This window comes from Lithobates pipiens, unplaced genomic scaffold (assembly GCF_037356315.1).
Source record: "Lithobates pipiens isolate NorthernLeopardFrog02 unplaced genomic scaffold, aLitPip1_a1.2 Scaffold_27, whole genome shotgun sequence".
NCBI lineage: Eukaryota > Metazoa > Chordata > Amphibia > Anura > Ranidae > Lithobates > Lithobates pipiens.
The window spans coordinates 115,808,110-115,880,198 of NW_027507788.1; the positions used below are offsets into that span (position 1 = coordinate 115,808,110).

General features: G+C 44.2%; 1 protein-coding gene across 2 annotated transcripts; it reads left to right on the forward strand.

Moving 5' to 3' along the window:
• Positions 1–23,511: 23,511 nt before the first annotated feature.
• THY1 (Thy-1 cell surface antigen) lies at positions 23,512–58,879 on the forward strand. Of its 2 annotated transcripts, XM_077457387.1 has the most exons (5): positions 23,512–23,626; positions 24,855–24,947; positions 44,672–44,727; positions 53,979–54,326; positions 56,353–58,879. In XM_077457387.1, the coding sequence occupies exons 3-5, from the start codon at positions 44,691–44,693 to the stop codon at positions 56,460–56,462; spliced, it is 495 nt and encodes a 164-aa protein (XP_077313513.1). In that variant the 5' UTR covers positions 23,512–23,626; positions 24,855–24,947; positions 44,672–44,690; the 3' UTR covers positions 56,463–58,879. The 2 variants fall into 2 exon arrangements, with proteins under 2 accessions (XP_077313513.1, XP_077313512.1); XM_077457386.1 differs by lacking the exon at positions 24,855–24,947 and having other exon boundaries at positions 23,529–23,626; positions 56,353–58,878.
• The last annotated feature ends 13,210 nt before the right edge of the window (positions 58,880–72,089 follow it).

The following is a 72,089-nucleotide window of genomic DNA, read 5'->3' on the forward strand; positions in this document are numbered from 1 at the left end:
TGAAGTGTTGTGTACCCCTACTCTGTGGAGGGGTGAAGCCAGAACTTCATTAAAATTGTGCGTAACTGGCCAGCTGAATGTGGCGGCTAGGGATGAGCCAAACACCCCCCCAGTTCGGTTTGCACCAGAACTTTCGAACGGACCTGAAATTTGTACTAACTTTAGAACCCCATTGAAGTCTATTGGACTCGAACGTTCAAAATAAAAAGTGCTAATTTTAATGGCTAATATTCAAGCTATTGTCCTAAAAAGGGTTTGGGGACCCGGCTCCTGCCCCAGGGGACATGGATCAATGGCAATTATTTTTTTTTTAAATGGCTGTTTTTTCGGGAGCACTGATTTTAATGATGATTAAAGTGAATAAAGTGTAAAAAAAAGTGAAACATTCCTTTAAATATTGTGCCTGGGGGGTGTCTAGTATGCCTGTGAAATGGCACGTGTTTCCCGTGTTTAGAATAGTCCCTGCACAAAATGACATTTAACGGACGAAAAGTAATTTAAAACTGCTTGCGATTTTAATGTAATGTCTGGTTCCAGCAATATGGATGAAAATCATTGAGAAAAAAATGGCATGGGTAGCCCCCCCTGCCCATTACCAGCCCCTTTGGATCTTGTACGGATATTAAGGGGAACCCCGTACCTAACATAAAAAAAGGAAAGGCGTGGGGCCCCCAGGCCCTATATACTCAGAACAGCAGTATACAGGTGGTGCAAACAAGACAGAGACTGTGTAGGTTTGTTGTGTTAAGTAGAATCTGTTTGTAATTTTGAACTGGTACATTTTTAAAGTGTAGCTCCAGTCAAAAAATCTATTTTAAGCTTTTTGGAAAACATAGGGAAGGGTTATCACCCCTGTATAATTTTTTAAGTCGTCCGTCTTTTTTTATCTCACTTCCTGTTGTCTCCTTCCATTTGCAAGTAGGAGATGTTTGTAAGTTGCATGTTTGAAAGTAGGGGCCTGCCCTATATGCTCTGCAGAAATGTGGGCCTAAGGTGTTGGTGTTGCCACAACACTGTAAGCCCTCAAATTGACTCTTGGTGGGCGCTGGAGCGCTCCCTACTGTGAACGATTATATCAAGAATTGTAATTACATGCCATTGTTGAACAGTGGTAGAAAAATTGGGTCTTTGGTGGTTGTGGTGGTGCTGGTGCCACAACACTATAAGTCCTCACAGTAACTCTTGGTGGGCGCAGCAATGGGCCCTGCTTTGAAATATTATATCAAGAATTGTAATTACATGCCCCTATTAAACAGGTGCTGAAAAATTGGGCCTTAGGCACTGGTGCTGGTGCCACGACACTGCAACCTCTCCCAGATACTCTAGTTGGAGTGCAGGAATGAGCCCTGCAGCAAAGAATTGCATCAAAAATTTTAATTGCATGCTCCTGTTAAACAGGGACTGAAAAATTAGGCCTTAGCCACTGGTGGCGTCACCCAGAACCAAAAATGTTCTTCCAAGCCATCAGCAGGATCATTGAGGAAAAGGATAGTCAGTCAGCCTTGAAGGGATGTGACATTTCAAAAAAAATTATTTGGTTACATCAGCTTCGGGTGCTTTGTAGCTGGTGGTGATCCAAGACTAATTCATCTTTATGAAGGTCAGTTGATCAACCGAGTCGGTGGACAGGCGCACCCTGTGATTAGTTACAAAGCCTCCAGCAGCACTGAAGGTGCGTTCAGAAAGAACGCTGGATGCAGGACAGGCCAGTAGCTCAATTGCATACTGTGCAAGCTCTGGCCAGTGATTCATCCTCAAGACCCAGTAAGGCAGAGGATTTTTGCTGGGAAAGGTGTCCAAGTCTGACCTTGCCCCTAGGTATTTCTGCACCATGTAAATCAGACGCTGGCAATGGTTGCTGGAACCCATCATACTTTGGGGCTGCGGACTAAAAAATTGTCTGAACGCATCGGTCAGACGGCCACCTTCTCCACCGCTCCTTTTGTGACTGACCGAAGCCTCAGCAACATGTTGTCCAGGACCAGGAGTTTGTAACCTCGCAGTCTCTGGGAACACGTTGCACAGACCTTTCTGCGAGGCCTCCTGGAAATGTCTCATCATCTGCTCCCTCTGCGACAGCAAGATAAGGTCCGCAACCTTACCCTTGTACCGTGGATCAAGGAGAGTGGTCAGCCAGTAATGGTCCCTCTCCTTGATCCGAAGAATACGAGGATCCTTCTGCAGGCTTTGCAGGATCAGGGAGGCCATGCAGCGTAGGTTAGCTGAGGCATTCGATCCAGAGTCCTCTGGGTCACTAAGGACAACATGATCTGCAGCCACCTCCTCCCAGCCACATACAAGTCCACGGGTTTCTTGGGACAGTAAATCATCCCTAAAAGACTGCTGATGCTGAGTGCCAGGCTCCACCTCCATGTCCTCTTCCTGTGTGATTGGTGGCACAGCAGGAACACTGTCTGGATAAAGGGGGCCTTGAGAGGCAAGGAAGTCCTCCTCTTCCTGCCTCTGTTCTGCCTCAAGTGCCCTGTCCATTATTCCAGTGTATGCTCCACTAGGTGGACAAGAGGTACAGCGTCACTGATGCATGCACTGTCACTGCTCACCATCCTCGTGGCCTCCTCAACTGGTGACAGGACAGTGCATGCATCCCTGATCATGCCCCACTGGCATGGTGAAAAAAAACAAGCTCCCTTGACCCTGTCCTGGTGCCATAGTCGCACAGGTACTCATTGATGGCCCTCTGCTGCTTGTGCAGCTGCTGCAGCATGGCCAACGCTGAGTTCCACCTGGTGGGCATGTCATATACTGTATAAGGCGGTTCTTGGGCAGGTTCAACTCCTTTCGGAGCTCAGCCAGCCGAGCACTGGCATTAAATGATCGGCAGAAATGCACACAGACTTTCCTGGCCTGCCTCAGGACATCCTGTAAGCCTGGGTACCTGCCCAAGAACCGCTGCCCCTATTCTGTGGAGGGGTGAAGCCAGCACTTCATTAATAGATCTCTATCAGTCGACCGGCATAACTACTCCTGGAAAGTAAATTTGTGAGGAGCTTCCTGACCAAAACCCAGGGTGCTACACCCATCAGGGTTTACTTCCTCTTTACAATCATTGGAGTTTAACCTACTTTTAATATTCTTGTTGCACCTAGGAAAAGCTGTAAGAATGTGTTGACCTCATTTTGGTCACTTTCAGTCTATTTTTTTTATGCAGTGCGGTATGCAGTGCGGTAAACAGCCCCTAGGTTATAACGTTTTAGAAGATGAAGTTGATAATGGGTTTCTAGCAGTATGCAGGTGGTTGAAGCAGAGCTAAATTCTCTTTAATCCTTGTTCTGCTAGCATTAGTAAATTGATAAGAAGGTATATTTGTTTTAAACTTTTTTTTTTACATTTATTCAGTTGCTTCCTGGTTTCTGGCATAGACCAAACTTTTGTCATACATCTTAGGAGTCTTCATGGGCATTTCTTTCTTTCATGCCTAAGCTGAGGGCAGATAGATTCTAGGAAGTACATTCTACATGAATCATCTTCCCTTAGGCCGCGTACACACGCGGGGACTGTTCGCTCAACTTTGTCCGCTGAACAGTGTTTCAGCGGACAGTCCGCTCGTGTGTGGGCTTCAGCGGACAGTTTCAGCGGACAGTTTGATGAACAAAGTTTTTCGGAAATCCCGAAAAACTGTCCGCTGAAACTTGGTTTGAGTGGACAGTCCGCCCGTGTGTAGGCTTGTTCGTCAAACTAAGTCTCGCGCATGCTCAGAAAGAATTTACACGCCGAAGATTGCATTGCAGTGTATAGGACGTCGTTTTCTAGTCCCGTCTTACGTGCCGTTCACGTCATCGCGCACGGTTTCAGCGGACTGTTCGTTCGTCGTGTGTGGGCAAGTCTGTCCATGCTAATTTTGAGCGGACTGTCCGCTGAAACTGTTTGACGAACAAAGTTGAGCGAACAGTCCCCGCGTGTGTACGCGGCCTTACTCAAGTTGACCACTGCCAGAAATGCTAGGGGAGTTTTTTCAAAATGATTTCTCAACAAAATAAAGCAGTGAGTTTACTTTGAATATCCCAACCATTGGCCCTAGTATGTGTATGTATGAATGTAAATAGATTGTAAACTACTCGAAAGCAGGGACTGATGTGACTGTATAATATATATGTAAAGCGCTATGTAAAGCGCTATACAAGTACCTGTAACAAATAAATAATAAAAAAAATACTAAATATCATTTTCAGTTTGTGGTGCCCAGATACAGTTTAGTTTCTGCTTTAAGCACTGGCCACATCTTTACTAGGGCTTAAGTTTTCTTCCCCTGGGATAAATAGTGAGTGTCACAGTCAGACTTGTAGACTAGTAGCTATAGCAGGAGAGAGGCTCCCACTGACCAGCTGGATAAGTATACAAGCAGGTCACCCTGGGGGATGATGCAGGCTCACTTGAGGTGAAGTCTAAGCACTAACAGCATAGTTGCCAACATTGTAAAAAAAAAATTCGGGACACTTTTTTGGCAGTAGGCGGGGTAGTGGTATAATTAGGGGGCGGGGCATGCGGTTATAGGTGTGGTATAGGAAAAGGTAAAAATGTGCTGCAGCAAAATATGGGCGGGGTTTACGTAAAATAGTGGACGTGGCTTACATGGGGCGTGGCTCAAAGGGGAGTGGTTAGAGTCTGAGATGAATGCAGGATGGAGAGGGAAAGGAGGGGGAGGGAGAGGGAAAGGAGGGACAGCAGCCCCCCGATCCTACACCACAATAGCAATATGTGTTTTCCAGAGTTTGACAATCAGCAGATAAAGATACTCCAAATACCTGGTGTTAGCGCTTCAATCATCCCGGCTCCATGATTTTTATGGTGTCAGGATGATTGAAGCGCATTATTTCTATTATTACATTGTAATATGAAATGAAATCATTCAACTCACCATAATGCAGAATCAGTGGGAGCCATGAGCGCGTCACTAGCCACGTTGCCTGCCACCAGATGCCATCAGGTGTCCCAAGCGGAGTCTGTCCTTACATCAGGTGCCCCATCAGAGGTACCTTCCTCACATCTGTGTCCATCAGCGGAGCCCCTCCTTACATCTGGTGCCCCCCCACATACTCCACAGACCGCCCCCCCCACATACTCCACAAACCGTCCCCCGACATACCACTGGCCCCTGACATCCCCCAGACTGGCCCCTGACATCTCCAGACTGGCCCCTGACATCTCCAGACTGGCCCCCACATCCACAGACTGGCCCCAACATTATCTTACCACTGGCCCCCGACATCCGACTGGCCCCCACATCCACAGTGACAGACTGGCCCTGCTCCGACATCCACAGTGACAGACTGGCCCCCGCCCCGACATCCTCCACAGTGACAGACTGGCCCCCGACATGCCGCCGTTGCTGCGCGGAGGCTTTGAACTGTGGCGCCGCCCACTGCACTTTACACACACACACACACACACACACACACACACACACACACACACACACACACACACACACACTGGCAGTGGGGGTGGGCGGCACCACAGGTTCTCTATTGAAGACCAACTTCTGGTCTTCTTAAAAATGGCGGCCGGCGGAGACATTGTCTCCGCCGGCCGCGGACCTCTAGCGGCCGGCGGCAAAAAAACGGGGAATTCAATTTCCCGGGACAAACCAAATTTCCCGGGACATTTCCCGGGAAAAAATTAATTCAGGACAAATGTCCTAATCCCTGGAAATTCGGGACAGTTGGCAACTATGTAACAGGTGTTCACCAGAGCTTCTAATGGTGGAACTGGGTTTTGCTGCGTGTTAGTACCAGGTTGCCGTCTTCAGGATTGTCCCACCATGAGGTAAGCAAGCTAGGTCCAGTAGTAGATATCGTAGGTGAGGGTCAAGGCAGGGCCGCTGTTAGAAATAATGGGGCCCTGTATAGCCTACCTGGTGGGGCCCCCTTCAACTGCTCCCCTGGCCCCAGCTCGAGACAAAATGCAGTTTTCTTGCAGTTTACATTTCTTTTAATTATTATTTTATTTAAAATAAAAAATGTTCACACTGTATCTTTTAATTTTTTTTTTTTTTTTTTTTTTTTTTTATGCTTTCACAACGGATGAACTATATCCCTTGTGATGGCATGAGCCATGACAGGTTTTCTTTATGGAGAGATCTGGGGTCTTTTAGACCCCAGATCTGTTCTCTGGTCTACAAAGCATCTGATCAAACCAAGATCGTTATGTGGCAGTAGATGGCGTCAGTAGTTTATTTTTACGTATTGATTTTTTTACAATGCTTTTTGGGGGAAGGGGTTGGGGCAGTGGACAGTGTTGGTAGGGCAGGAGGGAGTGATGTCAGTATTTTTTTTTGTTTTTTTGTTTTTTTTACAATTTTTTTATATTTATGGCATTTTTTTTATCAGCCCTGTTGGTGGGCTTTGATGAGATATCAGGGGCCTAAACAGACCCCTGATATCTCTCCTTTGAGACAGAGAAAGGGACTGAGGACACAGATGCCTTAGTCCCTTTCTCAGCATTGAAGATGAATGGACTGGAGACAGAGCCTCCTATCGATTCATAAACTGAAGCATAGTAACACAGTTTACTATGCTAAGTCATCACAGGAGCAATCACTCACTGTGTCCAATTCAGAAAAGGAAGGAACCAGTAAGTGACAAATTTACCAGTCCCTTCCTCCCCTCTCCATCCTGACATGTCCCCCCAGCAGCTAGCAAGGGAGGAGAGGAGGGGAAGGGAGCCAGTTGCAGGTGACGATATTGTGCGGGGGAGGAGTACAGGGGAATGGAGATAATGGGGGGGGGGTGGAGGATGACATAGAGGGGGGGCCGGAGGAGAACAGGGGACCAGTGGAGCAGCCAGAGCAGGAGCACACAGGAAGCAGCTGGCAATGATTGGTGTGGCAGGAGGGACACCAATCTCCCTGTTTAGCTTTTTAGCCAAAAGCCGTGGGAGGGAGAGAAGAAGTATCTGTCAGCTAAAAAGCTATACAGGGAGATCGATGTTTGTTCACAGCTGTCCCTCCCACCGCACCGATCATTCCCGCGATATTGGGGGGTGCTTGCGGGTGTCTGGAAGCCACAGCAGAAATGCAGGAGACTTGAGATATCTGCTAATTACAATGATAACATGCTGTGAGTAAAATAACAATAAAATGGGACACAGTGAGGATTCAATGCTCTATTTGCCCACTCACTGTGTCCATTGCAGCCACGCGTTCCTCCTGCTCTCCCCTGTCAGCTGCCGCCTCCTCGAATCTCAGCATCTGAGGATGAGAGCTGGAAGCCAGGCAGAGATTCGTAGTATCACTCCGCCAGCTGGGACTGATTGAATAGCAGGGTAGCATGATGTACATGCGCCCCGAGAATAAAAAATAGTCCCTCCACTGCGCTCACCTCCTAGGCTTTTTCAAGCAGTAATGAACGGTAATGCTGCTGTGCAGCTGATGGGGACGGGCTCGGTACAACAGGGCCAGTTGTACTGCCCTATCAGTGACCCTGGGTCAAGCAGAAGCATAGTCAGTAAACAAGCCAAAGGTTGATAATGAATGGTTGCAGGTTGGTATCAAGCAGAAGTATAGTTGAGGAACAAGCCAAAGGTTGGTAATGAGTGGTAGCCAAGATACAGATGGCAGCAGGAGTGACAAGAGTGAGATATTGGCTGGAGAGAAAGCACAATAATCTGACAAACCGGAAGTGCAGAGGCAAGGCTTAAATCTGGAAGTTTATGGGAGATGCAAAGCGCTCAAGGTTCACCAGAAACAAGGTTCAAGGCAAGATTGATCAATGAATGGTCCAGGGAGCTGTTCAGCATCTTAGGTTGTTCAGCAAGAAGAGATAATACCAGACAGGAGAGATTGCAGGCTCAGATACAGTTCCTGATAGTGTGTGTTGGAGAAAGGGTGCATGCATGCTGTGATGGAAAACATCTGCAGGCCTGAGGAGACTCAAGCCCCATACACACTTTTTCAGATTTTCTGCTGATTTTTTTCCTTCAAATTTACCAAAACCATGTAATATGAGGTCAAACCTTGGGAGTTTCAATGTGTATGCAATCAGGCAGGTCCTCTTACTAAATGTTTTTTTGTAAATCTGAAGACAAAAACCAGCAGAAAATCTGATGGTGTGTATGGGGCTTTAGTGTTGTCTCACTACTACACAGGAGGCTAAATATCTTTTGTTGTTTATTGGACTGTGTTTACTTACCCCTCCAAGGGAAGCTCTTGATTTTTGGTCATGTTTTCTGCAATACTGATGAATAAATACAAGCAGGGAGCCCTTAAACACTCTGGTGTTTGGATTGCTTCTCTGCAACATCTCCACTTGAAGCTGAACTCTCGTAGTAGAATAAAAGTGAAGCGATCAGAGAGGTTGGATTTTTTGGGTTTTAATATGATTGTAACATGTGTGGTGTGATTCAGTTGTCGCAGTACCCCCATGGGGTTGCTACGTGTTATAGCATCCACAGTCACACATTTCATCCTGCTGGTCCGACATCCATTAGGAACACGTCCTCAGTCAATGAACGGTCTCCTGCTTGTTTTTGTTGTTTTTATTAGGGGATTAACTTGGGGAAAAGGGACGTGGTATGCCCATAAGATGAATAGTTCTTTAAAGGATTTAAAGATGGTTGACTCTAAACTTGGCCGTATTTTCCTCAGCACACTTCCTCCAGCACACTACTTTGGCGCACTTACTTCACCTCTCCTCCAGCACACTACTTTGGAGCACTTACTGTATTTATTGGAGTATAACACTCACTTTTTCACCATGAAAATCAGGTGCAAAGAGTGTGTGCGTATTTTGATCCAGACTTTCCTGAGTAATCTCAAACTCCATTTAGTGGTCACAGTCAAACAAATGATTACTGAATGGTCAACACTTTCTAGAACTAACTTTGGCAAAGCTCTTTCACAGAAAGATGCAGCAGGTTGTTTTGATATACCAAAGCCGTCGCCTGTCTCCACACAACATTTCCAAGGGAATACGAAGGGGAACTTTAGAGGCAGAGGAAATTTTGGAGGCAGAGGAAGTTTTAGAGGCAGATTTAAAGGCAGAAATGGAAGAGGGACGAGTCGCTCTAGAAACAATGGATGTTTCAATTGCGGTGCTGAGGATCACTGGGTGAGTCAGTGTCCTCACCCCACCCCTCCTCAGACTCCCGATTCCAGCTCTGTCCCTAACCAGACACAACACCCACAGGCATCCATCCAACAAGGTCCAACATTTCCAATCAAATGGGGAAATCAACAACAATGATGGGGCCCGGAGGGTAGTGTCCCAGCTTTTCCTTTTGTCTCAGATGATTTCACTGACAGTCCAATGGTTGCTATTTCAATAAATGGGAGACTCCTCCCCTATCTCGGGGCCACTAGGAGTACTATTTGTGAAGATCATTTCAGAGGCAAATGGGAACTAGCGGAACCCTCTTTGGGAATTAATGGGATACTGACAAAAACATATAGGACTCCACCCCTACCAATAGAAGATGAAGGGTACACCATATGCACACATTCTTTCAGGATAATACCAAGGTGTCCTGTAAATTTGTTGGGAAGAGACTTGTTTGGGGCACTAGGAATCACAATTAGAACCAACTCAGAAGGAGGTCTAGACATTTCCTCAGATAAAATCGATAAAATTGATGCTGTCACAACAAAACAGTGAAGAAGATTTTGAGGATATAGACCCCCAGGTCTGGTCTACATCAGATCTGGATGTAGGACTTGTTTCATGCACACCATACAAGGCCACTCTCAAAGAAGGTACATTTCCTATCTATCGCAAACAGTATCCACTCTCTAAAGAAAAGATGGATGGCATAGTGCCAATGGTGAAAAAGTTTCTGCAGGATGGAATCCTGGAAGAAATTATTTCTCCATACAACACACCTGTTAACCCTGTAAAGAAGCCGGATGGCTCCTTCAAATTTGTACAGGACTTGAGGGCCATAAATGACCTCCTAGTCCCAATAGCACCCATTGTACCTGATGTTCCATCACTACTGTCCTCCATTCCCGCAACAGCCAAATGTTTTACTGTAATTGATTTAAAGAATGCTTTTTTCTCTGTCCTTGTAGACAAGGAGACAAGGCCACTCTTTGCTTTTACTGTGTCAATTGACCAACACAATCGCCAGTTTACTATTCTATAGTACTCCAAGCCACCATCAGGCCTTGGACTGCCCCTCATGGTTCTGTACTGCTGCAATATGTTGATGATCTTTTGATTTGTAGTTCTTCAGAGGAGGACTGCCGAGCTGATAGCCTATCCTTATTGAAATGGTTACATACGTGTGGTCACAAAGTGTCTAAGAAAAAATTACAATGGTGTAAACAGGAGTTTGAGTACCTAGGGTTTGTGCTGTCTCCGGGAGTTAGGAAAGTCAGTCACAAAAGAACTGTTGCTATAGTGGGTCTGCCCCACCCACTTACCAAGAAAGACCTGCTAACCTTTCTTGGAATGATTGGTTACTGCCGCCAATGGATACCTGACTGTTCTTTCTATGACAATATATTGAGACAAGCAACCCTCTCTGAAATGTCTGATATTGTAAAATGGTCTGATGAAATGTTAAATGCTTTTACCATGTTGAAAAGTACAATGGTTACCAGCCCGAGTCTCGGCCTCCCTGATTTTAGCAAAATGTTTCACTTGTTTGCTAGGGAAAATTGCAGAACCATGGCAGGAGTACTGGCCCAGGAACATGGTGGGAGACTGCGCCCTGTAGCTTTTTTCTCAAAGGTGGTTCCAGTACAGGTGCAAGGCATGCCTGCTTGTCTCAGAGCGTTGGCTTCTTGTTCTATGGTTGTAGAGTTGGCAGCACCATTTACCTTGGGCCATAACACTACTTTACACACCTCACACAACGTTACCACACTCCTCAAAATTTTACATACTCAGCATATGTCAGCACAAAGATTGAGTGGGTATGAAGTCATCCTCCTGTCCAATCCAAACCTGAAAATAAAAAGTTCAAACATAAACTCTGGCCCAGCTCCAATTTTGAATGCCTTATTAGGTCTTAAAGGAGAACAGGATGACTTACCACCACCTCATGACTGTACACAATCAATACATCAGGACACTTCACCTAGAGCAGATATGCTTTCAGTACCAATTCCTCTGCACAAACAGTTTTTGTTGATGGCTCTTGCAGCAGACCAAGTGATAATGTCTATCATGCAGGATATGCTGTTGTCCAACTGCCGGATACTGTCCTCGAGGCCAATCCAATACCCTATCAGTCTGCACAAGCTGCTGAATTGATAGCATTAACCCGTGCATGCCAGCTGTTTGCAGGAAAAGAGGTAAACATTTACACCGATTCCAGGTATGCTCATGGTGTGGTTTGGGACCATGGTGTAATATGGCTTCGCAGAGGATATGTGGCAGCAGATGGAAAGAGCATCTCACACTCTGACCTAGGCACAGCATTACTAGATGCAATTCAGTTGCCTTCAAAACTAGCTATCATGCACTGTAAGGCACATACAGGCCAAATTACTAATATAGCCAAAGGTAATGCAATAGCTAAAGAAGCTGCATCTACACAAAAGGCAAACATTCAAATGCCCATGCTAACACTTCAGCCATGTTCCCTGAAAGAGACACATTGGCTCACGGAACTACAGGCTTTTGCCACCCCTGATGATATTGCGCAATGGAACTGTGATGGGATGGTACAAAAGGATCCTAAAACAGGATTAATCTGCAAAGAGGGGAAGCCGTGTATTCCTGTTGCTAGCGCCCCCCTGTTCATTGCGCAATACCATGGACTGGGTCACAAGGGATGGCAGGCCACATGTGAACTTCTAGATGCAGATTTTTTCATTGCAGGATTACCTAATCTAGTCAAAGCTTTTGTAAGGAGATGTGTCACTTGCATTAGGAACAATCCAACAAACCCAAAGAAATCAAAGCATGAACATCTTGAGTACCCAACAACACCGTTTACCCATTTACAGATAGACTTTACACATATGCCCAAAGAAGGAAAGAAACAACAATATCTTTTGGTCATAGTGGACATGTCGCAGTGGCCAGAAATTTTTGTCACCAACAATGAAAATGCACAAACTGTAGTGAAGATCCTCACACAGGAAATTATTCCTAGATGGGGATGTCCATTGCAAATAAATTCAGACAATAGCCCAGCTTTCACAGCTAAAATCTGCCAAGATCTTGTAAAAGTACTAAAAATAGACTGGAAATTTCACCTCCCCTACCATCCACAGAGTTCAGGAATTGTAGAGAGAATGAATAGAACAATTAAAGACAGGATAAGGAAAGCTACGGGTGGGAATTTTGGCAAGTGGAAAAAAGTTCTCCCAGCTGTATTAGCTGAAATCAGAATGACCCCTCACAGTGTGATGGGTTATTCCCCCTTTGAGGTACTCATGGGTAGGCCATTCCCGACACCGTGGGCTAATCATCCCTTGATGGTAGAGAAAGGTGATTTGGAACAAATACAGGAGGAATATGTAAAAAAACTGATTGAAACTCTTGATATTGTCGAAAGAAGAGTTGCTCGCACCTCTCCTTCTTCTTCAGAGGTACCAACCCACCCGTTCCAGGTCGGTGATCAAGTTGTGGTCCAGAGGCTTCAGAAAGGTCGAAAGCCGCAAGAGGTTCCATTCAGACCAGTGACCAAAGTAGTAGCCGTCACCAGGACCGCCATCCTTACAGAGGAAAGTCCTACTTGGATCCATGCCAGCAGAGTAAAGAAGGTTGAAGAGAAAAGAGGTGAAGCAGGTGTTTTAAGTCCTCAAAAGACAAGCACAGACATAAAGAACAGTGATGTCACTCATTTCACCACAGACTTCTGGGAAGGCCTTTTGCCTTCTGGTGATGTTTCTACTTCTGATCTTTGTCCCAGTGTGGATAATAACTAACTGTATCTTTCATCCTGATGACTTAGGTGCCTTGAAACTCATATGTGGTAAAAGCAAAATACACACCAACCATACTGACTGTCACCTCAGAAATCGCAGTAAAAGAGATGTCTCTAATGAATTGATCAAAGAAACAAGTTTTTCTGGAAAAATGTTACTGTTAAAATTTAAATATGCTTATGCTAGAAAGTCAGGATATGAAAAATGCTGGATTTGTAGTAAGTTGCACCCAGAAACTGCTAAAATCCCACTTTTAGCTGTCCCTCTAAACCTCAAGTCATTATTGGAAAATACTCTAGTCTTAAGTATTAAGAATGTCTCGGAAGGGTACTGCAATCAGAGTATTATGTTTTACACTTTAGGAAAGACACATGAACCTGAGTGGTGTGTTCAGTTAGGCAATACATCCAATGAAATAGGTATGTGTTCCAAGTCTGTATTTAACATTTCAAAGGGTATTCCCTTCCACACCAACATTATCATAGGTCATATGTGTAGTTACAAAAATCAATCCCTTAACAACACCATTAGTGAACTTACTACATACAGGAACACAACCTCTGGGATACTTGTGAGTAAACTTGTTAGTGCTGCATTTGAGGCTGGAACTGAGCCCCAACGTAGTTCTCTAAGAAGTTTTTCATTGGGAAACAATACATACGTATGCTGTGCTAAAATTTGTTACCCATGGATCCCCGCAGGAGTGAAAGGATGGTGTTATTTAGCACAGTTGGTACCAGTCATGTCAGCCCTAGGCCAGAATCAGGAACATCACATACAAGTTACTTCAAGTCCAGTACATAGGTTAACTTATAAATACAAGAGAGAAACCCCACCTATGTTTTCTACTTCAGATAAGTCATGGACATGGTTTCCATCCTGGACAGGATGGGGCATAACCATGATGGACAAATTAAATAACTACACTAGTCTAATAAATGATGTTATGGAAAAAAAACTCCCAAGATATAGGACTACTCAATGTCGAGCTCAAAGCAATTAGAAGACAACTAGAGTTACACGAATTGGCTATTGAAAGCATGAGTGCAGCTCTGACAGGTTTATGCGAAATGACCCAAGATTATGAAAGTTGTACATGGTTTCACAATACCAGCCTGGAAATCCCAGACTACTATGATGTTATTAGTCAATACCGAACACAGGTAAATGAATTAATGAAACAAGCAAGGGACATAGGTAATTATGGATGGAACCCCTTTTCTAGTTTGGGTTTAGGTGGAATGTTTTCATGGTTAAAGGACATAGTGATTATGATTATCATAGTACTATTGTTAGGATTGATAGGCTACCTGATTTTCAAGCTTATTCTACTTTGTATTAGCAAATGTACTACACCAGACCAACCTTCTCACGCATATACACAATATCTGCAGCTTTATGTAAATGAATATAACAAACGTAGCAAGAACCGTAGATTTCAGGAGGCTGCGGATCTGTAGAAAGTCATTCCATGACTTAAGAGGGGGTTGAAAGGTTATGTTAAGCATCCATCTTGTTTCTGTCAGCCATCTTAATATTCACAAACTTTCATTTCACAATATGTACAGTTTGAACACCCCTTTAACTTCTCAGATAACTGTCTCAACATGAGATTCTTCTAACTCATTTGTTCTCACACACTTATCTATAACTTTCACACATTTTCTCAGCATTCCTTTAGCTACAGAAGAAATTATGTACCGTCTCTTATCTTTTTCTTATATTAATTCAGCTAACTTAGAAGAACAAAGAACAATAGCGTTTTGTCTTGACCAGCTGTAATCGTCTTGATGTCTACTGCGCATGTCTTATTCTGTGTGACGTGAAATTTACTATATCAATCGCTTTGTAATAACTCAATACAATTAGTTCTCGAAGGACGCCATGGTGTGTGTGTGGTTTTATTTGTCCTTTGAGAATTGATTCCAGAGTACTCTGAATTTATACAATACATTGGATCTAAGGTCTGAGAGGTTGAAGGGACCACCCTAGACACAGGATTAACCCATTCACTTACATTTTAGCTGCCTCAGAAGGAACATGGAGGGGAGTGGGACAAGCGCCGTCAGATTACATACAGCGAGAATCTCCTGTTTACTTGGCGGCCTCTGTAACAGGAAGTCAATAGATGGCAATGGCGGGGCTGTTGCATTGATGGCAATGGTGAGGCTGCATCGATGTGGATTAATGAGGCTGCATTGATGGCACTTGTGAGGCTGCAGATGGGCATTGATAAGGCTGCATTGATGGCAATGATGAGGCTGCAGATGGGCACTCAACTGCTTCAAAGTTCCTTATTTAAAAAATCTTTCCTCAAACTTCCCTCTTAAAATGAATGTGCGTGTTATACGCCTGTGCATGTTATTTTTTTTATTAATCGAATCTTTTATTATAATTTTTTTTTTTACAAACATAAATCATTATATTACATTACATCATATTTAATACTCATACGACAGTTATGTCCCATTATCCCACCCTTCCACCCCTTTGATCCATTGTCCTCCTATAATTCTACTTAGGGTATTTCTATCGTTGCCTGAAAATAAGTTTCTGATGCTTTAAACATTCTCCATTTTTTCCAGGTTGCCCTGTAGGTCTCCTTCCGTCCATTCTCCACTCTACTCAGATGTTCCATACTGTTAATATAATCTACTCTCTGTAACCACTCTTTAATACTTGGTTTCTTACTACATAGGCATGTTTTGGGAATAAGGGCTTTTGCTGCGTTAAGCAGAAAAGGTACTAATTTTTTTTTATATTGATTCTTTGTTTTAGTTGTCCCATGGAACAAACAGTTCCACGGACATTGAGGTATCTTATCTCCCGTTATTATCTCTATATATTTTAATACACTCCGTCAATATTCTTTTATCTCTGGGCATTCCCACCAAATATGAAATGTTGTTCCAAGTTGGTTGCACTGCCTCCAGCATTGTGAAGATTTATTTGGGTATATTTTATGTATTGTTTCCGGTGTCAAGTGCCACCGTATCATGCATTTATAATTTACCTCTGTTATGTCCGATGCATAGTTGTATATTGCGCTTATCATTTGCGTATCATCTAGTTTTAAGCCCATATCCTGTTCCCGTTTTGCCCATTTTGCGATGGATAGTGATAGTATTGTGATAGTATTTCATATAGTAGTGATATGCCATGTTTTACTGTGTTTTTTGAGTTACACAGCTTTTCCATTGGCAGTAATTCGCTCTCCTCCCTAATGGGATGGGGAATTTGTGCATGTTATATGCCGATAAATATGGTATTTCACTGTCCAAATTTAGCCTCCCATCACACCATTAGCACATGACTAGGCCTCATTCTGAATAAGTCCTAGTGTCTTTTCTTGATAGCTCCTTGCAGGCAGGGGTCTGCAGTACCCCTTTGTGGTAGCAACCGATTTGATTAAGAAGAATAAATGCAATTGATGGACTACAGATCCCAGCAAGTCCAATTGCAAATCCTGCCCGTCCTCCTGGCTGCAGCGACTTGACATATAACACCCACAGTCTCTCCTTTTGGCTCTACATCCAACTCCTGCCATGTTTCTTCCAGAGATTCCACTGTGCTTTCCACTCACCGACACCTGGCCTGGATCCTTCCTGAATGACTTTCTCCGGACATGCGCCGAACTGTCTCTTCCGTCTCCTGTTCCAGGAGGCCCCTCTATCACTGTGTAAAGAGAGGCTCCCTCCCAGCTCCCGAGCTCCCCGCCTGATGTACACCCCCCCACCCAGAAAGGGGGTTCCCTCAGACACGACACTCTAACACTCCATCATCCAGCCGACAACTCCTCCCCCAGCAGGCTGACCATGGGAATATGTAGGGCCTGTCCCCTGCCAATCCTAGTTGGGGACTGATCATGGCTCCCACATGCACCCCATGTCACTCCAGCTCTCTGTCCTGCCTCCTTTCCAGAACCTTCTCCCTGGAAACAGAGGAGGCGCCCATGGGCTGAAGCACATGTCAGTCACTTACTGCTATACTAAACCACTCCCTTGCCCCCAGATCAAAACACACAGGCTTAGCTCACAGCATAGGCCTGCCTAAATGTACCTGCGCTGGCAGCTTATACAAAACCTACACCTAGCACCTACGTACCTAAGGTAGAGGGATGACGTGGCAAGCCTAGGAGGGAGGGCGGTTGCCACATCACATGGCCCTAGTTACTTTTAAAGGTCGGAATCACCAGGCAGTACTGCCTGTCAAGAGCGACAGGGGATATAATTCTTGCTGTGACTGCAAAGCATCACATCAGCAGCCTGTGTATACCCTTGGATGCTGCTTCTGCTGTTTTTATGCACCTGGCATGTATTTAGCTGATTTAAAGAGGAAGTAAACCCTGATGGGTTTACTTCCTCTTTCATTCCCTGCAAATGCAAAGCATAATGGACTACTATGCATCGCATAGTAGTCCATTATGTGTCACTTACCTGACACAGGAGCCAGCGAAGTCACCGCTGTCCCCTGTAGTCCGGTGCATCCATCTTCTCGGTGGGGTCTCGCAGCTCCGCCGCTGTCGTTCGGCGAAGCCGCGATGACGTCACTCCCGCGTATGCGCACGGGAGCCGACACACGTGGCATCTCCGTCGTTGAAGATGTGTGCTCAGTGCGCATGCGTGCCGCTGTCTACGGCGCATACGCCGTAGACAGTAGTGCCTGTCTTCGGGCAAATATCTCCTAAACCGTATAGGTTTAGGAGATATTTCTTGGACCTACAGGTAAGCCTTAATCTAGGCTTACCTGTAGGTCAAAGTGTGTTGTAAGGGTTTACAACCACTTTAAACTTATGCCACATACACACGAGCAGAATGTCCGACATAAAAAGTCAGACGGGAGATTTTCATTGTATATTCCGATCGTGATGATGCCCCATCTGACTTTTTACGTCGAAAATTCTGACGGACCTAGAAATAGAACAAGTTCTAAATATTTCCGAAGGAAGCAATTCCTATCAGGAAACCACTCGTCTGTATACTGTTCCGACGGACCAAATATGACTCATGCTGTGAAGAAAGTACGAGACAGAAGCTATTGGCTACTGGCTATTGAACTTGGAGACTCTCAAAAGTTAGGAACACAGTATACAGAGGAGCCTTGGCTTGGGCACTGCTGCTTACACATATATATGCAAATGTGTGCAACTAAAACCTCTATTTTTACTGAGAATTGTATGACAGGGTACTTTTTTTTATTTATTTTTTGCAGGCTAGCTGGTAAGTTTTTGTGTGTTTATACTAAACGTCAGCTTTAGCAATTCTCATTTAACTTCAGTTAACTTCTTCCTGCCCATGCTATAGTCAAAAGACAGCTACAGGCTTCTTATGGGAGGGTGTCAGTGGATGTCCTCCCAGATGCCCACCTCCCACGCACCTGGGGCACGCATCCGGCATGCTCTGACTGCTGTGTCCTTTGGACTGCTGTGTCCTATTCCCTTCAGAACCCTTGTGGCTTCCTCCTTATTCAGGAGAAGCTAACATTCCCCCTTTCACTGCCCAGCCAGGAGTCCAGGTGGACACAGAAAATTTTTCCCCAATAGATTTTTTTCCATTTAATTTTTACAGAGGACATGCGAGTGGAGAGCCCTAACAGTGGAGGAGAGATTTTTTGGGCCTCACATTCTGTATGGGACTAACCAAAAAAAGAATAATTACGTTCATATTGGTCAACTCACCCCATCCACCACATGCCCATCTTTTCCTTGATAATGCCCAGAACCAAATATATCATGATTATGAGTTTCCTGCACTATAATGATAATACCCCCAGTGCCCTCCCCGAAATGACCCAAATTATGATAAGCTTTATAAAATTCAGCCACTACTAAATTATTTTTCTGAAATCTTCCCCCAGTTGTTTACCCCAGACCAACAGATATGTGTGGATGAGTCGCTTATCAAATTTACTGGTAGGCTGGGCTTTAAACAATTTATTCTCACCAAAAGGGCACGCTATGGGGTGAAGCTGTATAAGTTGTGCGACCGAGCCACAGGGTATACATATGCCTTCATGGTATATGAAGGGAAGGACACCCAGCTGCATCCCCCTAATTGCTCAGGCTACATGGGCTCAAGCGGGAAAGTCATTTGGGAACTCATAAACCCACTCCTGGAGAAAGGCTACCATTTGTGCGTAGCTAAATTTTATACAAGTTTGGCTTTTTCCGCAACCTTCACAGAAAGAACACTCCAGCATGTGGCACTGTACGGATGAACTGGAAGGGCTTTCCTCAAAGACTCGTCAACAAGAAGTTAAGAAGAGGGGAGACGGGCGAGTTTGCGGAATGAGGAAATTCTGGCTGTGAAGTGGAGGGACAGAAGGGATGTCTACATGCTTTCTTCAATCCACAATAATACATTTGTGGAGATCACCAGGAGGAATGGCCCAATCCAAAAGCCAACATGTATCCATGAATACAATATGTTCATGGGGGGTGTTGACTTCAATGACCAAATACTCAAACCTTACCTTGCCACAAGATGAACATACCAGTTGTATAAAAAAGTAAAAATGTATTTGTTTAATTTGGCCATATCCAACAGCTATATTATCTATCGCAACTCCACTGAAAGCCCCAAACCCTTCCTTCGCTACCAGGAGGAAATCACCACTGCCCTTATATTCCCAAATGGCCCACCAGAAAAGATTTGATCCGATGTTATTAGCAGACTCTCCATACGCCACTTTCCCGATAAAATCCCTCCCAGACCAACAGGCCAAAAACGTCAGAAAAAATGCCGGGTGTGCACCAGAGGAGGAGTTAGAAGAGACACCACTTATTATTGTCCCCAATGTCCTTCCCAGCCAGGCTTCTGCATAGTTGACTGTTTCTGTCATTACCATACTTCAGTAAATTATTAGTGAAGTATGGTAAACATAACCCTCACTTCCTTCCATTTACCTTCACACCCTTTATGCCGCTAATTGCTCTGTAACTGACCCTGGCTTGTTATTCGACCGTGCTTCTGCCTAACGATTCTGTATATACCCCTGCCTGATCTGGAACTGACCCTGGACTGTTTGACCATGATTTTTGCCTGCCTCTTGGACTGATCTTGTACCCCTGCCACTGGACTAATGAGATTCATAACACAAGGGTCTCACATATGTAAGGGGCTCCAGAATTGTTTTTCTGGATGGAAATTACTTTTTTGTTTTCTCATTCCTAGATTAGGGTCTGGAGACTCAGAGGCTTCAAAGAGATTTGGGTGGGAGAAATCTCTGCCCCTGTCCCAATTCTGACCTGAATGAGGCCCTACTTCTGCCTGCTGCCTGTAGGACCTATGCCATTATGCCTCCTGTCGCATGAACTGACCACACCGCATGGACCATGTTCCTGCCTACTACCAGAACCAATATTTTGGCACTGCTGACAATCTCTGCCTGGACTGTATATGGACAGTATCCCTGCCTGCTGCCTGTACTGACTATGGACAGTATTCCTGCCTGTTGCCTGGACAATTGCTTTTGCTTTTGCTGACCATGTCCCTGCCTGCTGCCTGGACCAGTGCTGTCCTCCTGTGGACAACCGCGCTACTAAAACCACAGGTAATCTTTTGTTTACCCTTTACTACAGAATGTACAGTGGTGTGAAAAAGTGTTTGCCCCCTTCCTCATTTCCTGTTCCTTTGCATGTTTGTCACACTTAAGTGTTTCGGAACATCAAACCAATTTAAACAATAGTCAAGGACAACACAAGTAAACACAAAATGCAATTTGTAAATGAAGGTGTTTATTATTAAAGGTGAAAAAAAATCCAAACCATCATGGCCCTGTGTGAAAAAGTGATTGCCCCCTAAACCTAATAACTGGTTGGGCCACCCTTAGCAGCAACAACTGCAACCAAGCGTTTGCGATAACGTGCAATGAGGCTTTTACAGCGTCCTGGAGGAATTTTGGCCCACTCATCTTTGCAGAATTGTCCTAATTCAGTTACATTAGAGGGTTTTCGAGCATGAACGGCCTTTTTAAGGTCATACCACAACATCTCAATAGGATTCAGGTCAGGACTTTGGCTAGGCCACTCCAAAGTCTTCATTTTGTTTTTCTTCAGCCATTCGGTGGTGGACTTGCTGGTGTGTTTAGGATCATTGTCCTGCTGCAGAACCCAAGTTCGTTTCAGCTTGAGTACACGAACAGATGGTCGGACATTCTCCTTCAGGATCTCTTGGTAGACAGCAGAATTCATAGTTCCTTTTATCATGGCAAGTCTTCCAGGTCCTGAAGCAGCAAAACAGCCCCAGACCATCACACTACCACCACCATATTTTACTGTTGGTATAATGTTCTTTTTATGAAATGCAGTGTTCCTTCTACGCCAGATATACTTGGACACACACCTTCCAAAGAGTTCCACTTTTGTCTCATCGGTCCACAGAATGTTGTCCCAAAAGTCTTGGGGATCATCAAGATGTGTTGTGGAGAAATTGAGATGAGCTTTGATGTTCTTTTTGCTCAGCAGTGGTTTTCTCCTTGGAACTCTGCCATGCAGGCCATTTTTGCCCAGTCTTTTCCTGATGGTGGAGGCATGAACGCTGACCTTAACTGAGGCAAGTGAGGCCTGCAGTTCCTTGGACGTTGTTATGGGGTCTTTTGTGACCTCTTGGATGAGTCGTCGCTGCGCTCTTGGGGTAATTTTGGGCGGCCGGCCACTCCTGGGAAGGTTCACCACTGTTCCATGTCTTCGCCATTTGTGGATAATGGCTCTCACTGTGGTTCGCTGGATTCCCAAAGCTTTGGAAATGGCTTTATAACCCTTTCCAGACTGATAGATCTCAATTACTTTCTTTCTCAATTGTTCCTGAATTTCTTTGGGTCTCGGCATGATGTGTAGCTTTTAAGGATCTTCTGGTGGACCTTACTGTGTCAAGCAGCTCCTATTTAAGTGATGCCTTGATTGTGAACAGGTGTGGCAATAATCAGGCCTGGGTGTGGCTAGAGAAATTGAACTCAGGTGTGGACAACCACAGTTATAGTATGTTTTAACATGGGGGGCAATCACTTTTTCACACAGGGCCATGATGGTTTGGATTTTTTTTCACCTTTAATAATAAACACCTTCATTTACAAATTGCATTTTGTGTTTACTTGTGTTGTCCTTGACTATTGTTTAAATTGGTTTGATGTTCCGAAACACTTAAGTGTGACAAACATGCAAAGGAACAGGAAATGAGGAAGGGGGCAAACACTTTTTCACACCACTGTATTTTGGGGTGTAATTCTTGGTATGCGCATGCTAGGTGTCCCTAGAACACCTGATGGTATGTTGGGCCTCTGTATGTGGCCAGGTTGTGTAAAAGTCTCACACATGTGGTATCACCATGCTCAGGAGGAGTAGCAGAATGTATTTTGAGGTGTCATTTTTGCTATGTACATGCTATGTGTTGGAAATATATTATAAGTGGACAACTTTATGTAAAAAAAAATATGCACAATGGGGTCATTTTGTGGCCATTTCCATTGTCCTGGTGCTTCAGGGCCTTCAGAAGGGTAATAGATAGTCAACAAGTTAGATGTGTAATTTATGCTCCTAAAACACCTGATGGTGCTCCCTGCATGTTGGACCTCTATATGTGGCTAGGCTGTGAAAAAGTCCCACACATGTGGTATCACCATACTCAGGAGGAGTAGCAAAATGTATTTTGGGGTGTCGTTTGTGGTATACACATGTCATGTGAGAGAAATAACCCATTACAATGACAATTTTGTGGAAAAAAATATCTTTATTTTGCAAAGAATTGTGGGACCAAAATGAAATCAGAAACCTCCCCATGCATCATACTAGATACCTTGGAATGCCTACTTTCAAAAAAGGGGTCATTTGGGGGGTATTTGTACTTTCCTGGCTTGTTCTGGTTGCAAGAAATTAGATAGGCCACCAGTACATCAGCTGTGATCAATTTTTTATGATTTGCACCACAGATTGTAGACTCTCTAATTTTCACACAGACCAAATAATATCCACTAATTTGGATTATTTTTACCAAAGATATGTAGTAGTATAAATTGTTGCCAAAATTTATGAAGAAAAATTAATCATTTGCAAAATTTTATCACAGAAACTAAGAAAAATGCATTTTTTTCCAAGATTGTCTTTTTTCATTAATAGCACAAAAATAGCACTAAAAAAAAAAGCTCTATTTGTCTGAAAAAAGGACAAAAAAAATAATAATTTGGGTACAGTATTACATGGCTGAGTAATTGTCATTCAAAATCATTGAATGACAATTACTCAGCCATATAATACTGTACCCAAATTATTTTTTTGTCCTTTTTTCAGACAAATAGAGCTTTTTTTGGGTGGTATTTGATCACTGAAAACTAGTCTGGGCAGGAGGGGGTTTAAGTGCCCAGTAGGCAAGTGGTTAAATACCACCAAAAGAAAGCTCTGTCTATCTCAAAACAATTATACAAAATGTAATATGGGTACAGTGTTACATGACTGCAATTGTAATTCAAAGTGCGACTGCACTGAAAGCTGAAAATTGGTCTTGGCAGGAAGGGAGTGAAAGTGTCCGTTATTAAAATGGTTAAATACAGAATCAAAGAAATATATTTTTCCCCAAGACAAATGATATACTGTTAACCTACATTGCTATGATGTCTTTTTATTGCAGACCATCCCAGGGACAGTTGTTTGGAAAGTTGCAGTGCTCCACCTCCTTCTCTGCTGTTTTGAAGTGGTCCAGCTATCCCTCCCCTCACTGCAGTAAGAATCTGAACATTGCGGCAGAGGGAGGTAGCTGTCTGACTGCTGCAAGGAGCCCATGAACAGACTCAGGGAGGAAGGTAAAGCATGCTTCTATCAGACAGAGATGCACGCAGTCTTGCATGGGCTGAATCACAGGAGAATTAGGCATTTCTACATGGGAACATTAAAAGATATAAAAATGCAGAGAACATTCATCCTCAATGGACTTTTATTTATTTTAAATACATGCATGTAAAAAAGTGTATATATGTTGTAGGGTACCATAAGCGTAATCTGATTAGCTGTCTAATGATGAGAAGGCTCTGAGCAGTCAGGCAATAGATTTGTTTGATGGTGAATGTCATTCTAAGGTGACATTACTACTTGCAATTGCATGAAGGAACCATTACATTTACATTTACATTACATTTCTCCCCTGCAGTGTCCCATAACTCGACATGACACATTAAAGGGACAATCCAGTTGCTACCTATCATTTTCTTCAGACAATTTCAGTTGTCAGCCAGAAAGTGACAAATTTAGTACAATTTGCAAAGCTTTAACAAAAGGGGGAAAAAAGCTTTATTTTAGCCATGTGACTGTAATTTTCAGATTGCATTGGACCCTGTTTTTGGAAATGAAGGCTTCTTGTCCTGATATGTTAGCTTTGAGAATTGATCTAAAGCAGTATTAAACCCAAAAGCAAATAATTATTATATTGCAGCTTACCCATTCTTAGATGTGATGGCTGCATTGTTTCCTTTTTTAGGTTTTCTTTCTTCAATTTTCATCTGGTGATCCAGCTAGCACAGCGGTCATCAACCCTGTCCTCAGGGCCCACTAACAGGCCAGGTTTTATGTATTACCTTGGGGAGATGCAGACTAGAATACGGCAATTACTGAGCAGCAAATATCACCTGTGATGTATTTCAGTTATCTTGCAAACCTGGCCTGTTTGTGGGCCCTGAGGACAGGGTTGATTGATGACCACTGAGCTAGCAAGTCTGTCGGGTTTTTTTTTTTCACAAGCTCTCCAGTAGAATGTTTCAGTTTACATGGATGAGACCAACCACCTAACACTGGCAGGGGGTCATTAAAATGACCAGCTTTTATTTATTCATGCAAAACCTTTATCCCAGAAGGAAAAAAAACCTGTTTGCTGTAACTGATTATAAAGTGTGAGCCGGAGTTTGGTGTCAATTTGTTACAGTATCTAAATCTGCTAATAAATGTAACACTACCCTCCCTCCACTTCCCCGACTGACAATGTTGCGGTCTGCTGTGCCTCCTGTTCTCATTCCTCCAATTGTTGTCTCACTAATACAGGAGGTGTGTTACTGGACAGATCACCAGGTGAAAATAGAGAGTAAAAAAGACAAAACAAAAGAAAACGAATTCAGCCACCACATCTAATGATTGGTAAGCTGCAATATATAAAATTTTTGGTTTTGGGGTTAATACCGCTTTAATGTTAAAAACTGCTGATGCAATATTGAAGAATCTTCCTATTTGTGTATGACATCATGCACAGCTCTCTCTCTCACTCTCCTGAGAGTTTGCCAGGAAAGGGGGGGGGGGTGTGAGTCATAAGAGGGCCAATGACACCTGCAGAGCGTGAGGTGTGCCTCTATGTGTCTGTGTAAATCCAGGAAGTGAACAGGCAGCAGCTTCAGCTTCCTCAGTTAAAATGGTTGCAGCCAGACTCAGTGGAGGGAGATTTCTGCAGCATATTTGGCAAGTACAGAATCACAATTTATATAAAATAATATGTAAAGTGGTTGGAGGGAAGCATCAGAATGGCAAAGATGTTTTTAATTATAAATTATGTGAGCAAACTGCAGTTCCTCTTTAAGGGGGAGCAGTGAAAACATGGCTGAACTGTGTGTTTTCATTGCCCCTCAAACTACAAGTATGAATGAGCCCTTTCATTTCATGTCCTGTATTGATGTCATCAGAAATCCTAGCATTATCAGTCCAAGGATATTTCATGAATCAGTGGGGGGATTGGGTGTGGTTCCTCCAGATTTGAATGGGAACATAGCTGAAAAACTCAGGGCCCTGGTACTATCAATGTGGGCAGTAAACCCCTACCAGCACTAAACCTGGCATTCTTCCTATGTCTTTTATTTTTTTTATTTTTAGTCTAAAAAAAATACAATTTTCCAATTGATTAGTGTAATAAGCAGCTGTTACATGCTTTTTTATGTTTTTACAATGTTATGTGAAATATATTTAGCTTTCAGGGATGTTTCAGTTTCTATAGACCAATGTCATTTTATTATGTGTTCAATATCCATGCTCTGATTATGCACCACTATGTGGACAGAATATCAAAACGGAAATGCTTATGTATATTCTACAGATTCTCCTTTGTAGAATTTTAAAGGGAAACGAAAAAATATTTGGGGAATTTTTATGATGTTATTTTAAGATAATACATTTTAAACTGTTGTTTTGTCTGTTCTATATGTAAACGGTCCTTGTTTTTACAAATAAATATTTGATGCATCGTGAAAGATACCCTGAGCACAATGATTTACCTAAAAAACTAGCACAGAAGAAGTAGCTCCCTTTCATAAACAGAGCCCTCTCACATTGATTATGTCACCATTTTTAAGAGCAGCAAAATCATGACAAAGGCCCCAATCCTTTCCCAATCTAAGAATAAAAAAAAAAATTGGATGGAGCTCTGCTTTATATTTGATTACCTATGCAGTAGTACTGTATATTTACAGAGTAGTACAGCTGTACTACAAAACATGTTACATAACATTGCCAGATGCACCTCTTACATATCCAAAAAGGGGGGTCTATTTAAAATGGAAAGTGGTATCACTGTAAATACTTCCATTAAATATTTTATTTATAAGTCTGTTCTATGCATAACATACTCTGCACTAGGCAGAGATCCCCATCGGCGAATGGGGCCCTAAATATCTGTAGTGCCACCTGTGTTCATAAATATTTGAATGTATTATGCAATCCATGTATGTTTTTTACAGTGTAGTGAACCCTCAAACAAAGATGCTGCATATCCAACTCCACTCCAAACACAACCAAGCCCATTTTTGGACTCACTTTCCACTCTTAGGTACCCCCACACCTCTACTGCTGCTTACCTCACTGTAATCGCTCCCTTCACTGAAGATGCCTAGTACTCCAGAGGAAATTAGGCAGAGCCCTCACTGAAATGTCCTGAGTTCCCAATCCACAACTTACATATGGAGCATCAGAGTGTTAATAAACAGATTGGCATGAGAAGAGGCCCTGCTGCAGCTGTTGGGGAAGGTGTTGTATTTAAAGGCACTTGGGCTGCCATGGCAATGCCCCTGCACTACCATGGCAATGCGCCTACTGTAGTCCCACAGCTAAATGTCTATAATGTCTAAATGTGATATCCAGCTTTTCAGAGATGCTTACAGTGCCCCCTTAAAATTTTCCACATTTTGTCATCTTACAACCAAAAATGTAAATGTGTTTTATTGGGATTTTATGTGATATACCAACACAAAGTAGCAAATAATTGTGAAGTGGAAGGAAAATTGTGGCATCATATGGCGGCAATGCTTTTCTTCAGCAGGGACAGAGAAAATGGTCAGAGTTGATGGGAAGGTGGGTGGAGCCAAATACCAGCCAATCTTAGAAGAAAACACGTTAGAGTTTGCAAAAGACTTGAAACTGGGGTGGAGGTTCACCTTCCAGCAGGACAATGACCCTAAGAATACAGCCAGAGTTACAATGGAATGGTTTATTTCAAAGCATATTCATGTATTAGAAAGGTCCAATCAAAGTCCAGACCTAAATCCAATTGAGAATCCGTGGCAAGATTTGAAAATTGCTGTTCAGACGCTCTCCATCCAATCTGACAGATCTTGAGCTATTTTGCAAACAATGGTCAAAAATGTAATTCTCTAGATGCGCAAAGCTGGTAGAGACATTCCCCAAAAGACTTGCAACTGTAATTGCAGCGAAAGGAGGTTCTACAAAGTATTGACTCAGGAGGGCTGAATACAATTGCACATGTAGCGATACCCCCAAAGGAGCTGCTTAAATTGGTTCAGTCCGTTACACTGCCTCTCAACTAAAGGAATGGCCTCAGAACCTCTGGCACACTTTTCAATGTAAGAAATAGAATACCACAGTAATGACACACAGACACAGTTCAAGTAATAATGTTTTCTTTCTATGTACTTAGGCAGCAAGAATTCAAAATGGTATTGGTCAGCCAGATCCTGGACAAACAACCAGGATTTGGTTAAAGAGATTTTTTTAGTGCTCAAACAAATATGCAAATAGACAGCATAAATACAGTCAGTGACAGATAATCTGTAAATACCTTCTTTAAAACTATTGAGTACTTGTAGATATTACCAATACTAAAGGGGAACCTCAGGCCACACTATTAACCATTAACTCTAATGAGAGGTCTGACTTAAGGATGATGGTATAAGTGCCCTTATAGCAGAAATGACAGTAATGTCCCTGTTGCAGATCTGATGGTCTTCACCGCCATGGAGGAGCTTTTAGCCAATAAGGTGTAGTAGCAGACGTTAGGTTTCTTTAAATGAGGAAAGCTAAAGGTGTCTCTGCACGGTGTTCAAAGTAGGTTCAGCAAAGTATTCCTAAGGTACAGATGTCTGTGCACAGGCATTCCAGGAAACAGCCATGGGCCTAGTCTGCCCTGTACTTTTCTGGTCTTTCCCACAATTCTCTTGACTCTCTGCAGGGCAACCGGGGATTTGCAGACCTGTCACCTTAAGTCAGTCAGGCTGCTTTGTGCTGGGACTTCATATCCCACAGTTCCTTTCTCCTCCTACAGTCTTCCCTTGATAGGCTGTCTTTCCTCTGCCAATGAAGAAGTAGGGGAAAGGGCAGAGTAGGCTGTCTTGCCTGTGACTCATCTCACAGTGTGAAGAAAAAATAAAGGGAGGAAGGAACCCACTCCAACAGAACTGACAGACTGTCTTTTTATTAAAAGTCCTGACTAGCCTGGCAATACAGTAAGGATGTCTACACACTCCCCCCACCAGAGAACCTTTGGGCCTCCAAAGGAAATGAGTCTTGTACCTGGTACAGGCCTTACAGTTACACGTGGAGTAAATAGATTAAGTCAAACAAGAAATCAAACAGTTTTCATTTGTATAAGAAGAGCTCAAACTCAAACAGCTCATGTCTTAACATAAATTCGACAGAGGAAGCTCACACCAATTGTCAGAGGAAGGGAGGTTGTTCTGTACGAAAGCCACTGATACTGGGGTGACCTGAGGTTGTCCTCCACCAAATCTTTGGTGGAAGAACCAGACGTCTCAAGAGTCCTTTGAGAGGTGAGGATAACTCTTCACTCTCGCTGTTCTTTAGGCTCTGCATTTGCAAGCACACTGGTCTCCTCCTCAACAGCTTTATCTTCTTCCTGCAAATCAGATTCAGCTTCCTTGTCAGTAAAGGATGGGAAGTCTCCGGGATTTACTGTCAGCAGAGAAGATTGGGGGTCTTCCAACTCTTCATAAGGAAAGAAAGAAGCTTCTGGTCTAAGCATCCCAGTGTCAGTTGCCTTTGGGGGAGAAAGGGGGGGGTGGCATGCCTTGATCTTTAGGATGTCCACAACCAATCCATCCCCTGCTTCTGACAGAGGCAACAGATAGTGGTGATACCGAGTCTTCAGTGGTTCTGCACTTCCTTCTGGCCTGATTTGATACACCGGGAGTCCTGGCAGATGCTTGAAATTGACGTAGGGCTGTGACTTCCAGTGGTCAGCCAACTTGTGCTTTCCAGGGACACCCAGGCTTGTCAGCAGTACTCTGTTACTTGGTTGCAAGTCCTGCACTCGTAACATAAGGTCAAAGTTTCTTTTGTTCCTCTGTCCTCCGGCATCTGAAGACTTTTCCGTAGCTGGTCTACATATCCTCTGTGGGAGGTTGTTGAAGTATGGTCTAAGGACGTGCCAAAGGCCAAGTCTACAGGCAGCATGCAAAAGGGAGAGTATCCTGTGGCATTGTTTGCGGTGCTGTTATAAGCATGCATAATAGCAGCTATTTGCTTTCTCCAGTGCTGCTTTTGTTCTGAATTCAAAGTATGTCCAGGAGGGTTCAGTTGAAACTCTGTCTGAGGATCCCCTTGAGGATGGTATGGGGTGGTTCTGGACTTTTTAATGCATAACAAGTCTAAAAGTCTCTTGATGAGACTGCTCTTGAAGTCTCTACCTTGATCAGAGTTGATACGTTGGGGATGACCATAGTGTACAAAGAACTTCTCCACTCAGATCTTGGCCACTGTGGATGCCTGTTGATCCTTTGTGGGAAATGCCTGGGCGTACCGAGTGAAGTAGTCAGTCACTACCAGGATATTTCCCTGTCCACTCAGATCAGGCTCCAAGCACAGAAAGTCAATGCACACCAGCTCCATGGGTCCCTGACATCTGATGCAGGTGTGGCAATAGCCGTCAATTTCAGCCCGCATGCAGGGCCAGTAGAATCGGTCCCTCACCAGGTAGAAAGTCCTCTCTGGCCCTAGGTGGCCATGGTTGTCGTGTAGGGCAGGTAATACTGTTTCCCTATGTTTTTCCGGTAGGAACAAATGCCATCCTTCTTCTAGATCATCAGAGGGGCCCCTTTGGTAGACCACCCCTTGATGCAGCTGCAGACTATCCCACTTTTGGTGCAGTAGACGGGCCTCCATCGGGAAGTCAGTGACAAACTACAGAGAAGGTCTTCCAACTCATCCCTTCACAAGTCTTTCTTAGAAAGCTTTGGCAGACTTTCACCCCCAACTTGGGTGACCTTGCAAAAACATTTGGGGACACCAGCAGCTGAAACTCCAATGTCTTTGGCCCTGGAGCCTCCTCCAGTGCAGTGTTCTGCTCCTTTACATAAGGCTCTCACCCCTTCCGGAGTCGGCTGGACCCATTCTCCTGGAGGGTGAATGGAGCAATGGGGGCTTATTCTCCATATAGATAATCCTTCAGTTTATCCGGTACTGCCAAGGCCATAAACTCGAGTTTGTGGGATAGTTCTTCTCAGAGGGTGGCAAGCTCAGATTCACATAGGCAACAGGCCGTAAGTGGCCGTCGTGCGCCTAACCCATCTCGACTAGCGTCAATGTGTAGGTCATATGGCTTGGTTGGATCTGCCTAGGCAGGGACTGGAGCAGTTGTTAGGCTCAATTTCAGCTGCCTAAAGGCCTTTTCACATTGGGCAGTCCACTGTTTCTGAATGGACTCTCTGGGTCCTCCAGCTGGTCTGACAAGCTTCGTCAGAGCTGGGGCATCGTCTTCCTCTTTGCTTTTCAGTAGCTCATTGAGTGGGTGTGCTATTTTAGCAAATCCCTAGACAACTCTTCTGTAATAGGAACAGAATCCCAGAAATGACCTGAGCTCAGTCACGTTAGTAGGCCTCGGCCAGGAGGTGGCAGCTTCCAGCTTCTGGAGGTCAGTGGACACGGCAGATACAATGTGACCAAGGTACTTGATCGAGGGTTGATAAAACTTCTCCAGAGACAGGTTCAATCCCTCGTCATGGAGTCTCTTGAGGACCTTCTCCAGATGCTCTTCGTGCTCCTCCTGAGGTCTTCTTGAAGACAATGATGTCGTCAAGATACACCAACACTTCTGTCAGGTTCATGTCACCCATTGTCTTATCCATGAGCCTTTGGAAAGTGGCTGTGGCACCGGACAAGCCTTGAGGCATGTGGCTAAGTTTAAAGAACCCCACCAGGATAATAAAGACGGTCTTCTCCTAATCCTCAGGATGAATTGGGATTTGGTAGTACCCGCTCTTCAGGTCCAGCACGCTGAATCATTTTGCCCCAGACAGGCTCTGCAAGGCATCCTCTATTCTTGGGGTGGTGTACTGGTCAGGAATGGTCCAACGGTTCAGTGTTCTGTAGTCGATACACAGCCTCAGTGACCCATTCTTCTTCCATCCCACCACTATCGAAGAAGCATATAGGCTTCGGGATTCGCAGATGATAACCTGTTTCCCCTAAAATAAGACCTAGCGTGATTGTTGGTTATGGCTGCAATATAAGCCCTACCCCCCAAATAAGCTCTAGTTAAAGTCCTCGTATGTCTTATTTTCAGGGTAGGGCTTATTTTCGGGGGAAACCTGGTAGGGCTTTTTGGGGGGTAGGGCTTATATTGCAGCCAACACAGACAATCATGCTAGGTCTTATTTTAGGGGAAACAGGGTACCTGCTCTCTTCAATTCAGCCAATTGTTCACGCAGTTCTTCCATGTCTCCTAAAGGAATCCCCCGGACTCTTTCTCTTATTCTCCTGAAGATGGATCCGGTGGTTGGCACTCTTTGCACATTCCACATCGAATTCACTGTTCGAGAATGCAGCCTGCCATCTCAAGTGCTGAGTCTTGTCTCTTTCTTTCCATTCGGATGAGAGAGGAGTATTCTTTGGATAAAACTCCTCGACAGGGATCCCATCCTTTTCTCCCCCCACCAAATCAGACAGTGAGACTGGGGTTGCCGGATTCATTTTTCCCAGCAACATCCGAGCTGGCATCTTCACTGGTGAGGCTGTTATGTTGCAGACACTGATGAGATCCTCCCGTGACTTTTTTGCAATACTTTGGTTGAAACCACTTTGGGAATCATCTCTACTCCCATGTCTTCTCTCTGTCCGCTTCAAGGACAACGAAAAGGTCTGGTTGTTTCCAATTTAACTTGACAGATACTGGTAAACAGGCCACTTCATCAGGCTGTAACACCTTTTCACTCTGGTTCAAGTACCAGATCTTTCCCACTCCTTCAACTGGGGCCTTCGGTTCTTGTACCAGGCGCTGATAGGTTTGTCTATACATGGGGTGCACACTTGTAGTTGAAGGGTACGGCTCTTGGACAAGAGGTGTCAACAGTCTTCTGACAAGATCAGTATCAGTCCCGATGATGAGAGAACTCTTACTGACCCCTGGTGGACGAGGACAGACCACTGCCAAAGGTCTCAGCTTTCCCAGCTATGCAGGAATCCAAGGTTAGCTTGACTGGTAGCCATCATAGGGGAATTTCTGAGTCCCAATGCCCCATATCTCTAACTCTTCCAACTTCTGCAATGGCAGGTGTTTGAGATGCCGGTCATAAAAGTCTCTGTAGAGGAGGGTCACTTGAGCTCCGGTATCCAGGAGAGCCTTGGTGTAGATTCCCTCTATTTGGATGGAGACAGCCGGAGAAGGTCCCACTAGCTTGGCAGGGAATTTGTGGGAAGTGATAACTTTGGCCTCTTCGGTGGCTTGTATCTGTACTCCTTTCTTGTGGAAGTTCTGATCCGGCTTGAGTCTCCATTGAGCTCTGGGAGCCTGGTGTGCATTGACTCTCCGACATCAGGTAGTATGTGTCAAAGGGAGCGGGACACTGGGTGGTTCAGAGGCATCAAAGGTAGCCCTCTGCAAGAGTTTGGACTTCCGCTGTGGTCTCTTTGCATCGTTGATTTTTCTGGAGCTAGCTAATGTAGATGGCCACCCGGTTAACTCCTTCACCAGGGCCCTCTGGAGTTTCCTGCTGGCTTTATGGCGATGTGCTACAGGCTTCACTGGGCTTGGGTATATTCATTGATGTCTCCTCTGCAGTTGAAGCAAATTCCTTGGTTTGATGGCTTCTCCACCTAAGCAGCTGTAGAGCTTGAGGACTTCTTGGGCACTAAAACTTCATCGGTAGGTAGAACAGCGGGCCTGCCAGTTAACAGAGCCATCATCTCTATCAACTGCGACACCTGAATTTTAAGGAGCTCGACCTCAGGTCGCCATCAGCTGCACTGGCCACCCTGACCCTAACAAGAGTTTCTGACCTCTGACTCTTTTTTTTTTTTTTTACAGCATGACCTCCCCTTCCTGCACAATCCGGATCGGATCTGGATACTTAAAGATGCTACCATCTTGCCATGCTCTCAACAGGTGGGTGATGGGGTTTAAGGGCTGAGTATCCCTCAAGACTTCCTGGGGTCTATACTCTTTTTCAGCAAGATCTGGTGCATCAGTTTGTCCAAACGTCTCATGTACTCCAATAGCTTCTCTCCCTCATTTTGGTAAGTGTGCTCCAACTGGTACATAAGATCAGAAACCACCTCTGTGTGCCAAAACACATCCAGCAAGATGTTCAGGTAGTCCTGGGCAACACAATCTTGCTTGCTGAGCTTCAAATTGCAGATGGGTTCTGAAGCAGGCCACTCTCTGTGATTCTCTGTTTCTTGTGGTCCTCAGGAATGTCCTATTCATCCAAGGCTTGTGTGGCCTTGTCAAGCCACTCTTCAAAGTTGTCCTCTCCTGTAGTGGTTGTCTTCCAGAGAAAGCCCCGAGCTTCCAATATCCAGTTCCAGAGTATGTTGGAGGGTCTTTCTGACATTTTGACACAAAGTCCCCCCAGAGCAGCAAAGAATTCTGGTCCAATCATGGCCAGAGGTGACCGGAAGGGAACTGCTTCCGTAGTTGAAACAGCTTGATTGGAGCTGGTAGGACCCTCATCTGGAGCCTTCAGATGGATTATGCACAGCTCCGTCTTTTTGGCCAATTGCACACTAGCACCTTTGAAGATTTCAGGGACTCCTTGTCTCCACTCTAACAGCGCATAGGTGTGGGAGGTCCCACAGTCTGTTTTGACAGCAATCACCCACACCTTCCTTTCTGGGGACAGCATCTTCACTGCCCGGCTGATTTGTTCTTCAGCCTAGGTCTCCCCAGGGAATGTGATCACCGACATCAACTGTGAGCGGACACCTTCTTCCTCACACCATTGGATTGCAGTGGTCCATCCTGGTGCTTGTAGGGATGCTGTCTAGGGGAGTTGATTGCAGAGTAGTGAAAAATCCCAGATGCGGGCCCCCACATGTAACGATATTCCCAAAGGAGCTGCTTAAAAACGTTTGAAAACCATTTATCATTTTCCTTCCATTTCACAATTATGCGTCACTTTGTGTTGGTCTATCACAGGGGTGTCCAAACTTTTTTCAAAGAGGGCCAGATTTGATGAAGTGAACATGCCTGAGGGCCGACCATTTTGCCTGACATTCTTTGAACTATTGAAAATTCGGTCTAAGTGTGTCCATCCGAGCACTAATACACGGCCCAACAAGAATTCTCTTGCCTTTGTCGCACTCGTTCCCAACACACAGACGAATGCTCTGCACTTTAGGGGGCACCGTTAATTCTTAATGGTACCCCACACATTGGAAAATGTAGGGTGCTTTTGGTGCAGTGCAATAAAAAAAAAAAAAAAAAAGCTTGGGAACTTCTTTCCCTGCATTTTTGTGAGTAGGGAAGTCCATTGAAATTAATGGGCTGCCCTACACACAGTACGCAGCCACACAGATGTTGCATTTACGGGCTTAAAACAGGTGGTGAGGAGGCAACATAATGCCTCTTTATCGCCATTCAAATGCCTCTGCAAACAGATCTGTGCATGGATTGCTTTTCAGAGGAGCAGGAGTCCTGGCTAATATCACACACAAGCCCTACAAAAGCAGTTTTGATGGTATAAGAATGGGGGGAGGGGGGTCCGGATTAAAAGTAACATATACACAGACACAAGCACACAAATGCAGGCACACATACAGACAAATGCACGCCGCACACACATACAGACACATGCATACACATACATACAGACATATATGCACACACATACAGACATACATACTGACACATGTGCACACACACATACATACGCACACACATACATACAGACATACATACAGACACATGCATACACATACTTACAGACACATACAGAAATACATACAGACACACATGCACACACATACAGACATACAGACACATGTGCACACACACATACATACAGACATAAATGCACACACATACATACAGACATACATACATACACATGTGCACACACACATACATACAGACACATGTGCACAAACATACAGACATACATACAGACACATGTGCACACACACATACATACAGACACATGTGCACACACACATACATACAGACACATGTGCACACACATACAGACACATGTGCACACACATACAGACACATGTGCACACACACACACACATACATACAGACACGTGCACACACACAGACACATGTGCACACACACAGACACATGTGCACACACACACAGACACATGTGCACACACACACAGACACATGTGCGCGCACACATACAGACAAATGTGCGCACACACATACAGACACATGTGCGCACACACATACAGACACATGTGCGCACACACACATACATACAGACGCATGTGCACACACACATACATACAGACGCATGTGCACACACACACACACATACAGAAACATGTTCACACACACACACACATACAGAAACATGTGCACACACACACACATACAGAAACATGTGCACACACACACATACAGACACATGTGCACACACACACACACATACATACAGACATAAATGCACACACATACATACAGACATACATACAGACACATGTGCACACACACATACAGACATACATAGACACATGTGCACACACACATACATACAGACATAAATACAGACACATGTGCACACACACATACAGACATACATACAGACACATGTGCACACACACATACAGACACATGTGCACACACACATACATACACACAGACACGTGCACACACACACACAGACACATGTGCACACACACACACACACACACACATGTGCACACACACACACACACACACACACACATACATACAGACACATGTGCGCACACACATACAGACACATGTGCGCACACACATACAGACACATGTGCACACACACATACAGCCACATGTGCACACACACATACATACAGATGTGCACACACACACATACAGACACATGTGCACACACACACACACACACACACATACAGACACATGTGCACACACACACACACACATACATACACATGTGCACACACACACACACACACATACAGACACATGTGCACACACACATACAGACACATGTGCACACACACATACAGACACATGTGCACACACACATACAGACACATGTGCACACACACATACAGACACATGTGCACACACACACATACAGACATGTGCACACATACACATACAGACACATGTGCACACACACATACAGACACATGTGCACACACACAAACATACATACACATGTGCACATACACACACACACACATACAGACACATGTGCACACACACACATACAGACACATGTGCACACACACACATACAGACACATGTGCACACACACATACAGACATACATGCACACAAATACAGACACATGCATACACATGCATACACATACATACACACACATGAATAAAGGCCTTTTTAACACTAATCTAGCTTGTAGTACAGTACCTTTGCAGCTTCCTCATTCAGCCGGGTACTGCACTGTAGGGGGAAGCAGAGAGCACAGCACAATCCTCTGCACTTTACTTTCACTTTTGAAGCTCACGGAGCTTCTCACAGTGCCGGGGATCGGCTGATCTGACAGCCCTGATCCCGCAGCACACTAAATTGAGAAAGACCAGGCGGGCCGTACAAAACCGGACCGCGGGCCGCAATTGGCCCGCGGGCCGGACTTTGGACATGCCTGGTCTATCACATTAAATCCCAATAACATACATTAACCATAGGTTTTTGGTTGTAACATGACAAAAGGTGGAAAATTTCAAGGGGTATGAATACGTTTTAAAGGCACTGTACCACTCTCATCCTTCAAGCTTCTGCCATTTATCTACCTGGATGCTCCATTAGCTGGCAGGGGCCCATGTGTATGCTATATACAGCAGAGTAGGGATGAGCTTCGAGTTCGAGTCGAACTCATGTTCTACTCGAACATTGCCTGTTCGCCTGTTCAGCGAACAGTGAACAATTTGGGCTGTTCGCAGCAAATTCGAAAAGCCGGAACACCCTATACAAGTCTATGGGAGAAATCTAAAGTGCTCATTTTAAAGGGTAATATGCAGGTTACTGTCCTAAAAAGTGTTTGGGGACCTGGGTCCTGCCCCAGGGGACATGGATCAATGCAAAAAAAAGTTTTAAAAACGGCCGTTTTTTCAGGAGCAGTGATTTTAATAATGATTAAAGTGAAACAATAAAAGTGTAATATTCCTTTAAATTTCGTAGCTGGGGGGTATCTATAGTATGCCTGTGAAGGGGCGCATGTTTCTGGTGCTTAGAACTGTCGCTGCACAAAGTGTCATTTGTGCAGGAAAAAAAGTCTTTTAAAATCACTTGGGGCTAAATTGTCGGGTCTCCGTAATACAGAGAACACTCAATGAGTGTTCTCTGTATTAGCCGACAATTCATTCATTCATTGATTAAAAAAAAAAAAAAAAAAAAAAAAGCGTGGGGGTTCCCCTAAATTCAATCAAAAGGCCCTTCAGGTCTGACATGGATATTAAGGGGAACCCCGTGTCAAATTTAAAAAAAAAATTGACGTCGGGGTCCCCCCAAATATCCATACCAGACCCTTCAGGTCTGATATGGATATTAAGGGGAACCCCGCATCAAATTTTAAAAAAAAATTGACGTGGGGGTCCCCCTAAATATCCATACCAGACCCTTTATCCGAGCACGCAACCTGGCAGGCCGCAGGAAAAGAGGGGGGGACGAGAGAGCGGCCCCCCCTCCCTCCTGAACCGTACCAGGCCACATACCCTCAACATTGGGAGGATGCTTTGGGGGTCTGTGACCCCTCAAAGCACCTTGTCCCCATGTTGATAAGGACAAGGGCCTCATCCTCACAACCCTGGCCGTTGGTTGTGAGGGTCTGCGGGCGGGGGGCTTATCAGAATCTGGAAGCCCCCTTTAACAAGGGGACCCCCAGATCCCGGCCCCCCCCCTGTTTGAAATGGTAAGGGGGTACAAAAGTACCCCTACCATTTCACAAAGAAAGTGTCAAAATGGTTAAATAAGACAAACACACTTTTGAAAAATTCCTTTATTAAAAATAAAAAAAATAAAAAAAAAATTCCAGCGGTGCTAATCCACTCTTGCTATCCAGCGACGGGTCTCCGGGGTCCAGCGATGGATGATCATATCCAGCGACGGGGGATCTCTCAGTCCAGCGCTGTCCATACCTCCTTCTTCTGTCTCCACTGCGGAGACACTGCAGAGAGCCGAGCGCTGACATTTCTTATATTGGGAGGGCGGGGCCACCCGTCACCTGACCCCGCCCCTCTGACGCAGGAGAGGGAAGCCAGGGGTTCCCCAGTGACGTGTGGGTGACCCCGCCCCCTCTGATGTAACGGAAATCTGCGTTACATCAGAGGGGGCGGGGTCACCCACACGTCACTGGGGAACCCCTGGCTTCCCTCTCCTGCGTCAGAGGGGCGGGGTCAGGTGACGGGTGGCCCCGCCCTCCCAATATAAGAAATGTCAGCGCTCGGCTCTCTGCAGTGTCTCCGCAGTGGAGACAGAAGAAGGAGGTATGGACAGCGCTGGACTGAGAGATCCCCCGTCGCTGGATATGATCATCCATCGCTGGACCCCGGAGACCCGTCGCTGGATAGCAAGAGTGGATTAGCACCGCTGGAATTTTTTTTTTATTTTTTTTATTTTTAATAAAGGAATTTTTCAAAAGTGTGTTTGTCTTATTTAACCATTTTGACACTTTCTTTGTGAAATGGTAGGGGTACTTTTGTACCCCCTTACCATTTCAAACAGGGGGGGGGGCGGGATCTGGGGGTCCCCTTGTTAAAGGGGGCTTCCAGATTCTGATAAGCCCCCCGCCCGCAGACCCTCACAACCAACGGCCAGGGTTGTGAGGATGAGGCCCTTGTCCTTATCAACATGGGGACAAGGTGCTTTGAGGGGTCACAGACCCCCAAAGCATCCTCCCAATGTTGAGGGTATGTGGCCTGGTACGGTTCAGGAGGGAGGGGGGCCGCTCTCTCGTCCCCCCCTCTTTTCCTGCGGCCTGCCAGGTTGCGTGCTCGGATAAAGGGTCTGGTATGGATATTTAGGGGGACCCCCACGTCAATTTTTTTTTAAAATTTGATGCGGGGTTCCCCTTAATATCCATATCAGACCTGAAGGGTCTGGTATGGATATTTGGGGGGACCCCCACGTCAATTTTTTTTTAAAATTTGACACGGGGTTCCCCTTAATATCCATGTCAGACCTGAAGGGCCTTTTGATTGAATTTAGGGGAACCCCCACGCTTTTTTTTTTTTTTTTTTTTTTTAATCAATGAATGAATGAATTGTCGGCTAATACAGAGAACACTCATTGAGTGTTCTCTGTATTACGGAGACCCGACAATTTAGCCGCAAGTAATTTTAAAAGACTTTTTTTCCTGCACAAATTACACTTTGTGCAGCGACAGTTCTAAGCACCAGAAACATGCGCCCCTTCACAGGCATACTATAGATACCCCCCAGCTACGAAATTTAAAGGAATATTACACTTTTATTGTTTCACTTTAATCATTATTAAAATCACTGCTCCTGAAAAAACGGCCGTTTTTAAAACTTTTTTTTGCATTGATCCATGTCCCCTGGGGCAGGACCCAGGTCCCCAAACACTTTTTAGGACAGTAACTTTCATATTACCCTTTAAAATGAGCACTTTAGATTGTGAACGTTCGAGTCCCATAGACTTTAATAGGGTTCTAAAGTTCACACGAAGTTTAGGTCTGTTCGCAGGTTCTGGTGTGAACCGAACAGGGGGGTGTTCGGCTCATCCCTACAGCAGAGGTGCCCAACTCAGACAAGCAGAGAGAAGAGAGACAAAGGGTAGCCTTACCAACAGCTCACCCTACTCACACTACAACCCTCCCCAGCCAAATCACACCCCCCAACAATTACAGTGCAACCCCTTCCTTGCCATGTCACCCCCCCCCCCCATCATAGTACATCCCTCACTCATCACCTCACTTATTTCTGAAGGTGCATCCCACCCTGGCAATTTCACTCTCTGGCCAGAGTACATTGCCTGCAACCACCACACCACCCCACTCCCTATTCACTACGCATCCTAGTCTGGACCTTCACCCCCCTCACAGTACATCTTCTCCCAGCTTCCTCACCACGTTACTCCCAATCACAGTACATCTCGAACCAGTCAACTAACCCCAAGAAGCCACTCCACCCCTAATCACAGTACGTCTTTTTTCGGCCACCTCATCCCCTGCTCATAGGACTTCTTTTCCCAGCCACCTCATCCACTCCCCCTACCCTAACAGTACACCAATCCTAAAACACCACACTCCTCAAATGTTATCCTCCCCCGTGGCCTCATCCACCTATCACAATGTATCCAACCTCAGCCACCTTCCCCTGCAAACGAAGTACATCTCTCTCTGGGTACTTCTCCCTCTGGTAACAGTGCATTCCTCCCTGGATACCTAACACCCATAACAGCTCACCACTCCCTGACCACACCACCCGCCACTCTGACTGCATTTTTTTCCCTCTCCTACAACACATGTTTCCAGGCAACTTAAATCCAACCAACAGTTAATTCTTCATGGCAAGCTGCAAAAAACACTCGTGCTCACAACGCATCCCTTCCCCATTTTGCCTCTGCCTCCCACTACCCCTCCCCCACACACATAACAGTGCAAATTACCACACACACACCTTAATCTGCATTCACCCTTGCTCACTCTATTGCCGCGTACACATGATCAGACTATCGGACGATCGTACTTAATCCGGCAGACAACCCTCCGGATTTTGCAGCAGAGGTCCGCCGGACTTTCCGAACAAGCGGACCTGCCCACACACACCCACACATGACCGGACTCCGCCGGACTATGGCTAGGGTTCGCCGGACTTTTGAAATGAACAGACACACATGGAGTAAAGTCCGTTAATCCGTTAATTTTGAACGCTAGCCCCGTCACCTGGTATGGATTGAAAGGGTTACAAACGGCGTGGGGGTCCCCTCAAAGTCCATAGCAGACCCTTATCCGAGCACGCAGCCCAGCCAGTCAGGAAAGGGAGTAGGGATGAGCGAGCATCCTCCGGGACTGTGACATCATAGGGGGCGGGGTCACCAGTGACATCACCTGGTGACACCACCCCTTATCCCTATATAAGTCGCTGCACAATGCGTCCCTGCCATTAAGGCTGGAGAGAGTTTCGTGTCAACATCGGAAGGAAGAAGAGGAGAAGAAGGTGGTGGCGACAGCGACAAGACCGGGCCAACGCTAGTTAAAGAGCTGTAAGAAGATAGCAGAGGCCAGGCAAGAAGAACCGAAGAGTGGGACAAGACCCCCAAAGTCGGAAGAAGGTCCCCACCCCCTTTCCTCACCGGCCGGGCTGCGTGCTTGGATAGGGTCTGCTATGGACTTTGGGGGGACCCCCACGCCGTTTTTTCAGAGTAGGGGTTCCCCTTTAAATCCATACCAGGTGACGGGGCTCGCAAGGTGTCAATCTCGCCAATGGAGGCGGCAACATTGACTTCCTTCGCTAGTTCCATCTACTTGGAGCCCATGTTCAAAATTAACAGACTTTGCCTCCGTGTGTGGGCAAGTCTGTTCATTTCAAAAGTCTGGTGGACTAGCACACAGACGGGCCGATTGTCCGCTGGACTGCTGAGTCAAGACGTCTTTCAAAGTCCGCCGGACTTTTGGGAAGAAAAAGTCTGCCAGAGCCCCCATACGGGCGGATTGTCCGCCAGACAGCCTGTAGTAACCCCCCATTCATAGTAAATCCCTCCCCATCCACATCCTGGTGACAGTTTATCCCTCCCAGCAACAAGTATAATAACCCCCCACATACAGTTCATCACTTGAGACAATCTGCATTCACACCCTGCTTGTCAACTTGCATTCAAAAAAAAAAATGTCTTCATTAATTGTAACACATCTGTAAGAACATAGACATTTTCCTCAAATTTCCCATTCTGCAATGGGCACACATTTGCTAGTACATTGTATAAAGAACAGCAAGGCATTTGGCAGCAGGTTTCTGGTATACTCAACATATGAGAATTGTGCTGCATGGAAACATACTACTGTATAGAAGACCACAAGAGCTCTACTGCTTGTATAAGGTCAGGCAATGACTATTTATATAGGAACAGAAATATATACTGTATATATATATTTTTTTTTTATGAAAGCAAACAACAAATGGCTATTAAAAGTAGCCCAACCTTTTTGGAAAATTACCAAAATGGCAACCTTCGCCAGAGGTGCAGCTATTCATAGTAAATTGTGGAAAGCTGTGGTTGATCTGAAACAGATGCCCAAAACCAAAGCTGTGCTTTCCTAGTGCAGGACAAAGCAAAAGGTTTGCTTTAATGCCTGGCTCAGAACAGCGGCACATACTCACTATCTGTTTACTGTCACCACTGCATTTAGCCACCCAAAATAATGAATACCTTCTAATAATTAATAATTATATAATAATTTAGAGGATAGGAGTGCATGTGATTCAACCCCTTTCCTCATTATAGTGATTGGTCACAAAAAAAGGATGACACAATCTGAATGTAGCAAGTAAGGTACATTTATTAATAATATTAATAAAAACTGCAACATGTTTCAAGGCCGTCCGACCTCTTTCTCAGGCCAAAACCAAAAAAGCTACTTCTTGCTTCCTGATTCCACCAGTATCTGGTATTTACCAACACAATCAATACCTAACTGGGAATTTTGGGACAGGACACACCTGATGCAGACATTATTGAGCTGAAGACCTGGATTCTTTTATACGCACTTAGCCCTTGTACACACGATCGGAGATTCCGACGGAATGTGTCCGCTCGGAGCATTTTGACGGATATTCCGACTGTGTGTGGTCTGCATCTGACTGTTTCCGTTGGAATATCCGTCGGACCAAATTTTCCAACTTGCCGGAAATATTTTCCAACAAAATGCTCCGATAGGACATACTCCGATCATTTGTAGAGAATTCCGATCGGACAAAGTGCCACGCATGCTCAGATCAAATTCCTACATCAAAGCTATTGGCTACTAGCCTGAACGTAGTCCCATCGTAATGAAATTACGTCATCACGTTTTGAAAGATCGGATTTTCCGACAACTTTGTCCGACTGTGTGTATGCAACAGTTTCGGACAAGATCCGTCGGACAAGATCCGTCGGACAAAATCCGACGGATTTGGTTGTCGGAATCTCCGACCATGTGTACAAGGGCTTATTCTTCCACATATCTTTGCGTTGCCTACTGTATGCGTGTTTACCATGCCTTTATATGCTACACACAGTCTATCGCACTGTAATGCACTCTTAGCCTTATAGGTATACCCTACCCAGATGACAGCCCTGAACACTTTATGCTAGATTGGGATCTCGCTCACTACTGTGCTGAGATCTATACCACCCAAACCTGACTATGATTATAAGCGCATCTTTACTGGCTATATGTGAGTTGCCAGTCTGCCATTTTTATTAATAAATGTACAGTACCTTATTTACTACTCTCAGATGACGCCGTCTGCTATTTTTATTTGTATTCTTCAGTCTCATAGAAGTGTTGCACAGAGTGTTTGGAGATCAGCAATAATTCACCCCGGAGTTTCCATTTGAGGACTTTATGGTTTTTCTGCTGAACTCTATGCACAAATGTTTTATACATATTTGCATCAATCAAATTTATACTAGTGCGCCATAACCCATATCTATTACTCTAGTGATTGGTCATTAACTGTCATTGATGCTTTCACTTGGGGGCAGGGAAAGGTCCTCAGCCAGACTATTCTACAATACGAAAAGGAAGAGATACTGGAATTTGGCAGTGGAGCGCTGGCTAGTTTTGACCAGTAGGACAATGTGTGGAATTGAGCCTCTTATAGAGGTGTTGCACCAAAAACATCCTTGCAGTAACAAAGCATTATACAAAATAATGGATAATGAAGGATCCTGCCTAACCGTCCATAAAATTTAAATGATTGCTTATATTGGGCAGCCTTTAGTGAAAAAGTTCTATAGGTATAGAGACCATGCAACAAATGAGGTCCCTCCATCCTTCTGAGAATGAGCCCTGTTTTGGAGTATAGTGGCATGAGGGGAGAATACTTTTTGCCAGCCCAAGTCTGATTCCATTCATTTATTCAATCCAGCTAATGCTTACATTTCAATTGCATAACATCCTCCTTTCTATTACAGGTATTTAAGTTGATACACAATGAAGGGGTGCACCAAAATATATAATATATATAGAATATAATACATCCTAATTTCCTTGTTATAAACAGGTGCCAACAAAGAAGAAAAATGAATTACTTGCTGCCAGCGGTGATATTCTTTTTTGGTAAGTGTAAAAGCAAAACAATTGCAGTTCATTAACTGTAGTATAAACATGTAGACCTTAGGTTAGGCAACAACGCAAATGAGAACTTTACATGTGAACCCTAAATGCATTGGTAGTCCCAAAAGAGATCACTTGCACTCTACAAACAAAGTACACAAATTAGGACTAAAAATCCCCAAATGTACTCAGAAGAAACTATAAAACTAAAATATCTTTAAACATAAAATTCAGTCCAGTTCAGTATTCTTAAGTGGAATAATGTACACCCAATGGTCAACTGGTAGTTCTGGTGCTGATGTCTTTAGCCAGAGCCAATGGCATTGTATTCAATGAGGGACAAGTTTTGATGGTAATTTTTGGCCCTTTGATGGCAAGCCAGTGTCACCCATATGGTATAAGAAGCCTCCACTGCTGTGCCAGACATTTGATAATGAAAAAAACTTGGTACAGTGGGGCGTCCTTTTTGTTTTTGTAAGGTTTTGAGTATGGTATGGGAAATGCACAAATCTTTTTATTTGCAGGTTTGGGGGACAATATAAAGGACCCTTTCATGGGCCCTGTTCATACTTTATATATCTAGAACTGCGGGCAGAATCACGCATTATTCCAGATCATGCTAAAATCACAGTAAAATATGCAACACGGGTTTGGGTGGCATTCATTCCTAATTCCACCCCAAACGTGGTGTGATTTTGTTGCAATTGTCACACGGCAAAAACGCTTGAAAATTGCAGCATAATGCTCAAAGCTCACTGCCCAAAACAATGCAGAAGCTTATTTGACGTGTTTGTCTAATATAGGGCAGCTGATTCAAGTAAATGGGCTGTCGTATGCGAGGCAAGTGGAAATGTGCTAAAAAAAAAAATGCAAGCATAAACACACACACCCACTGCGCGAATCGTGAGTGGGACCTTAGGCCAATGGGTTTATGAAAATGGGCAGCAGAATTCCCCAGAATTTAGCAGAAAAAACGCATCTAATGTTGCAATCTGTATGGTGTTTGTGTGCATATTTACGCGTGCACTCTATATGCACATATGGCATTTGAGCATAAATGTATTCTACAGGGCTACTGGAATAGTTTTAGCAGTATACACATGTATTTAGATTTATGTATTTACACGCGTATATGCATTTTTCTACTCAAAAGCTCTCTCAGAACATGCCTTGTGAGGTTTTTTTTTCCAGCCTGTAAATGCTTCTTATCAAATATTGTATGCCTGTAAACACCTATGTTTGTATGGAGACATAGGCTAACACAGAGGTGCTTTTACAGGCATAAAAAATGGATGAGACCTTTAAGTGGTTGTATCTCTTCTACACAGTCATTCACGATACACAGATCAAAGGATTTTTTGTAGCAGCAGAAGGCAGGGATCCGATTTCACACACTGCAAAGCTAGAGCACAGACCTCTGTGAAATCTGATAGCTGATTGGCTTGCAGTAGCACACCAGCCTATAACAGGCTTGTAGAGAAAAAGTGAGCTGAGTGACAAGTTCTTTGCTGGAGGTGGCCGCCTCCCTGAGGTGTCTGCGTAGAGTTCTAACAGTGGGGCTGATTTACTAAGATGAATGCGCTGCGCCGGTTCATACCTCCATTTGTGCGCCAGATAAATTATCAAGTGAGCGTATGAACCGGCGCATGCATAAGAGCAACACATAATATGCCGGTGCAATTGATAATAGCGCACGCCGTATCATTAACCATCCATTCACACAGGGGCAACACGACTTCCAGCGCGACTTTGGGAGGCAACTTGGATACGAATTGAGTGTGAATCACAGAGCGACTTACAACATGACTTTAAGTCGCCCCCAGGCCAGGCTACTTAAAAAAAAAAACGCATGGATTTTAAGGGGAACCCCACGCTAAAAAAATGGTGTGGTGGTCCCCCTCAAAATCCATACCAGACCTTATCCGACCACACAACCTGGTAGGCCGCAGGAAAAGGGGGGGCGAGAGAGCGCCCCCCGAACCGTACCAGGCCACATGCCCTCAACATTGGGAGGATGCTTTGGGGTCCCCCCAAAGCACCTTGTCCCCATGTTGATGTGGACAAGAGCCTCATCCCCACAACCCTGGCCGGTGGTTGTGGGGGTCTGCAGGCGGGTGGTTTTTTCAGAATCTGGAAGTCCCCTTTAACAAGGGGACCCCCAGATCCTTGCCTCCCCCCTGTGTGAAATGGTAAGAGGGTACAAAAGTACCCATACCATTTCACCAAAAAAGTGACAAAAGTGTTAAAAATTACAAGAGACAGTTTTTGACAATTCCTTTATTAAAGTCTTCTTTCATCTTCTTTCTTCTGGTCTTCTTCCTTCTTCCGTTCTTCATCCTTCGGTTTCTTCCTCCATCTTCTTCTTCCTCCGATCCTCTTCTTCTTGCATGGAACCGTGCGTCAGAGGGGGCAGGGCCACCCAGTTATATAAGACCTTTCAGAAGAAAAGCGTCATACAGCGGGAGCCTCCCATTGCGCGGAGTGGCCCGGGAACAAAGAAGAGATGCCGTGGAGGAAGATGCCGGACAAGAACACCGGAGCAAGAAGAAGAGGATCGGAGGAAGAAGAAGATGGAGGAAGAAACCGAAGGATGAAGAAGACCAGAAGAAAGAAGATGAAAGAAGACTTTAATAAAGGAATTGTCAAAAACGGTCTTTTGTCATTTTTAACACTTTTGTCACATTTTTGGTGAAATGGTAGGGGTACCAAGTACCCCCTTACCATTTCACACAGGGGTGGAGGCTGGGATCTGGGGGTCCCCTTGTTAAAGGGGGCTTCCAGATTCCGATAAGCCCCCCGCCCGCAGACCCCCACAACCACCGGCCAGGGTTGTGGGGGTGAGGCCCTTGTCCTCATCAACATGGGGAAAACCAGCAGCCTACCAAGCTGATCAGAGTGTTCTGGTGAGGGGGGCATTTTTTCCTTCAACCCGCGGATTTGAACAAAAAAAATAATAGTGTGTACCCTCTAAAGACTGGGCCTCTACAATGCAAGAAGCATCATTAACACTTTGTTATTAAACAGACAGTTCATCTGATAAGTGCCAAAGATGGTTGCTTCTTCTCCAACATGCTACTGGTTAACGTCAAGGCAGGTGTTACCAAAACTGTCAGTCCAATAATTAAGAACAATGCCCATATAGCCCATTATAGATTTCCAAACAGGCAAATCAATCATCACTAAGTGACCTTGTCTAACACTCGGCTTTCTTTGTTAACCACTTCACACCCAGCCACTGCATATGTACAGCCAGTTGGGCACTCTTTCTTTCTGAGTGGACGTTCAGGAACGTTCCTCAGAAGGAGCCGGATTGTGCGGGATTCCCACGCAGCGGCGCGATCCCGATACACTCGTGTCACCCAGACATGGCGCATCTTAAATTGGCAGGAGGGCTCTGTGATTGGCCCTCTTGATCACGACGGCCGTGTCCAATCATGGCCGTCGTGTGATGTAAAGAGAGAGCCGGTTGCTAGGCAACCAGCTCTCCCCTCCTCACACGGAAGTTGTCGGTGAGGAGAGGAGAGCGGATCTCTGCAGCCGGCTGGTGATCAGTGAGTATGAGGTTTTACAGCTTTTTACTCACTCATCACCAGTCTAGTGTCACCACACATGTAAAATTTTAAAATCGAATAAAGAAAATATATTTTTTTCCAAATTTCTGCTCTTTTTTCGCTTATATCATAAAAAGTAAAAAACTGAGTCATAAATAAATATCACCAAAAGAAAGCTCTATTTGTGCGAACAAAATGATAAAAATTAAATTTGGATACATATTGTAACATGACCGTGCAATTCTTATTGAAAGTGCGAGAGCGCTGAAAGCTGAAATATTATTACAGGTACTTTACACTGAATTCTACACAACTCTGTAGCTAAATTAAAAGCGGAGTTCCACCCAAAAGTGGAACTTCTGCTCATTTGTCTCCTCTCCCCGTCCGGTGCCACAATCGGCACCTCAAAGACAGGTATCCTGTTCCCACTTCCAGGAGTCTGGGCCGCAGCCCGTGACATCGCCTCCTCCTCTCCCTGTCGCTGGGCCAGTAGAGGAGAGGAGCGGGCCTCGCAGATGCGCAGTAGGGTTTCTGGCGTGAAGCCGTAAGGCTACACTGCCGGGTACCCTTACCCACAATGGTGGTGGCAGCACCCAACAGCTGATGGAAACATCAGCTGCGGTGCTGACATTGCTGGACTCCAGGACAGGCAAGTGTCCTATTGTTAAAAGCCAGCAGCTGCAGTATGTGTAGCTGCTAGCTTTTAATTTTAATTTTTTTTTTTGGGCGGAACACCGCTTTAACTGTCTCAAACTAAGGGCCCAACTTTACATACTTGCATAGTAAGGTTGAATAAAGACACCAGTCCATCCAGTTCAACCTGAGTAAGTGTCTACAATTGTCCGTATCCCTGTACATTGCACACTCACATCGGTCCCTACCCTCAAGGAGCCCACAATCCAAGGTCCCCCATTCATATACTAGGGCCAATTTTGGTCAGAAGCCAATTAACCTACCTGCATGTCTTTGGAGTGTGGGAAGAAGCCAGGGTACCCGGAGGAAACCCACGCAGGCACAGGGAGAACATGCAAACTCCAGTCAGGTAGTGTCGTGGTTGGGATTGTGAACCAGCGACCCTTTCTGCTGCTAGACGAGAGTGCTAACCACTACACCACTGTGCTGCCCACACTACTTAATGTCTTGCAAATAAAAATCCCAAAAGCGGATTCAGAGTCAGTTTCTACAATTCTTTGGGCCATCTACCTCGGGAAACCCCTAGACGTACACAAGGTCAAGAAGGTAACGGTAAGCCCAACAAAATAAGCCACTCCTTCGGGGGTCAGTGCTACACCTCTAAAATAATAATTTTATTTCATGATAAAATCTTTATCATCTCTCACTCTTACATCACAGCCCAATAAAGCCACCTACATATTGTGTATTAACTGTACAATATTTCTGGCTATTGTGAAATAAAATATTCTCATTTTTATTTCTTGATAAAATCTGCATCATCTCTCCTTCTTAAATTGCAGCCCAATAAAGATGCTTGCATACTCTACATCAGTTGTATAATATTTCTAGCTATTGTCTCTGCAGTAATACACTATCATTTTCATTTTATGAAACCAGCCTCATCTCTCCCTCTTACATTGTGGCCTGATCATGCTGCTTACATACTGTGCATCAACTGTACAATATACCTCTGGCTCACTCTATTTTTTATTTATAGATAAAAATCGTTTCATCTCTCTCTTTCTCTTGCGTTGCAGCATAATTAATCTGATTACATGCTGTGCAAAGAATGTAAAATATTTTTTGCTATTGTCATTCCTGAAAAAGAACAAAATTATTTTTAACTAATCATAAAAACTGCCTTGTTTCTCTATCTTACAGTACATTCCAGGCTAATAAAGCTGTTGGCATATGGTGCATGGTATGTTAGGATGATGAGAGATGCTCCTACTCTGCCTGTCATTCTCTCATTCTCCCTGTAGTTAAATTTTGCTCAGGCAGCAATGTCCCTTCATTCTTCTTGGCCAGTTCCTCATTGCTAGGCAGTGGGTGAACCCTGTCTGACTAGTGTCCTCCTCACCAATTTGCTTGCAATTGTAATTGCTCATGGAGTCTGCAGTTTGCATCTAGGGCCAATCACTCACAGGTAATTGCTCCACGAACAATTACATTCTAGCAGCCATGATTAGCTGCCGGATCTTTCACCCTCCTATTGCTTTCAATGGGGCTGCCACCTGCCGCTAATCGCACTGGGGTTCCCAAATGTAATTGCATATGGCCCCATTCACAAGTTTGAAAAGGGGCATGAATTGCAACTCAAATCTTTTTTAACAGGCAAAAAATGGATAAAGATGCACATGTGAAAAGGAGCCTAATGTGCTGTGTATATTTTTCACATTATATACGGTATACCCAACTCCACTACAGTATATAGAGCTTTAGTTAAAACTCATTTATCCATATCCATATCCAGTTCTGGAGACCTCACTTATGAAAACATTTTGATAAGATAAAGTGCAGAGGCAGGCCACAAACATGGTGAAAAGTCAAAGGATAAAATATATAAGAAGAGACTGCAGGAACAAACCTAAACTATAGCAGAGCTAAACTCTCCCAATCAACAATAACTATTTTTAAGGAATGGTAGCCTCCTAATAATGTCACAAAGAACATGGACCCTATCAGTTGCAGAAAAGAAGAGGATTCTGCAGGACACCCCTGGATCTGCTGGGTGGGTGAGTATCTGAATTTTGCAGAACCTGCAACAAGGTATGCAGGGGTTTAAAATATGGTTGGGGAGGGTAAAGTCCTGCTTTATTAGTTAAGACTTGCTTTCTTTTATTCACATTATTGGTTTGCTGTGAAACCAAGTGGAAGGTCTGTTTCCCCTAGTGTTAGGGCTAGAAAACAACCCTTCTGTGATTAGAGGGTTTTGCTCAATCGCAAGTGGTGAAAGGCCTATTCTTGTGACTCAAGAAACAAGCTTTCCACACAGACGTAGTCACTAGAGGGGAGCTCCTTCTCAGAGTTTAAGCCTTTACATTCCATAGGCTGGCTCCCTCTACAGACAATACAGGTACCCCTTGGCTCCAAATAACCCAGGCAGAGCCAAGGAGTGTAGAATTTGGCACTCACTTTACCTTTTGCTTGGACAAAGTGGGCATCAGGCATGTCAGCCCTCACTATATGCTAAGCGTCATTTTTTCTTTTTCTTCATTTCCCAGCCCAAATCAGAAGAACGTCCAATTGTTTTTCTTTTAAAAGAAACAATCTTTACTCCAAAATGACATTAAATATTACAGTCATTCCAGTATTGGGGCACTTGTACACAGCCAGTTGAGCCTGTTCAATACAATTTCAGCTGTATTTTCTCAGCACAGGCAGCCCAGGTACAGCGTACAGCCTGTCGATGACATGAATGTTTCCTGCTGTACTTGTGTTTATGGCTGTGCTGTCTTCCCCAGGTGACTCTAGCTTCCAGTTAGAGGAGATTTTTTTTTCCCAGAAAGGGTACTCACAGAGCATGACAGGCTCTTTTTGTTAGTATTTTAATGGGAACCCCTCTCAACTCACTCCACAGGCCACATTCCCCTGTCTTAACTCCACCCATCTGAATATTTACTGTATATGCTATCCTCAGGGGCCAAAAACAACAGGGTCCGCGGAGCCAGAAGGAAGTTCACCTCTCCCCCTCCCTCCATGCAATCTTCTGGGACACGTCGCAGGTCCCAGGAGATTGCCTGGCCAATCACAGCGTGCAGCACAGCTCGCCTATGCGCAGTGCATGCCCAGCTGTGAAGCCACAGCCGGGCACCCACAGTCACAATGCTGGCGCCAAGGAGAGGAGCGGGGCTTCGTTTGCCCACATTGCTGGACCATAGGACAGGTGAGTGTTAAAAGTCAGCAGCTACATTTTTTGTATGTATTTTTTGTATAATTGTGCCAAATACCTTCGTTATAGCACCTCTCTGCACTTCTGTGACCTGCCAGAGCTCTTTTTCCCCCGCAATTATATTACATAAACACACACATTGTACATTATATACTACTGTAATAGAGAGGATTATAGGATTGTACATGCATTTTAACCACTTGCTTACTGGGCACTTAAACCCCCCTCCTGCCCAGACCAATTTTCAGCTTTCAGCACTGATGCACTTTGAATGACAATTGCGCAGTCCTACAACACCGTACCCAAATGAAATTTTTATAATTTTTTTCCCACAAATAGAGCTTTCTTTTGGTGATATTTAATTCCAGCTGGGAGTTTTATTTTTTGCTAAACAAACAAAAAAAGATGCAAAAAAAAAATCAAAAAAAAAAATCATGTTTAATAGTTTGTTATAAAATTTTGCAAACAGGTAATTTTTCTCCTTCATTGAAATGCGCTGATGAGGCGGTGCTGGTGGGCACTGATAGGCTGCACTGTTGGGCACTGATAGGCACAGTTAAGTTGGCGCTAATAGGCACAGATAAGGTGGCACCAATGGGCACAAATAAGGCAGTACTGATGGGCAAAGATGGGCACAGATAAGATGGCACGGATGGGTGGCATGGATGGGCACTGATGGGTACCACTGATAGATGGGACTGATGGGCACTGATAGGTGGCACTGCTGGGCACGGATGGGCGGCACTGATGGGCACTGGTAGATGACACTCATGGGCACGGATATGTGGCACTGAGGTGCAGCATTGTTTTTGCGGCAGATTGTGGGCACTGATAGGTGGCACTGTGGGCACTGATAGATGGCACTGTGGGCACTGATAGGGGGCACTGTGGGTACTAATGGGTGGCACTGTGGGCACTGATGGGGGGCACTTTTTTATTCTATAGGTGGCACTGTCAGGGGGCAGGTGGGCACTGATACGCTGGCCGTGATCGGGACTGATGTCCCGATCACGGCCACCGGTGATCGGCTTTTTTTTTTCTCCTCGCGCTGTCAGCGCAAGGAGAAAAAATAGCCGATTACCAGCTCTGTTTTGTCACATGATCAGCTGTCATTGGCTGACAGCTGATCACGTGGTAAGAAGTCGGATCGACCCCTTGCTCGGATCTGTGATCAGGCGAGTCTCATAGACTCGCCGATCACAGGGCGCGCAGGCCACTCGTGCATGGGACGACGTCAATAGACGTCGTCCCGGCAAAGCAGGTCCGCGCTGTAGCCATCATTCGGCTGTAGCGCAGATCTCTAGAGGTTAAACTAGGGCTTATTTTCGGGGTAGGGCTTATATTGCAGCCCTGGAAAATAACGCTAGGTCTTTTTTTCTGGGTAGGTCTTATTTTCAGGGAAACACAGTAACAAACATATTGGCAGCTGCTAAATACAACAGGAGTTGCAAGTGCTGACAAGAATATTTAGAAAATTGTAGTAATAACTAAGTTTACCAAATACATATTACTATTATATTTTACAGTATTATTCATTCAAGTAGTATTGCTTAAATTATTTTCTTACAATAAATATTTGAACATCAATAAACAATCTAAAACGTTATTAAAACTGAGGGGTCTCCTGGTTTAATCAGGTTTTTTTTGCATAATAATTCTTTGCGATCTGCAAAAGGGGTGGCGGGGCAGGTTGGTGAGGCAGAGGTGTGTTCTTTCACGACACACTTTGTGCTATACATGTCCTTCTTTCTGATTGGGAGGGTATGGATAGTTACATGATGTAAATCTCATTATGTACTTTATGCTAACTGGAGGAGGTTTTATTTGTTTATTCACAGATATACATTTTTCTTTAGTACTGCAGGCATCCAATGAGCAGAAAATCACACGACTCACAGCATGTCTAACTGGACGTGGTCCAAAACTAAGGATTGACTGCCGATATCAGAACGTTACAAACAATCCTTTAAAGTATGAATTCAAACTGAAACGTAATAAAGAGCCCGAGATCATTCTTTCTACAATAAACCTTAACTTCTTCACTGACAAGTATCACAACCGAGCCACTATTTATACAACACGTGGTCTTGTTCAACTGCACATTGAGCGATTCAATGCCTCTGACGTTGGCCTATATTACTGTACTCTAAACATTCCTAATGACCTCACTGTCAACCAAACAGCCAAGATCAATGTCCAAAAAGGTGAGATGATGAACGCTGTTAGAAAATTGCATGACATTATGAAAACCTATAAAAATGCAATCATTTCACAGATCATGTCTGGACTGATAATCTAGAAATTCTAATATTTTGAAAAGGGGTTGCTGGTGAGTAGGAGCATTTGTGGTGTGGTGTCTAATGCCGCGTACACATGATCGGAATTTCCGACAACAAAAGTTCGATGGGAGCTTGTTGTTGGAAATTCCAACCATGTGTAGGCTCCATCGGACATTTTCTGTTGGAATTTCTGACAACAAAAATTTGAGAGCTGGATCTCAAATTTTCCGACAACAAAATCTGTTGTTGGGAAATTCCAATCGTGTGTACACAATTCCGATGCACAAAATTCCACTCATGCTCAGAATCACTAATGAAGACACCACATCTGAGGACTGGTAAGCCACATTATATTCCATTTTTGTTTTTAGCCTTAGATAATTGTTGGTTTGCCCTGCATAGGCAATAAATACTTTCCTAAAGATGATTCATAAGAATCCTGCTAAAGCAACAGATACAAATTGTAGACATGTTGCCTATAGCAGAAAATGGCTACTGTATATGTAAATAATGATGACATATTTTGCACAGTTACCCAGGTACTGCTGGATTCTTCATATGCATGTGTTTTTTTGCCAGTGACAAATCACTTGTAGTCCTGCACAATGATGGGTTATATCTACACACAATATTGGTGTTCATCTGGAATATACATTTTAACTACCAACACAGAAATCAGAAAGGGAGGGATTGGGTGCCACTAGGTGGCCTTCCATTAAATGGAAGTTTGGACAGGTTGCTTCAAGGCTCGCAGGTAACATGTTCTTTCCTTGCTAAAGCAAAAGATGGTGAGTGGAGTATCAGGATGTATATTAAAGAATATTTTAAACTGGTACTAAATCAAGTAATATGAAAATAGTTCATCTGCCCCACACAGCTTATAAATCTTTTTAGATGAAAATATTGACCCTATATACCTTTTTGGATGATCTGTGATAAACTGAACAGTTTCTCCAGTGCTTAGAGGTCAGGTGGGAGGAGATTTCCACTACAGCCCTTATACATGCCAACATGTGTGATGTCAATATCATGTGACCTGGCTATCTCTGAGAACAAGTAAATGTTCTCTCTAGCATAAGACACAACTGAGCATGTGCAGGTTGGCTACTTCCTGTGTGTTAGCTGGCCTTCCCAAGGTAGACAATGTAAGAAGGGAAGGATCTGTGCATACAGGATAAAACAGCCTTTTTACACAATGCAGATGATTAACCCCTTAAGTTCCGCAGTGAGTATAACAAGCATGCTATGCTGCATATTTAAACAGATTTGGGTTTATTAACACTTTAACCCAACACTTCATATTCCATGTTCCTACCAGTTACTCTGCTTTCCTAATAAAAACTGACCACATTAGGCATCAAAGGGCAGCGTAGTCAGTTTAATGGATAAGCTGGGAACTCAGCCTGCTTTACTCCAGTGATTAGACTTGTTCTGACTCCCCCCCCCCTATTTCCCGTGTGCAATCATTCACTGGGAAGACCAGAAGATCTATGTGCTGCTGATTTTCGATTTTCCTCCCCTAGCTCATTATGCAGCTAAGAACAGAGGGCATGTGATCACTTAAAAAAAAGAAAAGGGTATTTGTAATTTTTTTTATACATATACACACAAATGTTTTGCCTTTCATTTGTATAATAAACTGAAGGGTTTGTTTTACAAGGTAAGGGTTCACATATAATTTAACTTCAATTATCTAATCGTGTGAAAAGCATCAAAGGTTGTTCAAAGCCAACACAAATTTGCTTTTCACATTATTGGATAACTGAAGTTAACATTCACACAATTTTTTGACAGTTCCCAACTCCAAAAGTGGATCAAGATGAGTTGAGCTGGGCATTGGGTGCCTTGATTTACTGCTGCTTCTTATTATATACTGTATAGCACGTCAATGCATGTATTGAGCAAACTGTTTCTATATAAAACATTTTGACTATTCTTTATTATTCTACAGACAAACTCGAGACATGTGGTGGAATGAGCATTTTTTCCCTTTGTACGCCATGGCCTCTTCTTCTGCCCCTCTTTCTGCCTATTCTCCAAGCTGGAGTCTCCTTATGCTAGTAAAAATGACCTTTTGACGAAAACAATGTTTAATATCAACATGGAGAAGATAAGTGCTAATTTCATATTGTTTTATAAACAGCCCATGTGCATTATACTCAGCATATTCTTTCCCCTTTGAGGCTGGGTTCACACCTCCGATGGATGTGGCTCGGAGCAGGGGTCCGGTGCATCCCTGTTCTTCTTTTCTGGGACAGATTCTTGCCTGAATTCGGCCCTGAGCCCGGGTTCATATTAGTGCGATCTCAGACATCGCATGTAATTCGAACCCACAACGCAAGTGTCGATTACATGCGATGTCTGAGCAATGCGAGTTCAGCCAAACAGTTGGTCACCAGTGTGAGCCTAGGCTGAAACGGAGCCAAAGATGCACAGGACTCCTGTGCAAGCCGATCCACAGCCGCAACGGAGATATGTGAACCGGCTCCATAGAGAGCGGGTCACAATCTCCTGTCATGCGAATTGGTTGCGGGGGAAACCTGCATCCAATTTGCAGAAGTATGAACCTAGCTTGTGTGAACCTAGGCTAAATGTATATGGCAACATAGTCACATCAATGAAATAAGTTCTTTTTGTAACCCAATAAAGAGAATTATTAATGGTACATTGCAGTATTGCCAAAGCTGTCCCTTACTTAAAATGGTCCACAATAAACCAGGCCTTATCTTCACAGCACCTTTTGTGACCCTAGTTTCTTCAGTGATCTAGCCATTGGTTATGCTGTGATGCAAAAACCCATCACTCTCATAAAAAAATACAAACCTATATAAATACAAAAAAAATGCTTCCTAATCTGGTGTCCCTGTATTATGACAAGGGAAAAATACATGACCTTGGAAAGGACTATGCAATTGACAAGCTTATTGATTGTGTTCTATGGATGGAGGGGCAAAGCACATCTTACAAATCACCGCACTCATACATTTTCTAAACACAACTATAATGTGTTCTGTGCAATTCAATAACTTTAAAGAGGAGCTGCACTTTTAAAAAAAATATTAAAAGCCAGCAGCTACAAATATTGCAGCTGCTGACTTTTAATAAATTGACACTTACTTGTCCCAGGGTCCAGCGATGTCGGCGGCAGATGATGAGCAATCGCTCGTCTCTCCGCTGCCCCCACCGCCATCCTCTGTCAGGGAATCGGGAAGTGAAGCATTGCGGCTTCACTGCACGGTTCCCTACTGCGCATGCGCGTCTCCACTGGTCCCCGCTGTGTTTCCCAGAACAAAACGGGGGGGGGGGGGGGGGTCATCTGCGGCTAGCTTGTCCCGGAAGTGGGGGAAGATACCTGGATTATCCAGGTATCTGCACCCCCTCCCCCCTGAAAGGTGCCAATTGTGGCACCGGAGTGGAGGTCCACTTTAAAATAAAACTTTCAAAGAGACCAAAAAAAGTACTCAATTTAACATCTAAGATGTACTAGAAACCAAGCCATATTACTTGATAAATAATGCAATATATACATTTCTTATACCTGACAATGTCAATAGAAAGCACTATTATGCTGCCTACACACGATCGGAATTTCTGGCAGACTTGGTCCGGCAGACCGGAATCCGTCGGAAAATTCAATTGTGTGTGGGCTCCAGAGGACTTTTTTTTTTTTTTTCTTCCCCAAAAGTCAGACGGACCTAGAAATAAAACATATTTCACATCTATCCGACGGCCTCAAGTCTGACGGACTAAAAATTGGGGAAATCTGTTCGTCTGTGTGCTAGTTCGAGGGACCAAATACGTCGTAAGGGCAGCTATTGGCTACTGGCTATTGAACTTCCTTGTTTAGTCCCATTTATGTCATCACGTTCAAAAGGAATGGACTTTCGAACGGACTTCGTTCGTTCAGAAAGTCCGTCGGACCTCCACCAAAAGTCCGTCAGGAAGACCGTCAGACCTAGTCCATCAAAAAGTCCTGTCATATGTACGTGGCATTAAAGTGCATGTTCAGCCAACATGTTTTGCTTCTTTTGGTTAGAGTAGGTAATAGTCAAGAACCCTGACAGATTTTTTTTTTGTCATCTCTGTCCTGTTGAGATTTTCCTTCATGCTCTGTCCCAGAGACACAGCAGAAAGAGAAATCCCTTCCTAGACAACTGACACTAGAAGACGTTTCCCGTTACATGATTTACCCTCACCCTTTTCTGTGTAAACTCAAAAATGTTGATTTCCCATCACTTTTTGTACCAAAGACATTGGCCACTAGGACAAATACAGAAGATGAATATTTCCAGCTGAGACGCAGACAATAAAAACCTAAAAGAATTTACCGTATATACTCGAGTATAGGCCGACCCGAATATAAGCCGAGGCCCCCAATTTACCCCCAAAAAAACTGGCAAACTTATTGACTCGTGTATAAGCCGAGGGTGAGACATGCCTGTCCATCCCTGTGTGTGTGTCCGTCCATCCCTGTGTGTCCGTCCATCCCTGTGTGTCCGTCCATCCCTGTGTGTCCGTCCATCCCTGTGTGTCCGTCCATCCATCCCTGTGTGTGTGTGTGTCCATCCATCCATCCATCCCTGTGTGTGTGTGTCTCCATCCATCCATCCATCCATCCCTGTGTGTGTGTGTCTCCATCCATCCATCCATCCATCCATCCCTGTGTGTGTGTGTCTCCATCCATCCATCCATCCATCCCTGTGTGTGTCTCCATCCGTGTGTGTGTGTGTGTGTGTGTGTGTGTGTGTGTGTGTGTGTGTGTGTGTCCAGCCTACCTTTGTCCCGAGCCTCCGTCCCGTGCCTTGCCTCCTTGCCTCCGTCCCGTGCCGTGCCTTGCCTCCTTGCATCCGTCCCGTGTCGTGCCTTGCCTTGCCCCCGTCCCGTCCCGTCCCGTGCCGTGCCGTCCCGTGCCCTCTTCGTCGGCGGCCATTGTAAGTTCAAAAGCTGCGCCGCCGCCTTCGCCTGTGATAGGCGGAACACTGAATTTCCCAGCAGCCTGTGTTCCGCCTATCACAGACGTCGTATCATCCTCGTCCGTAGTACGAGGATGATACGACGTCCGTGATAGGCGGAACACAGGCTGCTGGGAAATTCAGTGTTCCGCCTATCACAGGCGAAGGCGGAGCCGGAGGCGCGGCTTTTGAATAGAATGGCCGCTGTCTGTCTGCTCGACACGCTGATCGAGCGGGCAGACAGCGATGACTCGAGTATAAGCCGAGGGGGGCACTTTCAGCCTCAAAAAAGAGGCTGAAAATCTCGGCTTATACTCGAGTATATACGGTAACCCTTCCACATTCATTTCAAAACAAGCATAAAAATAATTTTTAATACATTTAAGTGTACAGTTGTGCTACATCTAACGAATCATGTGATCTTTCATTTTTCAATGTATAAAAATGATTATTATTATTCTGGAGGAATTATTATGACTAATATTTATTTATTGCATTCAAAGAATTACTATTATCATTACAATTATTATTATTAGCACCATTACTATTATTATTCAACTTCTTAAGATTGGTTACATTGAGACAGGAACTCAAAAGTGTTTAATGTTAGTGTTACCCAGAAATACTACCTTAAAAAAAAGGAGTTAGTCCTCTCCTAGAGTAAATGAATACACAATCCCATATATGCACTTTGAGCAGCCCCTACACTACTTTGGTATCATACAATATCATACAGGGTCTTTGTGCACTGTACACACTTGTTCTTCATGCTTCACTTCCTCCATTTTCCTTTAGATTGTGAGCTGTTGCTGCCAGTACCCTCCTACCTCCTACCCTCCTATCTGCTTTGTTGCCCAGGACTATAATAGAAAAATGAGGAAGGTTGGAAGCATTTGAGGTCAGAGGTTTCTTTCTTCTTGTTCTATCTACTGATGCTGGAAGAGGACACAAGAAACAGTCTCTTATATTGATTCTGTCACTTCAGAATTTGTATTTGTACGGCTTTCAATGACTTTGCAATATAATTTCATTTATAATCTGTCTGCGGTGGTTATGTATTATCCCACCACTAATTTAACAGGATTTAATAAATACATTGTTGTATTTACTTGTGTTGTTACTTTTGGTGCTTCAAAAGTCCCCTCGATTCTGAAAGTGATCCTTCTTTTGTTGCTTCTGAATTATATATATGGGATGTGGCAGTGTACATCCACTCCCTGAAATGTGGTAATTCTACTTCTGATATTGTCACATCAAAATGTTTATATTGGCGAATCAAGACTTAAGAAAATGAAAAAAAAAAAAAAAAAAACCTTGAGAATATATAATTTTGGTATGCTTATATTTGTGCAGATGTTTTGCTCATTTCCTTTGAGCAGTAAATTTTAAGTCTGAGTACAATCCACACATATGTTAATAAATTTTACTGTGAAAAATGTTAAAAAATATGGGTGTATCCCAGGGGCGGACTGACAACTCATGGGGCCCCCGGGCAATAGGAGATTATGGGGCCCCCAGGAAATAGAAGATTATGGAGCCTCTGGGCAATAGGAGATTATGGGGACCCCAGGCAATAGATTATGGGGCCACACAGTATACACACACACACACACATACAGTATACACACACAGAATACACATACACACACTGAAAAGGTACTGTAGAGACTTGGGATTTAAAAAAAACACAGATTTTTACATACTGTCCCTGGTTTTATTGAAGCTGGCTACCCTGATGGGGCCCCTTAGTGGCATGGGGCCATCGGGCAGTGTCTGAGTGCCCGAATGGTCAGTCTGCCCATGGTGTATCCACAGCTTACATCCCTTTACCATCTATTTTTTTTTTTTACCAACAACTGCCTGATTGGATACACATTGACTGGCTTGTTTAGAGCTGCTTTGGCCAACATACGGAATATAGAAGGTCTCAGATGCATTCCCTGAGAAGGGCTGTTATTTGTAATACTATAGAAGACTATCAGACACTGTAGTAGTGTAGTTGATGTTGCTAAAGATTAGTGATGAGCTTGAGTTTGCTCCAAACTTGGGTGTGGCCAACCCTGGAGGGCCGCTGTCATTCCTGGGCCAATCAGCTGCAGTTGGGACATTCCCCCTGTTGCACCTGCTGATGACATCATTAACATAATATGGCCACATGGGTTTAGAGCCTTGCAGTACATAGATGTGATGAATCAAAATAAACTGGAAAGGATTTTTACACGGTGGTCTGTTGTGCTAACAATATTTTAGTAGCAGAGCACAATTCTTTGTGCTATTTACAGTATGTTTGCTTGGCACTAGTAGTGTACGAAACCAATGGTGATGTCAATAATTATTACCTTAATGTTAGTATTCATATTTTCAAAGTGCAGTGGCGTGTTATATTCTGTTTTTACACATAATATACCACTGACAGAATTTGTACAACCCTTCTCAATATAGTAGGACATACAGTCTGGTTAGGGCAGCGCCACCTATTTTTTTTTCTATGTTAATGAGGGCAGCATGGTAAATTAATTTAATTGCTTTAGCACAGTTCCAGTTAAATTGTTATTTTCAATGCAATAAAGCTGAAATTCCTTTAAAGTGGTTGTAACTAAAAAAAAAATGATCCTGTTCCTCGGGATATACATCATAGTGCTTGTGTGGTGTCAATTGTCCCTCTCTATCCAGTAAAATACCTGGTTGATTTCGCCTGTTCCTATGTCCCCCTTAATGTGCTGACCATGGAAATCACAGCTGCCGATCCATGATTCCGTGGTCAGTTTACATGCCTCTGTCAGTCTCTCTCTCTCTTTCTCTCCCCCCCTTGCCTGTACAGGAGTTTTTCTGTCAGCCATTTCCTCCCCTCCCGCCATTATGGCTGTAAAATCACTTATCCCAAATCCTGGAAGCCCCTCTGTTACAGAATGATATACTGTGCAGTATCTGTGTTTTAAAAAATTATGCAGCAAAATACCTTATTTGAGAGCGCCATTGTGTGCCAATGGAGAATCTCAGTTCCTCCCACTGTAGTCCTCAGATTGGGGAAGGAGAGCACCGAAAGGTCACATAAATGCACAACGGCACTCTGGAATAAGTTTTTTTTTACTGCATCATTTTTAAAAAGCACAGATACTGCACAGTAGAGCTGCACGATTCTGGCCAAAATGAGAATCACAATTTTTTTGCTTAGAATCCTATCCACCATTTTATTCTCTAGGGTGTCTACTAAAATATATATATATATATATATATATATATATATATATATATATATATATATATATATATATATATATATATATATATATATATATATATATATATATATATATATATATATATATATATGTATATAATGTTTGGGGGTTCTAAGTAATCTTCTATCAAAAAAATAAATTATTTTAACTTGAAACCAACAAATGTCAGAAAAAGGTTTAGTGTTTAAGTGGTTAAACTTTTTCACTTACACAGTCTATTCCAGTGACAAATTGTTACAATGTTTATACTTACATTCAACTGATAAAGAATGTTTTGATTCTTGGCAGACTGGCCAGTTTTTCTCTTCCTTTCTTTTGAGGGCTGTGGCTTCAGAAGAGCAGAGAGAATTCTTTGCATAGAAAGAATTGTGAAACACTTTAGTCAATATCGCGATAACGATTTTTGACAATTAATTATGCAGCTCTACTGCACAGTATATCTTTCTGTAATAGAGGGGATTCCAGGATTTGTGATTAGTGACATTACAACCACTTTAAGCTTAAATTCGCTAGTGATATGCAAGTAAAGAAAGTGATTACCAAATTAGGTTCTTTCATGTAAACAAGTGATAGGTGTGAACCTTGTGTATTGGTTTGTCTGTGTGGTTATAATGACCCTCCCATTATTATATTTATTAATCATATTTACCATGTGTTTCATATATAACCTAACATACAACTTGATTATATAGGATCCTTAGTCCATATCTAGGATTCTTAAAGAATTAACAATTTAATGTGACCTTATTTTCTATAGTCACTACCACCTAATGTTTGTTTATATTATATTCCTTTTCACATATTCGTCTTTTGTAGGAGTTTTATATATAACTAAATGGTATTTGTGATTTGTGCATACTGTTTGTTGTTTGTTATTTTTTTGCATATAAATATTTTATGTGGCATAAATAGAACAATGGGATACAGAAGAAAACTGGGTTATGAAACGATGCAGGTTTTTGCCATAAAAACTGTGAATTGTTTGTGAATTCAGAAAATCATATATACTACGGTACATAACAAAATGCCATTTTTTTTTTATTCTTTGATTAATATGTCAATAAAAATATTTGTACAAAATGTGACAGTGTCTGCTGCATTCTATAGATTGTATGTTAGTTATCAAAAACAGGTAACCACAATTAATATGACATAAATGAAATTTAAAGAGTATCTCCACTTTTGTTGAGAACAAAACATTCCCCTCTGGGTGATCTATGTACATTGCAATGATTTTTACAAACGTTGTTTGTTATTCTGAAGAGAAAGCTGTTTGTCTTTGTCCATATGTTCAGTGAGTCTTTATGGGAGTGGTTTTATAGTCATTAACCACTTCAGGACCGCCGTATTGCCATTGTACGTCAGCACAATGGCACAGGCAGGCAGAATCACGTACATCTACGTGATTGCCTTCCAGCGGGTGGGGGGTCCCATCGGACCCCCTCCCGCTGGTTACGGCGGTCCGATTCGGTCCAGGAGCGCTCCGTGATGAGGGGATGGCCGTTCGTTTTCGGCCACCCCCTCTGGATCGCTCCTGGCCAATGAGAAGCTTCCTCCCCTGTGTATTGTTTACACAGGAAGGAGGAAGTGATGTCATTCTCCTCGGGGCGGTCTTTTTGACCGGACTACGAGGAGAAGAGTAAAAGTAAGTCTGCACGAACACTACACTGACATGTAGGTACACACAGGCACACAAACCCCCCCCGATCCCCCCCCCGATCGCCCCCCGATCCCCCCCCCCGCCCCCCCTCCCCCCCCAGTCACAGTGTCACTGATTGCATTGATCATTTCTTTACTGATCAATGCATTCAGTGTCAGTTGTGACAGTAAAAACTGTCAGGACAGTTAGTGTTAGGTCCAGGGTAGCCCCCTATCACCCCCCAATAAAGATTTAACCCCCTGATTGCCCCTAGAGTTAACCCTTTCACCCCCTTTTGCCAGTGTCACTAAGCGATCATTTTTCTGATCGCTGCATGTGTCGCTAGTGTCGCTAGGTAGCTAGTTATTTTTTTAGGTTCACCGCCAGGTTTTTATATCGCTAGGTACCCCGATATACTACCCAATAATGTTTTTAACCCCCTGATTGCCGCTAGTTAACCCTTTCACCCCCTTTTGCCAGTGTCACTAAGCGATCGTTTTTCTGATCGCTGCATTAGTGTCGCTACAGTCGCTAGGTAGCTAGTTATTTTTTTAGGTTCACCGCCAGGTTTTTATAGCGCTAGGTACCCCGATATACTACCCAATAATGTTTTTAACCCCCTGATTGCCGCTAGTTAACCCTTTCACCCCCTTTTGCCAGTGTCACTAAGCGATCATTTTTCTGATCGCTGCATGTGTCGCTAGGTAGCTAGTTATTTTTTTAGGTTCACCGCCAGGTTTTTATATCGCTAGGTACCCCGATATACTACCCAATAATGTTTTTAACCCCCTGATTGCCGCTAGTTAACCCTTTCACCCCCTTTTGCCAGTGTCACTAAGCGATCATTTTTCTGATCGCTGCATGTGTCGCTAGGTAGCTAGTTATTTTTTTAGGTTCACCGCCAGGTTTTTATAGCGCTAGGTACCCCGATATACTACCCAATAATGGTTTTAACCCCCTGATTTCCGCTAGTTAACCCTTTCACCCCCTTTTGCCAGTGTCACTAAGCGATAATTTTTCTGAACGCTGCATCAGTGTCGCTAGTGTCGCTAGGTAGCTAGTTAACTAGGCTCCCAAAAAGTCCCCCACATGTGGTATCCCCGTACTCGGGAGAAGCAGCAGAATTTATTTTGGGGTGTAATTTGACTTCTGCCCATAGCATGTGTGAGCAATATATCATTTAGTGACAACTTTGTGCAAAAAAAAAAAAGTTTGTAATATTCCCGCAACTTTTGGCAAAATATAAAATATTCCATGGACTCAACATGCCTCTCAGTAAATAGCTTGGGGTGTCTACTTTCCAAAATGGGGTCATTTGGGGGGGTTTTGTGCTATTTTGGCATTTTATGGCCTTCAAAACTGTGATAGGTAGTGAGGAGTTAAATCAAAAATTTGCACCCTTAGAAATCCTGAAGGTGGTGATTGGTTTTCGGGGTGCCGTGCGCGACTAGACTCCCAAAAAGTCCCACACATGTGGTATCCCCGTACTCGGGAGAAGCAGCAGAATGTATTTTGGGGTGTCATTTCACATATAACCATGGCATTTGTGAGCAATATATCATTTAGTGACAACTTTTTGTAAAAAAAAATTTTTTTTTTTTTTTTTGTCATTATTCAATCCCTTAGGACAAAAAAAATAAATATTCAATGGGCTCAACATACCCATCAGCAATTTCCTTGGGGTGTCTACTTTCCAAAATGGGGTCATTTGGGGGGGATTTGTACTGCCCTGCCATTTTAGCACCTCAAGAAATGAGATCGGCAGTCATAAATTAAAAGCTGTGTAAATTCCAGAAAATGTACTCTAGTTTGTAGACGCTATAACTTTTGCGCAAACCAAAAAATATACGCTTATTGACATTTTTTTTACTAAAGACATGTGGCTGAATAAATTTTGCCCTCAATGTATGACTAAAATTTAGTTTATTCGATTTTTCTTATAACAAAAAGAAGAAAATATCTTTTTTTTTCAAAATTTTCGCTCTTTTTTCATTTATATCGCAAAAAAAAAAAATCGCAGAGGCAATCAAATACCATCAAAAGAAAGCTCTATTTGTGGGAAGAAAAGGACGCAAATTTCGTTTGGGTGCAATATTGCATGACCGCGCAATTACCAGTTAAAGCAGCGCAGTGCGAAATTGCAAAAAGACCTCTGGTCCTTAAGGTGTTTATTGGTCCGGAACTGAAGTGGTTAATTAGCTGCTGCACCTGCAGGGCTCTAATGAGGAAAACTGCTGGGTCTGTATCCCTTTAGATGTGATTTGCCTCTGAAAGTACCACACCAAAAATGACATTTTCGTTGCAGGGGATGCCCAAAATCTGATTTGTATCTTATTGCAGACTTCTGGGAAAATCAGTAAGCCAATCACACAAGCAAGAAATGACATTTCTGGGAGGCGTTTTGTATACCATCTGTGTACAGAATGCCTCCAGGTAGCCGTATTGCATTTTACAGAAAATTACAGAGCTGCAGATTGAAAAGGAAAGGTCATTTTTATTAAACATTCAATCACAATATGACTTGTGTCCCAATTGTATACGCTATATTTTTTTTTTTTCTGGGGAGGAGGAGCTAGTGACATCACTCCAGTGTTTGAGCTACATGGAGATGCAGTGAGGAGGAGTAACCCTACGTATCTGACCACATGCTTGTTACATCTGGGTGTATGTGAGCGTATCGCTCTCAGCTTTATTTAGTTCAGCTGTTTATAACAATATTATTTATCCCCCTTTTTTGAGAACTGGCATCTACGGTGAACAGCCTAGTTCCTTGTATCGAGGAGTATGGACATTTAAAGGGGTTTTGCAGAACCTTATCTTTTTTTCATCATTGATTGGAGCCAATTTGATCGGCACACGTATTTGAACATTTCAGAGACTTTTCCGTCTTTAGTTTGTTGGAAGGCGATTAGGTATTCTATAGTTGGTTATTACCACTGGATGAGCATTTTGTGACACGGAAGATTTATTTATTCATTGATTTATTTATTCATTGATTTATTTATCTATACATTTATTCATATTTATACACACATGGGCACTAATTGTGTTTAGGTGGCAGCGCACTCATTGTTTATACATTTTTTACAAATATTCCAGATATTGTATATAGTTGTCAAATTAGGAAAATCGAAGGTCTTACAGCGGGTCAGAAACTCATCAAAGTAGTCTGAGGCCGCGTACACACGCGCGGACTGTTCGCCCAACTTTGTCCGTCCAACAGTTTCGGCAAACAGTCCGCTCAAAATTAGCATGGACGGACATGGCCACACACGACGAACGAACAGTTTGCTGAAACCGTGCGCGATGACGTGAACGGCACGTACGACGGGACGAAAAATACGACGTCCTATACACTGCATTATAGCTTTCGGCGTGAAAATCCTTTCTGAGCATGCGCGCAACTTTGTTTGACGAACAAGCCTACACACGGGCGGACTGTTCGCTCAAACAAGGTTTCAGCGGACAGTTTTTCGGAATTTCCGAAAAACCTTGTCCGTCCAACTGTCCGCTGAAACTGTCCGCTGAAAGCCCACACACGAGCGGACTGTCCGCCCAAACACTGTTCAGCGGACAAAGTTGGGCGAACAGTCCGCCCGTGTGTACGCGGCCTGACTCTTTTAAAATTAGAGACATGGTTAAAAGCCTTGACAGTATGTAAAGCAGATCTCAAAATAGCTCCTAATGAATGCCATCTTATGCCCTGTACACATAGTCGGAAATCCCGACGGTCCGATCGGATTATGTTGTCTGAAAATCCGATCGTGCTTGGGCTCTATTGGACTTTTTCCATCGGAAATTCAGATGGAAAAAGTTTGAGAGCTGGATCAAAAATCTTCCGACAACAAAATCCGATCTGACTTTTTCCGAACGTTTGTAGAGAATTCTGACGTACAAAGTGCCACGCATGCTCAGAATAAATTACAAGACGAAAAGCTATTGGCTACTGGCCTCTACGTTGTCCCGTCATACGCAACGAACGTAACCGCGTTCAGAAGGATCGGATTTTCCGACAACTTTGTCCGACCATGTGTCTGCAACACAAGTTTCAGCCAAAATCCGTCTGAAAAAATCAGACGGATTTTGTGGTTGGAATGTCCAACCGTGCGTACAGGGCATTAGAAGAAAGCCGAGCTAGGTAAAAGTGAAGGGCCAAAGCTTTTTGCTTTAACATCAAGGCAAAAAGTCTGACTGCATCAGGCATTTTATACTGAACTGATCATAAAGTCAAATCCTTAGAATGAACATAAAGCATATAGTTACCAAATATAAATCAAGCTGCATCCAGTTCAGGAAGTAACTGCAGAATTCACATGTGTATCCAAGATTAGTAAATCTTCCTGCACAAGGGTTTGTTTAAAGTGTAAAAATATCATAAACCACCAACCAGTGTTAAAGTGGTAAAAAGAGGTTAAAAGTCAGCAGCTACAAATGCAAATGGGTCCAGCGATGTGGGGGAACGAAGCCCCGCTCATCCCCCCCCCTCCTCTCTGCGGCGCCGGCATTGTAACTGTGGGCACCCACTGCGCATGTGCTAGCTGCGCCTCGCACCGTAACTGGCCGGGCAATCATCTGGGACCTCTAATGTGTCCCAGATGATTGCCAGGAGGGAGGGGGGAGAGGTGAACTCCCTTCCGGTGCCCTGGGAGGAAGTGGGAGCGGGATCCCTCTAAGCCCTTGTACACACGTTCGGACATTACGACAACAAAATCCGTCTGATTTTTTCAGACAGATTTTGTCCGAAACTGGTGTTGCGTACACAAGGTCAGACAAAGTTGTCAGAAAATTCAATCGTTTTGTAACGTGATGACGTTATTTAGTTACGACGTTACTACGTTCAGGCTAGTAGCCAATAGCTTTGGTCTAGGAATTTGATCTGAGCATGTGTGGCACTTTGTCCAATTGGAATTATCTACAAATGATCGGACAAAGTCCGATCGGATCATGTTGTTGGAAAATTTTATATCCAGCTCTCAAACTTTGTTGATTGGACATTCCGACGGAAAAAGTCAGATGAAGCCCACACACATTCGGATTATCCGACAACACGGTCCGATCGGACATTTTCCGTCGGAATGTCCGACCGTGTGTACAAGGGCTAAAAAGAAGGTATCCGCTCCCCCCCAAAAAAATTACATGCTAAATGTGGCATGTCAGGGGGTCACCTTCCTTTAAAGTGGAAGTTCCATTTTTGGGTGGAACTCTGCTTTAATTTAGTTGACAAAAACATTTGTCAAAATTTTCATCAGTGGCCTTTTTACAGTGACGAAAGTGAAATGAAAAGTTCACCATATTTTCATCCACTGACAAAAATCTATTTCGTTTTAGTTAATGAATGAAAACTAAACAAAAATGTGAGGTAGGAACGTTTACCATGGAGCCCCGCCTGCTTCCACTCCCAGCAAGCGACACAAGTCCGCAGCATGCTTCACTTAGCAGCACTGTGCAGCCAGAATTACAGGCCTCCTTGTCCTCAGATGACTATCCAGAGCAGCACTGTGCTTTACAAGCTTCCATACGAGAGTTCCATTACCAACCCACGATGACGACCGTCCAGATCAGAGAGCACTGTGTACATTATTACAATTACAGGCCTCCTCTGACCACCAGCATCCAGAGCACTGTGCATTACAGGCCTCCTCAGACCAATGTCCACAGTAGGGATGAGCTTCGTGTTCGAGTCGAACGTACGTTCGACTCGAACATTGGCTGTTCGTCCGTTCGGCGAAGTCCGAACATTTTGGTCCGTTCGCGCCAAATTCGTGTGGCGCTCACGCCCCACAATGCACTGCGATGGCGCAGTGCATTGCTGGCTCATGATTGGCCAAGCATGCACTGTGACCCCGCATGCTTGGCCAATCGCAGCGCCAGCAGCGAGGAGAGCCATGATTGGCCACAGGCAGGATGCCTGTGGCCAATCATAGCTCAGGCTGTGTAGTGCACGCCCCACACTATATAAGGCTGCCAGCGCGGCGGCCTTGTGTAGTGTGTTGGCGTCTGAAGCAGTGGGTGTTCTGTGTACCTTCATCACAGTACACACCGATCGTTTTCGGCCGATTTTCGATCTTGCTGTTGTGTAGTGGTTATTGTCTGCGTGCCCTGACCGCAGTATACACCGCTATATTCACCTCACCTATATAGCTAGTGATCTATCTGTTATAATAGAGCTTGCAGTCAGTAGTGTTAGGAGATAGTGCGTGCTGTCTGCGTGCTCTGTACCCAGTACATACCGCTATATCCACCTACATAGCTCTTCTCTATTTGAGCCCACTTGCCATCTGCAGGAGTTATTGGAAATTGTGTGTGCCTCCAGCACAGCACAGTATACATCTGTATATACCCCTTTATCTCTGGTGTTCTCTGGTTATTGTCTGCGTGCCCTGACCGCAGTATACCCCGCTATATTCACCTCACCTATATAGCTAGTGATCTATCTTTTATAATAGAGCTTGCAGTCAGTAGTGTTAGGAGATAGTGCGTGCTGTCTGCGTGCTCTGTACCCAGTACATACCGCTATATCCACCTACATAGCTGTTCTCTATTTGAGCCCACTTGCCATCTGCAGGAGTTATTGGAAGTTGTGTGTGCCTCCAGCACAGCACAGTATACATCTGTATATACCCCTTTATCTCTGGTGTTCTATAATAAAGGCATCTGCAGGAGTTAGTGGGTGTTGTGTGCCTCTAGCACAATATACACTACCCAACTGCTTTTTTACCCAACTCCCTTCAGGCCATTACCATGTCTGGAAGGCCAGCAAGGAGAGGCAGACAGGCGCGAGCCGATAAAAGAGGGCAAGCAGGCTCTGTGTCTAGAGACAACAGTGCTGGTCGTGGACGCGGTGCATTGTCATCAGCACGTGGCCATGGGACACGCTTGTCCTTCTTTTCGGCAGCTGGACATGTTGAACCGCAACATGCCAACGACTTGGTAGAGTGGATGACCAAGCCCTCTTCATCCTCCTCATCCTCTCTCACCCAGTCTCAGGGTACTAGCAAAGCAGCTGCCAACGCATCGTCTTCCCTCCTCTCAATGTCATCATCAGTGACTCCTTCCCTAGACCCACCACGTCCTCCTGAGGAGTCTCCTGAACTCTTTGAGCACAGTGTTGGGTACATGCTCCAGGAGGATGCCCAGTGTTTTGTGGGCTCTGATGATGACACTCAGCTAGAGGAAGGCAGTAGCGTGAGCGCAGAGAGAGGGGATGCTCAAGAAGGACAGCAATCTGGCAGTCATGTTCCACAAGCTGCAGCATACTGCCAGGTTTGCTACAGCGATGAAAAGGGAGGGGACGACAAGGACAACTGACCCATGTGCCCTGTGTAGCTCACGTCCTTAACCTGGTGGTGCAGCGGTTCTTGGGCAGGTACCCCGGCTTACAGGATGTCCTGAAGCAGGCCAGGAAAGTCTGTATGCATTTCCGCCGATCATTTAATGCCTGTGCTCGGCTGGCTGAGCTCCAAAAGGAGTTGAACCTGCCCAAGAACCGCCTTATATGTGACATGCCCACCAGATGGAACTCAACATTGGCCATGCTGCAGCGGCTGCACACGCAGCAGAGGGCCATCAATGAGTACCTGTGCGACTACGGCACCAGGACAGGGTCAGGGGAGCTTGGTTTTTTCTCACCACGCCAGTGGGGCATGATCAGGGATGCATGCACTGTCCTGTCACCGTTTGAGGAGGCCACAAGGATGGTGAGCAGTGACAGTGCATGCATCAGTGACACTGTACCTCTTGTCCACCTCTTGGAGCATACGCTGCGTGGAATAATGGACAGGACACTTGAGGCAGAACAGAGGCAGGAAGAGGAGGACTTCCTTGCCTCTCAAGGCCCCCTTTATCCAGACAGTGT

What these genes read in the sequence shown, in the direction of transcription:
- THY1 (XM_077457387.1), top strand. Translation starts at nt 44,691, where the DNA reads ATGAATTACTTGCTGCCAGCGGTGATATTCTTTTTTG. An exon ending in AGCGGTGATATTCTTTTTTG is followed by an intron (nt 44,728 to 53,978) that starts GTAAGTGTAAAA and finishes ATTTTTCTTTAG; the next exon opens with TACTGCAGGCATCCAATGAG. An exon ending in CAAGATCAATGTCCAAAAAG is followed by an intron (nt 54,327 to 56,352) that starts GTGAGATGATGA and finishes ATTATTCTACAG; the next exon opens with ACAAACTCGAGACATGTGGT.